General features: G+C 47.1%; 5 protein-coding genes across 7 annotated transcripts in view; 3 read left to right on the top strand and 2 right to left on the bottom strand.

Annotated features, from left to right (window-relative positions):
• The first annotated feature begins 182 nt into the window (after positions 1–182).
• Positions 183–1355, top strand: LOC133123565 (protein chibby homolog 1-like). The gene is made up of 3 exons (XM_061234036.1): positions 183–314; positions 572–653; positions 889–1355. The coding sequence occupies exon 3, from the start codon at positions 930–932 to the stop codon at positions 1353–1355; it is 426 nt and encodes a 141-aa protein (XP_061090020.1). The 5' UTR covers positions 183–314; positions 572–653; positions 889–929.
• A 15783-nt stretch (positions 1356–17138) lies between these two features.
• pcdh12 (protocadherin 12) lies at positions 17139–30677 on the top strand. 2 transcript variants are annotated; one of them, XM_061236290.1, is made up of 5 exons: positions 17139–17194; positions 18359–21248; positions 23396–23487; positions 24476–24618; positions 29192–30677. In XM_061236290.1, exons 2-5 carry the CDS (start codon positions 18372–18374, stop codon positions 29596–29598), a joined length of 3519 nt encoding a protein of 1172 aa, XP_061092274.1. In that variant the 5' UTR covers positions 17139–17194; positions 18359–18371; the 3' UTR covers positions 29599–30677. The 2 variants fall into 2 exon arrangements, with proteins under 2 accessions (XP_061092274.1, XP_061092272.1); XM_061236288.1 differs by having other exon boundaries at positions 17160–17194; positions 18363–21248.
• Positions 30676–36633, bottom strand: LOC133124800 (transmembrane O-methyltransferase homolog). Its single transcript, XM_061236291.1, has 4 exons — positions 36100–36633; positions 34587–34915; positions 33737–33933; positions 30676–32897 (listed from the first exon to the last, which is right to left on the bottom strand). The coding sequence occupies exons 2-4, from the start codon at positions 34843–34845 to the stop codon at positions 32571–32573; spliced, it is 783 nt and encodes a 260-aa protein (XP_061092275.1). The 5' UTR covers positions 34846–34915; positions 36100–36633; the 3' UTR covers positions 30676–32570.
• Positions 36634–37022: 389 nt separating this feature from the next.
• dele1 (DAP3 binding cell death enhancer 1) lies at positions 37023–46042 on the bottom strand. 2 transcript variants are annotated; one of them, XM_061236997.1, is made up of 12 exons: positions 45840–46042; positions 44897–45017; positions 43949–44051; positions 43265–43409; positions 42466–42624; positions 41867–41940; positions 41663–41759; positions 41076–41218; positions 40358–40507; positions 39242–39334; positions 39005–39155; positions 37023–38561 (listed from the first exon to the last, which is right to left on the bottom strand). In XM_061236997.1, the coding sequence occupies exons 1-12, from the start codon at positions 45868–45870 to the stop codon at positions 38317–38319; spliced, it is 1512 nt and encodes a 503-aa protein (XP_061092981.1). In that variant the 5' UTR covers positions 45871–46042; the 3' UTR covers positions 37023–38316. The 2 variants fall into 2 exon arrangements, with proteins under 2 accessions (XP_061092981.1, XP_061092980.1); XM_061236996.1 differs by having other exon boundaries at positions 40349–40507.
• Positions 46043–53661: 7619 nt separating this feature from the next.
• The window catches only part of bicc2 (bicaudal C homolog 2), a 20433-nt gene continuing 4157 nt past the window's right edge, over positions 53662–69937 (top strand). Inside the window, exons 1-18 of the mRNA XM_061234037.1 lie at positions 53662–53787; positions 54877–54977; positions 55922–56172; positions 58033–58079; positions 58284–58353; positions 58512–58591; positions 58993–59175; positions 59867–59920; positions 60354–60548; positions 61390–61638; positions 63009–63140; positions 63459–63633; positions 64126–64262; positions 65428–65618; positions 66472–66577; positions 67407–67440; positions 68960–69156; positions 69680–69911. Coding sequence (XP_061090021.1) covers positions 53662–53787; positions 54877–54977; positions 55922–56172; positions 58033–58079; positions 58284–58353; positions 58512–58591; positions 58993–59175; positions 59867–59920; positions 60354–60548; positions 61390–61638; positions 63009–63140; positions 63459–63633; positions 64126–64262; positions 65428–65618; positions 66472–66577; positions 67407–67440; positions 68960–69156; positions 69680–69911 — 2560 coding nt within the window. The remainder of the gene's footprint in view (positions 53788–54876; positions 54978–55921; positions 56173–58032; positions 58080–58283; positions 58354–58511; positions 58592–58992; positions 59176–59866; positions 59921–60353; positions 60549–61389; positions 61639–63008; positions 63141–63458; positions 63634–64125; positions 64263–65427; positions 65619–66471; positions 66578–67406; positions 67441–68959; positions 69157–69679; positions 69912–69937) is intronic.

A 69937-nucleotide genomic window follows, 5' to 3' on the forward strand; every position in this document is an offset into this window, starting at 1 on the left:
CATGCAGATGAAACGCTCTGGCACATCTGGGAAACAAGAAATCTGTACGCTCCTGACACTGAGGAACGCCGTCAACTGCCGTCGTCTCCCGCGGCGACCAATAAGAGTGCCACATGTCTCCGCGGTGACGTGCATGCATATTGTAACATAACAAAAGAAAACAAAGTGACAGGAGCCGAAGAAAAGAAGCGATTCTTTGATCCCGTTAGCCATTTCTGCTGCTCGGTGGTTTTGATTCTTTTTTTGAGCTGTCAGAGCCGTGACATCCCCTGTCCATGGGTTGACTTTTAATCTCTGCTGAGAGCTGTAGAACGGTAGGTGTTACTCACCAAAGAGGTAAAAGAAGCCTTCATAAAAGTGCTTCTGGCGCAGGTCTTTGAACACACGATCAACGATGATGGATGGGATAAGTATGGGGATTTTTAGCGGGTAGATAATAAAGATAACCAATTGCGTTCTTTTTCTTCATCTTCTTCTTCTTCTTCTCCTTCTTCTTCTTCTTCTTCTTTTTCTTCATCTTCTTCTCCTTCTTCTTCTTCTTCTTCTTCTTCTTCTTCTTCTTCTTCTTCAGTATAAGAGTAAGAAAAGACAAGACGCCTGGAGCAAAATAGCTTTGCAGAAAGTCACCTACATTGCCCCACCTGGGCTGCCCGGTACGTAACACTCAACCTTTGTGTGTCTACACCAGCAGTCTGAATAGCTGATTCAGGTGCTCAGTCAGTACTGTATGTAGTCAACACCTAGACACAGCATTTGCTTGGGACTGATATACATAGTCACGTACACAGAGAGTGCATAAAACAGGGAGAAATGTTCACTGGGATTCTCTTATGTCTGTCTGAATGCTGCCGTGTGCCATAAAAGGAATATTTAATAATCCCTCTTCAGAGCACCTCCAGACAACGCCCCCCAAAAAAATCCCCCCCGGGATGTCCATGTTGAAAGCCATATGGGACAGACTGGGAGACTCAGTCTCCAGCCTGGGGAGCAGTTTCAGAAGCGCGCTGCCTCTGTGGGCCTCCTCGAGCGGGGCCAGCTACATCTTAGACTACAACTCCCGGGCGACGGCGCTGGGCCTGGACGGACCGCCGACCCTCTCCCTGGCCGGACTCTCCTTCACCTTCACGCAGGGCCGCTGGGTGCTCTCCGGCCCCGGGCAGCCCTCCAAATCCAGGCTGCGCAGGCTGGCCCACAGGAAGCGGGCCCTGCAGGAGGAGAACAACCAGCTGAAGCTGCGTGTGGAGGCGCTGATGGACCAGCTCGCCGCGGCCACGGCCCAGCTGGAGGCCCTGCGGCAGGAGGGACGGGCCGGCAAGCGACCCCCGCCCAAACTGGTCACCGTGGTCTCTCAATAAACGGCTGCGCCTCCCCCCTCGCTAGCGTTGATCGTCCACCATTTTGTTTAAAAGCTGCGCTCCCGATGTTTTTGGCCCTGATTTCCATGCCAGACAACCTCCCTCTGTGCAAGCACTCTGATAAAAGGACATCTAAATGCAGTGTGCTTTCCCTCACATGATCAGTAATGAAACCGCAGTTCATTTCTTCTGCCTTTTTGTTTCTTTAAATTAGAGTGACCACTGAAATATCTCATTCTGGCCAAGTGCCGTCGGAACACTTGCTTATCGCTATTATTGTGTGAGGAAAAAGCTCACTGCTATAATTTCAATAAACCATTCCATGGCAGGGCTACTTTTTACCTTGAGCTTTTTCATTTTGATTTACTGTAATGAATCTCTTTGTTTTTTGTTTTTACAAGGCATTAATAAGCGCAGAACGCAATACAACAAGTCATATGTGTCACTTACACAAAATTAAGTATTTATGACTATGGGTCACAATGTGGTATAACGGCATTTTGGGCAGACTGCCTACAAATCTACAGCCTTGCACAAATTGTTTATTGACTTTCATCTAACTGCTTTTAGCCGCCGTGATAGATGATGCTAAACTATGAGACGCCTGAAGTCGTGTTGGAGTCTGTACCAGTGCGTGATATTCTGACTTTTGATCGGTTTTACAATGCCAGGGTTTGATACTGTTGTTGTCTGTTATTCCATTTACGGTTGATTTTCACTTGTCAGTCAAATGTGCCGTTTGGATGAAGTTCACAATTATCTTTGACAGTTATACTGCGAGTGCCAATTTTCTGAGTCAGTTTCACAATGTTTGTTTTTTAATTCAGATTTGCATATATTATAGTCTTCTACTGAAGTTGAATCACAACTATGAATGACAGTTCATTGGTTCAGTTGGTGTTCAAATGACAGTTTGCTGTACTTTTGTTTTGATCCTGATTTTCCGTTAGTTAAGCCACTGAATACAAAATATATTTTAAAGTGCCCCATTTTGTGCCTGAATCCTGACTGGGCTGAGGCTCGCTCACTGGCTTGTATCTGTGAGATATCTCGTTCTGACAAAGCTCAGAGGCGCGTAGCTCTATCTCATTTGATTTATCTACTGCTCGGAGATGTTTAAAAGGAGCTGGGACACATTAGCCCAGCGCTATCTGTCCATCAGAGAGGAGAAGAAAGAGCGCTATCTCAGGGTCCAACTGATATCTCACTCCTTCCAGCTGCTGCGATGGCCTCTTCTCAAAGACAGCCGACGGATGCAGTTAAAAAGGCCCGAGTTCTTGATAAAAGTCTGTGTACACACAAAAGGAAATAATTACAAAGAGGAGCCTAAATGGACGGACTGAAGAAAGAGTTTGGGTTTTGCAGTCAAGGCAGGCCACTGGATGTGCATGACTGGCAGCAAACTTAAGTGCTTATTTAAAGAAAGTGCACGTTTCTTCAAATATATTTCGTGAAATTGATTAAAAGGAAGCAACGCATGAGCCGGCAATTGGACGGGTGTTAAAATGGAGGTCATTTGCGTCTCTGTGGTTGGAAAATGCGTGTGATTATAGCCTTGACGAAAAATCTGCAGGAAGGAATTTGAAAAATGTGTGTTTTCCCTATGAAAGTGTACAAGCATTGTAAATGTTATAATGACAAACGTTAGTTGGAGCATTAGACAGCGTCTCAGGAATGTCGCGGCTGAGGATCGGGGCTTTCCTGTTTACTGACGAGGCTTGCGTTGAGACCGCTGGCTTTGTCAAGGTCGATGAGGGCAGACGTGGGTGGCAGTGCAGGCCCAGGGAAGGCCAGGACCCAGTCTGACAGTGCAGGCACAGGGAAGGCCAGGAGGACCCTGTCTGACAGTGCAGGCACAGGGAAGGCCAGGCCCCTGTCTGACAGTGCAGGCACAGGGAAGGCCAGGAGGACCCTGTCTAACAGTGCAGGCACAGGGAAGGCCAGGACCCTGTCTGACAGTGCAGGCCCAGGGAAGGCCAGGCTGTAGGAAGCTGAATTAATGGAGTCCTGGTCATGATTTAAAGATGTGGAGGCCGGGTGTAGGTCTCCAGGAGGGAAAGGGTGAGATCTTGAGCAGAGTCAGTGGAAACATTGTCTGGGCGAGACCTCCTTTTCCTTTGACCCTGCCCTGGGTGTCGTGTAAAACGGGAGGTCCTGTGTAGCTCCTCAGTCATCAGTAATGTGTGTATGTGTGTGTGTTGGTGTATGTGGTGTGTGTATGTGCTTGCGGTACGTGTGTGTGCACACGTGGTATGTGTGTGTGTGTACACGTGGTATGTGTGTGTGTGTACACGTGGTCTGTGTGTGTGTGTGTGTGCATGTGTACACGTGAGTGTGTGTTCAAATGAACATGTGTTGTATGTGTGTGTGTCTGTAAGCATCCGCTGGCTCTCAGGTGCAGAGGAAGTGGTGCTGTGCAGGGTTCATTTCAGCTTCCCGTGATTGTGGGACAGTCTCAGTGCTTAGAGCTGCTGCAGGCTGGCCTTATCACCCCCGCCCAGACCGCAGGACGTGAGCGGACGCAAGCAGACGTCTACTCCTGCCTGCTCAGCAAAGTGCGCCCGCTTCCAGTGCACGTGAGAGTCGGCACGGTTTTAAACCGATGTTTTTTTTTTTTTTTAACGAAACTACAGTAGTGGCCAACCTGTAATCTATATATATATATAAAGTGACAGAGAGAGAGATTCATTTTCACACAGATTTGCACATTTTAGTGTCAATGTTTTTAGACATACATTTAACCCCTTAAGTCGGAGTGGCATTTTTTGCATTCATTACAGCGCAATTTTAAATCAATATGGTCACAGCATATACCATTTCAAAGCGTTAAAATTCACGGTTCCAACTGTATAACAATGCCATTGCTTTAGCGACATCAGTTCCTCATTTCGTAACGTGGGGTGGGAAAGCCTCACCTCACCTTCCCTGCATTTTTGGAATCCACAAGCGACAGAAATCAGTGTAATGTTGATGTCCTTTTCATGGCGAGGATCCAGTGAACCAAATCCATATGTTTATAATGAAAAAAAAAACCTAGGAATTGCATTGGTAGAATGCCCATTGTTTTCTCAATATTTCCCCGGAGGAATAATCATTTTTGTCCATTTCACTGTCGCATACGTGTACAAAGGTAGTTGTACATATGAATGCAATGTATCTACGTTTTGTATTGGCTCTTTGAAACATGATCAGCGCAACTACAAGATTCCAGTAACGCAGACGCATGGTATAGACGACGTCCCTCTCCGTGAGCAATCAGCAGCAGCATACATTTTGTTTATCGTACATTCAATTAGGAAAATGGTATTAGAGTGACGACTGAGTAGCATTTTAGCTACTGAAATTACGTTGACAACAGTATATTGTTTGTTGGGTTTTTTCGCCGTCGTGACAACTTTCATTAATTTTCAGTATGCACGTTACGCGCTGGAAAACAGCTCTTGAAAAAGGCTAAAAAGTGTTTTATTATTTAGTCTGCAACCTATCGTATTTTCCACCTCATACCCGACCCATAATATAATGTAGTTTACATGTGTCCTTTCGGAGTCTCCAAAAGTCATTTTTGGTAACCTGCCTAGAAATAGTTTCGAAAAGCAATGCAAATTTGAAAGGGATTTGTCCAACGTTTTTGCTGTGGTTCCATTGTGTTTCTTAGCCCACCAGACACAGCCATGAGCATCTGTATCCACTCACATACAAAAAATATTTTCAGTGAGGAAAAAAAAGCTTACACTTCCACTGTGTTTGAGCATTTGTAACTTTGTTTTAATAATATTTAGAGTAATTTTGGCTCTTGGAAAACAAACCCCCAATTGTTACCTTTCAGAAGAGAGCAGAATTGTGCTTGTTGTTAAAAGTGTTCAAGAGTAGTAACAATTTTATTTTGGGTTTGTCATTTTCAAGCTTGTATTAAGAAAATAGGCGATCCCTAAGGGGTTAATCTTTTATAATTGAAGATGCCACTCCTCCCCTCTAATTCATAGGCATTTAGAGTTGTTTTATGTTGTCTTTTTTGGGAATGTTTCATTCCATGCCTCAAGGAGCCATCACATTGAAGAGGTTTTGTGTTGCTTGTGTGGTTTGTGCTGTGTACTTTGCCTACAGTGTCACATTGTTGAAGCAGTTATACTTGGCAGTCTACTTCTCGACGGGATAAGATAGCTTTAATGCCAATGTCTCTTGAGAAAAGTGTTCTAAAGCCACTTACTCATTAATCTACTAATTTGAAGGTTTCTGTCATTCACACTGAACTGAATATTACTACTCTGTCTGGCTCCTGCTGCTTCTCAGTAGTAAATCTGAATAAAATTATTTCAGATTTTATGTGCTGATTTTGCCATTTGATCTCAATCAACAGAACTTGTGCTAGTGTAGACTTCCACCACTTACCAACACTCACAATCACAAGCAAGTCAAGTCCAAGGTTCAAACACAAACTGCCACCAACTGTCATCTGCACCTAAACACAACATCTTCAAAAGCATTCAGAACAGCAGAGCTCCAGCCACTGGGCAGGAAGGTCCAACAGCATCCCATTCCGGAGCCGAAAGGAATCCGGCAACGCTCCCGTTACGGAGCCAATCTCAATCGGATATCACGGCGACTTCCCTACACCACGGCGAGGTCGCCTCGCATCCGTACCCCGTGGTGCGCTGGGCGGGGGGGGAAGAAAGGGCCTGTTTATGCAGAGACAAAATTAGTTTAAGGGTGGAATTTCTGGATGGACAATATCAATATTGTTCCGCGGGATTAGCAGATATTTATGTCGAGGTCGAGGAAGTGCCGTGGCCGCAAGCGGAGCCTTTCCTCTTGGAATCAAAAACTGGGGCGCTGGGGGCCAAGTGTGACAATTCAGCCTGTTTACCCGTTTATTTTTAATCCAGCCCCCATCGCTCAAGGTGAAAACAGGCAGAGCGTCCAAATTGCTTATCTCGAGGGGGGGGGGGGGGGGGGCGTGGTGGTGTGACAAGGCTGTCTTTGTCCAGAAAGTGACGTGCTGGAAGAAGGATTGGGGTGGTAGGTGGGGAAGCAGAGTCCATTTTATTTGACCTCTATTTCACTCCCTCTGGCCCTTGACCCCTCCACTGGTAGCACACCCTTCTGAAAAAAAAACAGCTCACGCTAGGTTTTGAAACAGCCGATAGCTGGTTGACCAGCTCCATACTCAACATGGTTTGACCAGCTCATGCTGTTTTGATATAGCTGGTAGCTGGTTGACCAGTTCAGACCAGTTCAGACCAGCTCCATACTCAACATGGTTTGACCAGCTCATGCTGTTTTGAAATAGCAGGTAGCTGGTAATGTCAAGCTGGTCATAGCTGGATTTTCCACCAGGGCAAACCACACAGAGCATTGCTCTCTTCAGACTCCTACCACAGTGTTAAACTGCTCTTACTTCACTGCAAAGTGTGGACTCCCTTTCGTCTGTGCCCTGATATATTATCTTTGGCCTGAAGCGACGTTGTACTAGACAGGCGGGCTCAAGGCTTTTTTTTTTTACGAAAACAAAGGCTAGATCTCTCATTCCCTGTACTAGAGTTACTGTGTCAATAACCATAGCCTTGAAGAGGCTAAATAAAGCTGAATCCAAAATTGTAGTGGGCAAAAAATAAACTGAAAAAACAACAAACGCTAAGTTTTGACCAGTTCAGTCCAGCACCGTCCTCAACATGGTTTGACCAGCTCAAGCTGTGTTTCGAAACAGCTGGCAGCTGGTAATTTCAAGATAGTCAATCTGGATTTCACACCAGGTTAGAGAATGGCTCTCACACTGGCTTCAGATCCCGGTTTTTCCCAGCCAGCGTTTAGCGGTGCGATGCAGCGTGCGATGCACTTTTATTTAAGTTGGCGGTTCCTTTTTCGCCGGCCGGATGCAGAAGTGATGACGGCCTAATGCGGCACGGCCACTCAGAGCTGCTGAAAAGATCGTTTCCTCTTTAATAACGGCGCTTTCTTGGCCAGGCTATTGTTTCAGCTTGGCGGAGGGCACGGGGCTTTTTGCTGACATTTGGATCCCGCGGCTGTGAGTTTATGTGTGACCTGCAGCAGGAAACTTCACAGGCACAATCTGCCCCCTGAAAACGATCCGCAGTCACCTTTACAACCGTGTTTCAACCTTATTTAGACTACTGTAAATTATAGGTCACTGACTTGGAACAGAATCTTCACATTACGGTCTTATCACCCTGAAATAGTTCTGTCGTTATCATATGCGTATCTGATTTTATGAATATGTTACAAGCATACACACGGGAGTATAAAGCTAAGACTTGACATTAGGCGGAGGCTATCATACGGCCTTCTGACTGAGAGAGATGGCATCTCTCTTTCAAATTCAAATGCACTTGAGCACAGGATTTTTTGGATTAAGATGACTTCCTTTATTGTCTATTTTCATGTAAGTGGCATATAATATTGTGGGATTGGCACAGACAAAATAAAAAACACAACAACTGTATATCTGTCAGCTAAAGCTTGTCAAAAGATCTTTATAAATGAGATTTTTAGATAGCTACATCGTACATGTGATATCTCTAACTTGAAAGATGTCTGAATATTCATGCTTTTAAGGGGGGCAGGATCTCACAGATCTTTAAGATGGTGCCTTGGCTACACACTAGTTTCTCACACACACTCACACAGACACACACACACATACCCCGACACAGACACACATACATACCCACACACACACAGGCAGACACACACACACACACACACACATACCCACACACAGACAGACACACACACATGCCCACACACAGACAGCCACAAGCATACCCACAGACACACATACATACCCACACACACACAGACAGACACACACACATGCCCACACACAGAAAGCCACACGCATACCCACACACACACACACACACACACAAACACACACACACAGACAGCCACACACATGCCCACACACACACACACACACAGACACACACACATCCCCAGCTGAAACAGTCCCTTGGCGCTCCCTGTCTCAGTGTCCGGGTGGTGAGCTTCATCAGATCCAGACCTCTACCCACCCCTCTGAGACACGACCGGGGGGTCAGATTCCACTGCTACGTCACTGAAACCCCACCCTGCCGTCTCGCTGGAGAGTCACATGACCCTGCTTGGTGGCTGGGTGTCAGGTCGGTGAGACTCAGGAACTGGACTGGGTGGTGCTTTCCCAGTGGAGTAAGACGAGCGTCTCATTACTTAAGAAAACAAAACAAAACATATCTCATGTCAACAGGGGTCACTGTTGGTGATTCTTCTTGGACCAAGCGTCATTAGCATTCATTTAGCTCCCCACAACACACGTACGAGACACTCGTAAACACCCCAGGGGTCTACGAAGGCCAAGTGGGTCAGCTCTGAAAAACAAGCAGCCGACCCCCCCCCCCCCCCCGAATCGCGAGTGTCCTGTCTTTGTCTGGAGGTTTTATCAATCGACGGACAGGATTTTTATTTTTTTTTTGCTTCTTAAACTTGACTTTGATTTCCAACACCATCCTGAGACAGGAAATACGTTTTTGGCACGAAGGCTTATGGGACTACGTTCCTTCCTGTGACAGGAAGCTGGTTCAAGGATGCGAGGGAGAGGGAGGAGGAGAAGAAGGAGAAGCAGAAGGCGGGGGTTTGGAGGACTGACTCAGTGGGTGGGTGGGGGAACAGGCAAACACCTCCATGTCTGATAATCACTTGGACACGTGAACTGACTGAACTGACTGAACTGACTTCAGTCTCACGTGGTTCAGTCCCTCTCTCCAGAGACAGGGCAATGCTTCAACATGGAGGAAGGACAATGGAAAGAGATGGTAGGGTTAATTAAATGGGGTGACAGAATTTGGGGGCTCAGGACTGCCGATGGGTACATCTGTCGGCATATGTGTGTACACTATGTACAAGGGTGTGTGTGTGTCCATACTCTTTACTCACTCATTTTTGTTCTTCAAGGATCAAATTTCCCAAATGCGCCCTGCAAGTACAGTAATGCTATCTTTGGGTACACATGAGTACGTTTTCTAAGCAACAAAGGGACAAATTATGGATACTGTATAATGCTGCTTCAGTACAAACACAACCAAATGGTATGGGTGGATATGTGTGCATTTACGTGTATGTGTGTGTGCTTGTGTATATGTGTATGTGTGTGTATCTAGAACATTCCTGATTCCTGAGTCTTGTACTACACTGGTGTTTGTGGGGACATTGTCAGATCGTTTATATGCTTGTGGGGACATTGTCAGGTCGTGTGTGTACGTGTGGGCCTTTGGAGGGTATGTGATTATGTGCTTTGCATTTCAGCAGGCTTTAGTAGGACCAGGAGTTGGTGCCATGTGTTTGTGTGGGCCTTTGGGTGGCTTACCCCCGAGTCAGTGTTTTTGAGTTCAAAACAAACAAAGGGTCACAACAAAAGCAAACTATTCCGTTCTGATTTCAGTCTTGGAGGAAAAACCGTTATGGGTTTATGATGATGTTATTATCCTACCCTAATTATCCTAGAAGTCCTTCCGTCTGTGTTTATTGAACACAAGCATACCTCTTTCACTGTCTCCCTCAGTCTCTTTCACTCGTCCTTGCGGTCTCTCTGAAATAGCGGAGGTATGAGTTGTCACGGTGACTCACAGGCAGTGTGTATTTGACCACCCTGACAAGGTCCGAGTGGCCTTTCCAGCACAGTGGCAGCATATCTGATGCATGGTGTAATCCAAAGGGTTTTTATAACTGAACATAATAATAATAATAATAATAATAATAATAATAATAACAATAATAATAATAATAATAATATTGCCCTGCGATGGACTGGCTACCTGTCCAGGGTGTATTCCTCCTTTTGCCCAATGTATGCTGGGATAGGCTCCAGCCCCCCTGCGACCCTGTTCAGGATAAGTGGGTTAGGATAATGAATGAATGAATGAATAATAATATACAACAACAAATTATACGGACGGAGTATGAGACATAATGATGTCATTGGAATGTTCATGGTACACTCAGAAATAAAGGTATGAAAAGGTGCCTAAAAAGGCTTGTTGCTGGGGCAATACCCTGTCAGTACATAAAATGTTACCCCTAGCCAGCAATATAAAACTAATTTGTACATTGTTTGCTTGGAAAGAGAAGAGAACATCCCTGTACTTTCAGGGTATATTAGGGAAATGTGATCCTTGAAGAACAAAAATGTACTGAAAATGTCTAAATAAAATACAGGGATCCAGAAGGTTGGGTGGTTCAAGCCCCGGTGTAGCCACGATAAGATCCCTGTTGGAGCCTTAAGCAAGGCCCTTAACCCTGCATTGTTCCAGGGTGGATTGTCCCCTGCTTAGTCTAGTCAACTGTAAGTTGCTTTGGATAAAATTAAATGATCTAATTATCTGTGTGCTAGCCTTGGTCTGAGCCTGGCTGTGGGTGTCAGGGAGGCACCATGTCACGTGAAACTGAAGGGAAATGCAGTAATGCAGAGGGACGAGACTGTGTGTAACAAGTATCTTCCTGCATGCCGGTGAATTAGCAGTGTGTGTTCTTCAGTCACGCAAGGGGAGGGGGGTCTAATGCCCAACCCCGAGACTCCCCCAGAATGACCAAGTGTCATGACCCAAAAAAAAAAAGTAAAAAATTCTGAAAGGTTATCTTCTCTTTCTTTTGTGCGGGGGGGCATTTCACGGCAATAAATCCACGACAGCGCTGAGTGAAATTGGTTTCACGCCACAATCCAGTGACGGGGTTTTCACATCCTTCTGCCCCGCCCACAACTTTCCCAGCATGCACTCTGCGGAGGCTTGGGAGGCCCCGGGTGGGCGGTACGGGCAGATGTGTGCGCTCCAGACACGGGGGAAATGACTTTACTTGAAGTTAATTTCGATAAGGTACTTCAACCAGCTCTGGTTAGCTCATGAACTGTGGGTGGGGCCGATGTGATTTGCAGTCGCTCTCCACTTCAGAGAAAAGTTCAGTTCCCTGGCTTTCTTTGAAAATAGTCTCCTAGGTAACGAATCCACACAGAGCGGAATAATATCAACTGTCACTCACAGTTGGGTACAGCAGTTTGGGAAAGAGTAAAGAAAAAGTGAGAGCCTTTAACGACCGATTCAGTCCTTTTAGTTGTTAATCAACACAAATTACAGATGGTAACTAAGTACCTCAGTGGATCATGGTAATCAGAGTTTCTAATGTCTTCCACTGGCGTCTTAGCCAACTTTGCTTAGCTTTCTGACCCGTTAGCATAATGCTACTGGTAGATAACAAGTACATCTGAGGTAATTAGGCATGGTTTATTTGGAAAAACATCTTAGCTTACAACTTACTACTTGTAATGAGTTAGTTTTCATGGTCCTGAGCAAGGACTACAAAAATGAGGAAGAATAAAAGGAGAAGTAGTGGGTGTGAGGCTGACTGTTGGAGAGCAGTGAGGAGAACATGGAGGTGGACTGAACATCTGCACTCCCTGCAGAACAAGTGTGTGTGAGCGTGTGCATGTGGGGTGTGCTTGCGTGTGAATGTGTGTGAGGGAGCCTGTTGGGTGTGTTTTTGTATGTGTGTGTGTGTATGTGTGCGTGTGTGCATGTTTGTGTGTGTAAGGGTGTTTGTAGGGTGTGTTTATGTGTGTGTGTGTGTGTGTGTGTCAGGGTGCCTGCAGTGTGTTTATGTGTGTGTGCCTGTGTATGTGTGCCTCTAAGTGTATGTGTGTGTGTGTGCCTGAGTGTGTGTGTGCCTCTAAGTGTGTGTGCATGAGTGTGTGTGCCTGTATGTGTGCCTCTAAGTGTGTGTGTGTGTGTGTGCCTGAGTGTGTGTGTGCCTCTAAGTGTGTGTGCATGAGTGTGTGTGCCTGTATGTGTGCCTCTAAGTGTGTGTGTGTGTGTGTGCCTGAGTGTGTGTGTGCCTCTAAGTGTGTGTGCATGAGTGTGTGTGCCTGTATGTGTGCCTCTAAGTGTGTGTGTGTGTGTGTGCCTGAGTGTGTGTGTGCCTCTAAGTGTGTGTGCATGAGTGTGTGTGCCTGTATGTGTGCCTCTAAGTGTGTGTGTGTGTGTGTGTGTGTGTGTGTGAGGGCGCCTGTAGGGTGTGTTAGGGTCACCCTGCTGCTGTTCACATCAGCCAACACCTCTACTGAGCAGAGCAGGCGTGGCCCAGGGGAGCAGGAAGTCCCCCCCGCCCCCGCCCTCAGAGCAGGAAGTCCCCCCCGCCCTCAGAGCAGGAAGCTGCCTCACACAGCCCACTCAGCATTTCCTCCTCTCCGTCCTGCAGCTCAGGGGAGGGGAGAAGGCGAGCGCCTCTCTCCGTTTCTGGAAATAACCCTAATCACCTGACAGTGCTGCTGCTCTCCTCTCCTCTCCTCCTCCTGTGAGGGCCGGGCTCCAGCCAGGGCAGGAAACCGGGCCCCCTGGCCTCAGAGCTCAGTCTGGGAGTGTGGAGAATGTAATGCAATGTAATGAGCGGTATTCTGGCGAGCAGAGCACTGTGTGGTGTTGTGGTCATTATGCTGCCATTATCAGAGTTATCAGTGGCCAGAGCAGCAGTGTGGAGCAGTGGTTAGAGCAGCAGTGTGGAGCAGTGGTCAGAGCAGCAGTGTGGAACCATGTTACAGCAGCAGTGTGGAGCAGTGGTCAGAGCAGCAGTGTGGAGCAGTGGTCAGAGCAGCAGTGTGGAGCAGTGGCCAGTGCAGCAGTGTGGAGCAGTGATCAGAGCAGCAGTGTGGTGCAGTGATTAGAGCAGCAGTGTGGAGCAGTGGTCAGAGCAGCAGTGTGAAGCAGTGGTCAGAGCAGCAGTTTGGAGCAGTAGTAAATAAGTACAAACAGTAAAAATGCCCCCTCCCCTCCCCCCCAACAGGTAAAAGAATGTGATAAGTGAAGCAGATAAAGTGAAGTGGTTGTGAATGTCTCTCTGTCGGTGATAAGACCCAGGTCAGCCAGGGACTTGGCAGGGGTGGGGGTGGGGATGGGGCCCATTTGGCTCAGGAGAGGGCCCTTTGAACCTTGTGCACGAATCATCGCACGCATAGGTTCAGAGGAGACTGAAGCTACAGAGCATTTTCATATTTATTTATTTCTGGATGTAAACGGTCTCTTAAAAATAGGTCACTGCATTCCACCCACTCTGGCACCACGCAGACAGTGTGTGACAGAGAAAGAGTGGACTTCCTGTTTCCCCTCACTACCTCAGTGTGTGTGATAGCCCATTGTTTGTGTTTGTTTGTGGAGGAAAAGTAAAATCCAGTAGCCTACTACTCAGGAGACAGAGAGAGAGGAGCTATGAAAAAAAACAGGGTTTTTTTTTTCTCCTTTGGGGAGTTGTAATGAGGGATTTGGGTGAGGGGGGTGGGGGGGGGGGGGGGGGGGTGCTATTGGGTAGGGAGACACACATGAACAGATGTACATATTTGGGAGGCTGTGATCAAACACTCTGCACCCTAACCACTAAAAATATGGCTTCCAGACTTCTGCAACTACAGTATATGGAAATGATCTGGGATGAAGGCGCTACAGTTAGACCGCCATCAAAGTGAAATTCAAAGAAAACTGCAGATGCACAGTAATACATTCTTTTCTGCATGGACTGCAACAGAACTGTTGCTGCTGTTCGTTCAGAGACGAGAGAGCAGCTGTGCTACAGAGCTTATAGAGCTGTTTTTGTTTCAAGGCTGCCACTTCTCCAGTCATGGGGTTCAAAGCTACAAAATGGCTGTCATCTGCGCCGCGCAAGCATGAACACACATACAGAAGCCATTTTCTTTCTTTAAAGACACGTTCTGACAAAAAGATCAAAAAAAGTTGGGAATGGAAATTAAATGAGGCCTCCACAGCCTTTTTAATCTGTTACCAAAGTAAGTGGTGATATGTTTCCTTAAGGGAATATGTGACTGCATTTGACTAGTCTGGTTGTACAGTGTATTATACTGGATGTTGTGCAGTTCTGGAATAAACACACTCCAGAATAAACACAAATAAGTTTTTGGTGGTGACACTGCGGGGTGAGACCTCTTGTTCAGACGCAAGACCTTCATATCCCACCTGCGTCACAAACTCATGGCCCGCAGGTCCAGATTCCAGCACTCTGATCCCGAAATATCCCTGCTTCCCAGAACTGAGTCAGAACCACACACACCAGGTCCTTAAACTGAGGGTTTAGAATGAAGTGGGAGCTGCAGGAAAGACTACAGAAACAGAAACAAAGTTTACAGGATTGAACAACACTGTGCAGATGAAAAGAATTGAGGGTTTAATAAAAACTGCAAACTTTAGACATGGAGTGGATGTTTAGTAAAGACTACAGACACGGAGTGAGAAGTTTAGTAAAAACTGGAGACACGGAGTGGATGCTAAGGAAAATCTGCAGACACTGAGTGGATGTTTAGTAAAGACTACAGACATGGAGGGAGATGTTTCGTAAGGACTGTAGATACAAGGCAACATGTGAGATGTTTAGTAAAAACGACAGACATGGAGTGGATGCTTAGGAAAATCTGCAGACACTGAGTGGATGTTTAGTAAAGACTACACTAAAGGACTGAGTGAAGACTGTGCAGACGCAAAGAGCAGAACATTTAGTGGACTTTAGAGCATTGGCTGCAGACCCTGCAGAGAGAAAGTAGGAGGACAGGGCCTAGCAAGCACTTGGATTGATTTCAAAGCGTTTTGATCTTTCTAGTTTTGGCTGCGGCAAGACGATTTTTCCACTCACCTGTAATCTTCTGCCATTTCCAAGCGCTCATTTATCCATTTGGCCTCGAGGTTCGGAGACAACCTAGCCTTTTCTGGATTTTCCCCGCAAGCTCATAAAATCTCAGACAAGGGCTGTTTTCCCAGAACATCTTGCTGACGCCCCATGACAGCATGTTTACAAGAGGAATCGGGACGAGAAGGCATGCTTACATTCTACTGTCTGAGTCGAACAACCTATTATTTACCCTTTTTGGGAAGACTTGCTTGCTGACGGTTTGTTTGGCCCCTCGGTGAGACATGACAGGACCGTTACAGACTCAGCAGTTTCGCTCACTGTGCATAGCAGCAGAAGAGTGGACGTGTTTCTCCATTCGCTCAGGGTAGAAGTGGACACAGAGGCCGCATCCCAGACCTGGGTATGATAAAGGTGTAAGAGGGGGGGAGTCCTGGACCCAAATTCCCCACGAAAGGGCAGCTTTAGGGTCCTCTCAGAACCACCTAAGAAAACAGGGCATAATTAGATGACTGAAAGGTGGTTTATTATTTGAAAAGACATACCGTGTGTTTAACAGATACAATATCGGCTCAGTTGGGGACCTCTGACCTTGTTGATTATCTTCCTGCCTGCAGTTTGACCACACAGAGCACTTACCTATGGGGGAGCTGCCCAGTGATCTTGCACACGGTTTGATTGAGGACACACTCTCTCTCCCTCTCTCACTGACCCTCATTCCTTCCCTCTTTCTCAAATTCTCTTCTTTCATCTTTCTCCTTCTCACTGCCCCCTTTTCTCACTGATCCTCCTTCCTCTCCTCTCCTCTCCTCTCTCTCTCTCCCATAATGTGTGCATGTGCGTATGTCACTCCATGCAGTGGAGTGGTCCTATCTGTGTAATCCTTCACAGACTTTTCACCCCATCCATTACTGTTAGACACAAAGGAAAGTACCCACACAGGAAATCTTGAAATGTCCTCTTGCTTGACTTGATAATGTTTCTTCTGCCTCTCTGAGATTATATCCAGATCAGTAGATGACAACTGTGATAACCACAGGAATTTGGAAACGCAGACTACAGTGTAGCACATTTTTATTGCTAATACTACTACTATTATTACTAATTACGACAACTACAACTATTACTACTACTGGTACTACTACTACCACTATCTATCCTTTTGTCATGAACCTCACCTCTACTCTGGGTTTATAAAAACTGCACAGTTCTTTGGTGTTGTCTACTGTTGCAGAATGCAGCCAAACAAACATTTTATATGAAAATTATAAAAATAATTCCTGTTTTTCACCTTCCTCACAAATTCTGGGCAGCAAACATTTTCCTTTTATTGCTTTTTTGCAAAAACCCAGACACCACTTTGGTGTTAACGTTAAATGTTTAATGTTGTTTATGTGTCTTATACTTATAATATCTTGATCCTAGATATTTTGAGTTGTTACTCTGGCATGCTGTTGCACCCACACTTATGCGTTTGCACTATAATTTGAGAGTTTAACCTCAGGACTCTTGCGCTGGAATACTGAGCTCAGTGGCTTGCTGAAGGTGAAGCATCTCGTATTACAAGCCAAACTAAAAAGCAAAAAACGCTTTGGAAAAATGTCTAGACAGATCCTCCCTTTGCGACTGTCAGGCTTGTTGCCTGTTTATCTGCTGTAAGTTACAAGCCCTGCTTGTGATATATCAGGCATGCCCAGGCTGTGTGTTACTCGTTTCCGAGACGTGACCAGGCCGGTGTCAGCTCCGAGACACATCAGGGCCATATTTTGGCCCAGTGCAATTATTGTCATGAAACGTGACCTGGCTGTGCTACCCCCCCGCCCACCCCCCCCAACAACAACACCCCCTGACACCCCCTAACAAAAAACTTTGAGTTTATTTTTGGTGGAAAAACAAAAACAAACAAAAGGCAAGCGAGAAGCAGAGCAAAGCGGGATCATGTTTCTTTAAAAGCACGTGAATGTTGTTTTAGCTCCTGCCCTGCTTTCCCGAGGGCCGGCTTTCTACTGAAGGGTAGAATCTCTCCGCAGTGTTCCCCCTGGCTCCACCCCTCTTTTCCTATTGGATGCTGCCCGAGTGTGTCATCTCAGTCCCAAACTTACTTTCTTCACTCCAAACTCTTGTTTCCAAGCTGATGGACAAGGGATTACATGACCAGCAACTGAGTGTGAATGAGAGTGAGTACCATAACTTCAGCTATACACTAATGTAGCAGATCTGACCTGACTGAGGCTGGCACAGCTTTCCCTTCATGTATCAGTATGAGCTGTATTGAGTTATGAGTTTATGGGTTTTTGGTGTTTTTTCTTTTTGTCTTTTGTTTTCAGTGTAAAAAGTTAATGATAACACTCAAGACTGTGGCTTACTTTCAATTTTGTTGGTTTATGTATCTCCTCTGATTTTATACAGTAGACGTGTATAAATGAACTTCATCGACACTTCAAAACATGACTTACAATAAGGGTTTTAGTACTGTAAGAACACTTATGATTGGACTTTTTTCGCTCAAGTAGAAAATAGCTGTTTACTTGACAAGTCAGACTTTCTTACCCCGTTGGCAAATCTTGAAATTAGTCTGACTTACCTCATTGGCAATATTTTTGTCTTATTTAGCGAGAACATAAAATAATATAAGATTGAAATACTTGTTGAGATTTAGTTATTTTTAGGTTTTTACAATGTATCATTTTACTATTACTACCATTTTAATGTTAAAATGTTAAAAGTTCTAGAAAGGAATAAATACTTCTGATGGCTGTTGATACTAATATTGTTGAGATGTTAGCATAATTATATTAAAATAAATGTTTTAAATATATATATATTTGTGACTCACTTTGCTCTTTCTACCATTATAAGAATGAAAAGGTCAAATAAGGTATACGTAGTTTTCATGGCTGTTTTAAAGGCTGTTGGTGCTTATATTGATTTATTCACTGAAATATAAGTATACTCATTGACAAATATTTGTTTTTCCTCCAAATGAGTCACTTTACTGTTCCCATCAAGAGTAAAATTTAAATTTGGTATACATATTTGTGATGACTGCTGAAAATGTATTATATAGCAAGTAGTAATTGTAGTAACTTCAATTATCAGTATACTTAGAACGAACTGAATTTGAAAAGTGTTACCTACTACATCTTGGAATTAATAACATTTTCACATTACAAATAGATGTGGTACATTTCGAAAGTAAATTAAAACTGTAGCTAGGAAGTTTGGATCTGTCAGAATGAAGGTGTGAAAGCTGTGTTCAGATCTTGAAGATTGTTTGCTGCTGTTACAGTCACACTCAACCTAGTGCTGAATCAGTAATTCTGTTTCTGGTGCTGTCACAGCAAGGCTTCAAACATGCAGCTGCTTCTGATTCTGGCTCTGTGGCTGGTCCCCCTGGCCCAACCCCTGGACCCACCGCCATTGACCATCCAGTACCGGGTTTGGGAGGAGCAACTGAGCGGGTCCAAAGTGGGCCAGCTCTCAGACGATCTGCGGCAGAGGGGCGAGGCCGGGGTTCTGGAGGACTTCCGGATTGTGGAGCAAGGTCAGTCCCTCCCCTTCAAGGTGGGAGTGCAGGACGGCACTGTGTCCACAGTGGGCCAGTTGGACCGGGAGGAGCTCTGCAGGAACTCAAACTTGTGTGAGATCCTCTTCAGCGTCCTCTACAGGAGGGACGGCGTGGTCCACTTTTTGCGTGTCCGAGTGGAGGTGCTGGACCTTAACGACCACAGCCCCGTCTTCCCAAACGAGGAGCAGGAGGTGGAGATCTCAGAGACGGCCACCCTGCGGATGCGCATCCCACTGGACAGGGCCGTGGACCCTGATGCCGGGCCCAACGGCCTGCAGACGTACTCCCTGTCTTCCAACCAACACTTCGCCTTGGACGTGAAGAACCCCTCGGCTGGCCCCAAGCAGGCAGAACTGGTGGTCATCAAAGAACTGGACCGGGAGGTACAGTCCTCATACGAGCTTACTCTGGTGGCCTGGGACAAGGGAAATCCCCCCAGGTCAGGAAGCACACTGGTCAAAGTCAACGTCTTGGACTCCAATGACAACAGCCCTGTGTTCGAGGAGAGCACGCCCACAATTGAGCTGAGTGAAGATACCGTCCGGGGAACTGCTGTCATCCGCCTGAAGGCCACGGATCCTGACCAGGGGGCCAATGGGGAGATTGAATACTCCTTCAGTAAACACGCCCCTTTGGATGTACAAAGACTCTTCAACATTGACCCGAAGACAGGAGCAGTGATGCTGATGGGGGCGCTGGACTTCGAGGCGAAACCCGCCTATGAAATTGACATCCAGGCCCGGGATTTGGGCCCCAATGCCATCCCCTCCCACTGCAAACTGCATGTCAAGGTAAAGGATGTGAACGACAATGCCCCCAGGATACACATCACAATACCGCCCGACTCTCCTGTAGCCACCGTGTCAGAGGACGCGGCAGAGGAGACGTTCCTGGCGTTGGTCATGGTCTCCGACGCAGACTCGGGGGAGAACGGCGAGGTGCATGTCCACATACAGCACAACACGGGCAATTTTCGCCTCAAGAGGATTCATGGTGACAATTACATGATTGTCACTAACAGTACCCTAGACCGGGAAAAGAAGATGGAATACAACCTTACCCTGGTGGCCAGAGACCATGGCAAGCCTCCCCTCTCCTCCATCAGACATCTACCTGTCCACGTCCTGGATGAGAACGACAATGCGCCCGTCTTCACTCAGGCTCACTATAGAGCCATCGTGTCAGAGAACAACTCACCGGGCCTCCCCCTCCTGGAGGTCCAGGCCCACGACATTGACCTGGAACTTGGAGGACAGGTCTCCTACTCCATCAGGGAGTCCAATGATCTCAGCACTCCGACAGCCTCCTTCTCCATTGACCCATCAAGTGGCGCTGTCTTCACCGAGCAGGCCCTGGACTATGAGGAGTCTCACACCTTCTCCTTTATCGTGGAGGCCACAGATCAAGGCCAACCGCCCCTCACCAGCAGTGCCACGGTGATCGTCGACGTCCAGGACGTCAACGACAATTACCCCGTCCTCGAGGACCCACTGCCTAAGAAGGGGAAAGCCTCTTTGAGTGTGCCTGTGAATGCAGAGAGGGGAGAGATTGTGGCAGAGCTCGGGGATAAGCCCAAGGACACACACAATAGTCTCTTTGAGCTCTCCGCTGATATGAGCAATCACTCCGTGCACATCAGGCCGGAAGGCTACCTGGCCGGAACAATCAGAGCCAGCGATGCAGATTCCGGCTTGAATGGGAGACTCCGTTTCCAAATAGTGAGCGGAAACTCCGCCGGATTGTTCTGGCTGGATGACTCCACGGGACAGCTCTATGTAAACACCAGCAACGCAACTGAGCTGATTGACAAGAAATTTGAGTTCGACATCAGCGTGTCGGACATGGGATCTCCTGCGCTGGTCACCACAGTGACCCTGGAAGTGACCTTCATAAACCTCCTGGACCACCTGAAGAACTCGTCCCCAGGTCAGAGGGGTCAGCTCAGCTTCACCATGATGCTTGCAATCTGCCTTGGGGCTACCTGCCTGCTCCTCCTCCTGGCGGTTGCCCTGGTGACCACCTTCTGTCGCCCTGAGAAACGGGACAACCATGCCTACAACTGCAGGCAGGCGGAGTCGACCTACACCCGCCATCCACGGCGCCCTCAGAAGCAGATCCAAAAGGCCGACATCCAGCTGGTGCCGGTCCTGCGAGGGCGGAGGGAGGGCTCCCTGGAGGCGGAGGCCCGGCCCCTTACGTCCGTGACCCCGGAACCAGAGGAGTCCTTCCCGCCTGGACCGTTCCACCTCTCCCCGTCCCTCAGCCGGACAGTCCGGAACCAGAGCTACCCCGAGGAGCACTCGACCCTCCCCCTGAGCCAGGGCCGGACTCTGCGCAAGCCCGGCAGTGTGGAGCTGAACGGAACCCTCCCGCGAACCCCCGCCGCGCCGTACCGGACCCTGCGGAGGGCGAGGAACTCGGAGTCCTCGTCGTCGCTGTCCCAGACGGGCACGCTCAGGCGGCACGGGGGCTCCGAGGCGCGGCTGGAGGACGCGGCGGTCGACGGCCCCGGGTCCCCGCAGACGTGCACGCTGAGGAGGCAGAGACACGGCCAGGCGGGAGAGGACCACCGCCAGATCCTGAGGAATCTGGTGCGGCTGTCCATGGCCGCCTTCGGGGAGAACAACCCCATCGAGCTGTCGGCTGCCTCCCCTGAGGTGCAGGTGAGCAGAGAGCCGTTTCTCAACCTATTTCAGAAATGTTCCGTGCGAGGGTTAAACAGCATTGTCTCCACATATTTGTTCAGACACACATACACACGCAGATGAACACACTGTTTAATGCTTTTATGTTCAATGTTAAATGCAATTTAATCTACACACAATTTATTGTAGCCTTATTGCCTTGCTATATAATTAAAGTAATTTGAAGTGAAAGACACAAAGGTAACTACCACATTACACACAATAAAGTAAAATGGAATCAGCTTCAGGCATGTTTTCCTTTTTTATACTGACACATTTCCTAATCGCAAATAATGAAAAATAGATGGACAATTATGAATTTAAGTGGAAGTAGATTTTTTTTGCTTCTTGGTGAGTGTTGTTTATTTCGAAGTCTCCCGGAAGCCTTTAATGTAGTCTGAAGGCAGTGTTACTTTCTGAGGCCTGGCAGTTTAGTCCTGTATAGTCCTGTATTTGGGAACGCAGTGTGATACATACGTGGCCCGAGGCCTTGAGCTTTTCAGACGCTTCTGTAGCCGAGATGGTAATGGACACCCGTATGTACCCTGTGAGAAATGGCGGCGGTGCCTTTACTCAACACCCTGTGACAGATCGAGAGAGGAGGGCCCGTGGGTATTAGCCTGCACGATCTGAGGGGAAACGCAGACAAAGGGGGCTCAGATACGCTCGAGCGGGAAGGGGATACTCTTGTGCTGTTTTTAGGTCATTTTTTACATATCCCAGTTAAAGCTCATTTAAAGAAATACATGCAGCATCTGATGAGACCGTATCAGCCCATCACATTACATTACATTTAATATTTAATATTTAATATTTTGCATTTAGCTTTTATCCAAAGCCACATACAAAAAAGTGCATTCCAAGTTAATAGAACAAACAACAGACCAGGTATAGTTCACATATGATTGGTTGTAAAGCCATGAACATATGTCTAGTACACACGGTGCACTGCCCCTTGCTGGTCCACGTGCTGTGGGACCGTGGCTCGACTGGTGGGGCGAGGTCCTGGCGCCTCACGTGAGTTTGGGCCAGGAAGGAAGGGCCAGACACGGGCCTGCTGCCCCCTGCTCCCCTGCCCCACTTACGGTAGGGGTCCCGGGGGGGGCGTCCTGAGACGTCTGCGTGGGCAGAGTGGACATCCTGTGAGGAAGCCAACAGGAGAAGAATTGACCGAGGCTCAGGGGCCATTTCCCCCCGCTCACAATAGCCACGCTTCCTGTCTCACAGGGACCGTCCAGCTGCAGTTCTCCATCTGTGTAGTGCTCTGTGTGTCTGTGCCATGCTCTGTTTGTCTGTACTGTGCTCTGTGTATCTGTGCAGTGATCGGTGTGTCTGCAGTACTCTGTGTGTCTGTACTGTGCCCTGTGTGTTTGTGCAGTGCTCTGTGTATCTGTACTGTGCTCTGTGTATCTGTGCAGTGATCGGTGTGTCTGTGCAGCACTCTGTGTGTCTGTACTGTGCTCTGTGTGTTTGTGCAGTGCTCTGTGTATCTGTGCAGTGATCGGTGTGTCTGAGCAGTGCTCTGTGTGTCTGTGCAGTGCTCTGTGTGTCTGTGCAGTGCTGTGTGTATCTGTGCAGTGCTGTGTGTGTCTGTGCAGTGATCGGTGTCTGAGCAGTGCTCTCTGTGTCTGTGCAGTGCTCTGTGTGTCTGTGCAGTGCTGTGTGTTAGTGGGCTGTTTGTCTGACACCCTGTGAGCGTTTCTCTCTCACCAAAAAAAAAGGATTGGGACTCATCAGAGACTACCTTGGTCTGGCAATGTGGCCATCTAATGGTGAAATTAGCCACTCACTCAGTCTCAGTGGATTCAGTCATTCAGTCAGTCAGTCAATCAGAAAGGGTTGAACTTGACCCACAACCAACAAAAGGATGTTGAATCCCAGTAACAGCTATAACGTGTGTTCTGCTGATCCTGACAGAGCTCCTTATGTGAGAAACACATGCCTTGCGGTCAACATGACACCAGCCAGAACCAGCCACAAAACTCATTATTCTTTCAGGCTGTTTATTCTGGAGAGACACCAGGAGTGTGTTTAATGGCCTTATTTGAGAAGAATAGTCTTGGCGTGACAGTGCATCCTCAAAATGGCCGCCTCTCCCCCTCATCCTGCTTGTTTCTGTCCCATAGCAGGTTTCCCAGCTGCTCTCCCTCCTGCACCAGGGGCAGCTCCAGCCCAGACCCAATTTCCGTGGGAACAAGTACTCACACAGAGCTGGCAGGTGAGTCCCGCTTTAAAAAAAAACACATACCCCTGAGGTGGCAGGTGATCTACGCTGCCTCCTGCTTTCAAATATAATCTCATAAAGATGTGTTTTTAGGTTTCATTTTGACCACTCCTGTCTGCACGTTTAGGTTTACTCGGCAGCTTCACAGCCCCTTGCTTCAGTGTGCGTGTTGAACTGACAGGTTTGGGGGAGGGGCGCGTTTAGGATGGGGGTGCTAGGTGATAAGGTGGGTGAGAAGGCAGGGAGTTGCGGGGGAGTGAGTCAGCGTAGACAGCTCGTCAGGACAGGTCAGCGATCCCACCCACCGGTCTCTCCAGTTCCTGTAATGACAGCTCAGCGTCTGCCCATCAGGGCTGCAGCCTCTCACTCCGTGCGAGAGCCATGATTCACCCTGCCGGGACAGGACAGCACAGGCCTGGGAGTCAGACAGGCCTTGTGCGTTTCTGCTAGCGCAGTGGCCCAAACGCCCGCCCGCCCCGGCGCGTACACATCGGCGGCCTTCCAGCGGAGAGCCCGCCTTTCACGCACCGCTTACCGCCCGGCCGTAATAGCGGCCTTGAGCGGGCCTCCTTTGACGTTATCCAGCGGTGCGTCTCTCCGCTGGCAGTTTTAGTGGCCGGCTGCAGCTCTTCCTCTGTTTGCCTGACCCTGTAAATGGTCAGTTTGGGGTAATTGGCCGTTTCCACCGCGCTGGTCTGGTGACTGTGAGTCTGCCCGGCTCTAATTGAAGCTTTGAGGTGAAGGTGGACTCAGGCGGGGCAGGCCAGCAGCTCCCTCCGCCCCGCCCCCTCACCCCCTCCCCCCCTGCCCCGTCATGCAGGAGCCAGGCCTATCCTCTCTGGGAGCAGGTGAAGGACAGAGCGGGGTGTCGGGAGGGAGAGGTTTGTCGGTTGGGGTCGGCAGGTTTTGACGTATTTCGCCTGTGGTGGAGTTTTTTTTTTTTTTCACATCCTCAACGTCTGTTTCCTGTTGGGCCCTGGAGGTCTGGGATGCAGGATGCTGACTGGCTGAGCACGAAGGACAGCGGACACGGCGAGAGTGAGATGGGAGACATGGACTGGGACGTGGGCCGAGAGTCCCCCATCGACCCCCTGCTCGGCGAAGGCCTTCACAGCCAGATCACAGGTAGGGGCCATACCACTGCCGGCTGCGACGGGCTGGAACGTACCATTACAGCGCGGCACAAGTACAGGGTGGGACACGCACTTCTTCCGAAACAGGAAGACGTATAACAGTTCTCTCAACGCAGGCAGGGTTGTACCGCTGCGATGTCATGCTGCTTGGGTTTTGCGTGGATTGTAGGTGGACTCGAGCAACTCGACTACCGCCTACGAAAGGCAGCTGAGAATGATTTTAGGGCTTCTACAGGCAAGAGCCTATGACAAGTAGGTTGGGTTAGTGTTTCTTTGAGAAAAGTGACGTAATCCAGAAGCTATTCTGAATGACTTTCAAAGGTAGAAATCATTATGCACGAATGCCAGGCAAAAAGGACCAAGACATCAAATTCATATACATTACGTGAAGTTTTTTTGACGGTTCAGGGCATGATTCTAGTTGTGAAATATTTTCACAGATTAGATAGGATATTATCAATCCCAATATGTTCATCACAATGTGCCATACCATCTGCCTAAAGGACACAGACAGAGACATAATCAAGCCATTTCCTGAACAAATGCAGAAAATGACCTCTATTTTTCTGCTCACGTGACGACCGCGTGTTTCTACGGTGAATATTCCCGTGATTCCAAGCATTCCTTCTGGTAGTACACTTTACTTTGCTTCAAACAATTCTCTGTGCATTCATAAGACCACATATCATAAAGATGACGTTTTTTTCTTTTTCTATGAGGGGTTGTGGCTTTGGCAGACCTATAGAGAAAAAACGATAAAACACAATTTGATCCACACAACAAGCGTAGTCCAGTTGCCTGACCGTCACAGGGCTTTGACTTGGCTGGTCGGCTCTGTTAAACACTAGTTTCTCTTTCAGCGAGACACCTGTGAGTAACTCAGATGAGGTTATCAGGGCGATGAGGCGTCTGAAAAGGATGTGGCGGTGTGGTGAGCTCACCTGCGGGTGAGAGAAAGGGATGAAAGCCTCAGTGTGTACGTGTGTCACCGTGAGTCATCACACCCCCGGGACACCTCTGCTCCACCAAGCTCACACAGGAGACCTGTGGGACACACACGCTCAGAAACAAAATGATACTAGAGGCACATCTTTGTTCTTCAGAGATTACATTTCCCAAATGTCCCCTGAAAGTACAGTAATGTTCTACTTGGGGACAAATGAGTATGCTTTCCAAGCAAAAAAAATTTAAATGAATTATATATTGCTGGCTAGGGGTACAATTTTATGCACCCAGGGTATACCGCCCCAGTGACAGGCATTGGACATTGTTAGGCACTTGCACCTTTATTTGTGAGAGTGCAGGCACAGAGCCGACCACCTTTGATGAGTTAATGTTTTCATTAGAGTGGCCTTTTCGGGTTCCCCCGGCTGCCCTTTCTCTCCTGTTCTCCGGTGAGATCCAGAGGTGCACCACGGCTGTAATTCCATCTCCCCTGTCCAAACCCCCCCCAACTCCACCAACTCCACCCCACCCCCCATACACAACTCCCACCCCACCCATCACCCATCACCCCTGACCCCCAGGTCCCCCCCCTCCCTTCCCATCAGCCCAGCCCCCTCTCCTCGACGGATCGGTTAGCTCTGCCCGATCTCGGCTGTGGTATCGCATTCCAGGCCAGCCCCTCTCCCCGTCCCCGTGGCTGTGGGACACAGTGCAGACGGGCCGGGCACTCGCCGAGTCTCCTCTTTCAGCGCCTCCCCCCCCCCAGGCCCATCTATCTCTCCCTCCCTCCCTCCCTCAGCTCTCTCTCTCTCTCTCTCTCTCTCTCTCTCCGTCTCCACATTCCTGCGTGCGCTCCTCTCTGCTCTTTTCCCCAAAGGACAAACTAAATTAGGTCTATTGCTGACAGTCAGTCGACTGACTCTATATCACAGGGTTGAATGAAAGTGGGTCTTGTATCTTCTGAAAAAACTGCAGGCAAAAACCTGACGGCATCTTTGTCAATATTTGTATTGTTTATGTATGTCAGCAATGTTCTGTGACGAGCAAAAGTTTGAAATCACAATTAAAGAGTTGTGACGTTAAGATCATAGCGAGGTTTCATCTGGTACTGAGTCATCACAGCGTCTCCTCAGGTAACTTTTATGCTGTTACGTTGTTACTGTATAAAAGTGGAACATTTCGCTGTTGAATTATACATAAGCTGTCTTCAGTACAACAGTCTGACTTCAGCAGCTGCTGTTTAATTCCCAACGGACGGAGTTAGTAGTAATTGTCGGAATAACTGATCCTGGATCTGCTATTGGGGACACGGGGCTTATTCCCGCTCAGACTCTGACCACCTCTGGTTCCAATAAGAGCCTAATTGTTTTTCATGGGTTTAATGCTCGCTGCCTGCTATCCCCCTCTAATGAAGTCTTAATGAGGGGGAGGCGAGTTTGGTGCGGTTTGGTGCAGAGCGCTGGCGCAGGAAGTGGAGCGGTGCTTACAGACGTGATTTAGAGCAGAGCGCTAAGCGTGTTGGGGAGACAGAGCCAGTCTGACGTAGCCTGTGGTTTCGTTTCATCAGCCGTGTGAGCTGATGCAGGACCCTTTGAACAATGGCCGTGCCTCGCTTGTTTGCGTTGGGTAATGTTTATGTGCAAGCCTGTGTGTGGCGACTTCTGGGGAAACCGCAACATTGCCCCCATGACCTTATCCGCCATCGGCTAGCGCCTGTTTGTGTGCAAACAACGAAATACGGCAGCCTCCGACTCCGGATCATTTGACCGCCTAACGTCCCGAGCATTCCCAAAGCAAATACCAACCGCTAAAACTATCCGAACGGGGATCGTGTGACACAATTCCACTGTGTGTGTGCGTGTGGGTCAGTCCCAGTTTACTGATCCGTTGAGTGGAGATAAGGTCTTGTTTAGTTTTGAGATGAAGACTGAACCCCCTGCCCCCTCCCCCGTCCTGGTTCCATTTTAAGCCCTGAGAGAGAGAGAGAGAGAGAGAGAGAGAGAGAGAGAGAGCGAGAGAGAGGAAGTGTGGAGATCATACCAGGGGCTGCACCACACATGCGAAGCTGCCCCAGATCTGAGGGTTATTAGATTAAAGTGAGTCTTCCAGCTCTGTCCCAGCACTGGAGTGGGGCTTTTCTGGGCTGTAAAAACTAATTAAATCCCCCCCTCCCCCCTGAGGAGAATTGGGATTGAGTTAGAGGAGAAAACAAGAGAAGGCCATTCTACTACAGACAGGAAGCAGAAGGCCCGTGTCCAGCGCATTTATGTGTGTGTGTGTGTGTGTGTGTGTGTCTGTGAGTGGGGTGGGGTGTATGGGGTGTGTGTGTGTGTGTGTGTGTGTGTGTGTGTGAGTGGGGTGGGGTGTATGGGGTGTGTGTGTGTGTGTGTGTGTGTGTGTGTGTGTGTGTGTGTGTGTGTGTGTGTGTGTTTGTGTGTCTGTGAGTGGGGTGGGGTGTATGGGGTGTGTGTGTATGTGTGTGTGTGTGTGTTTGTGTGTCTGTGAGTGGGGTGGGGTGTATGGGGTGCATGTGTGCGTGTGGGGTGTATGAAGTGTGTGTGTTGCGTATATGTGTGTGTGCGTGTGGGGTGTATGAAGTGTGTGTGTGTGTGTGTGGGGGGGGGGGTGTATGAAGTGTGTGTGTGTGTGAGTGTATGTGTGTGTGTGTGTGTGTGATATATGGGGGTCAGCACTTAATTCATTTGAATGTATGGAGCTTGAAGTGCAGCCTTGTAATGGAGTCTCTATTTTCCTTTCTCTTTCTTGCTCTGTCTTGAAATGTTTTATTACACCAAGCAGATCAAGCAGACATTCTTAAAAACATGGCCAGAATTATTTTTTAAATGTTAACTTATGTTGAGAGAACATTAGTATTATGATCTCTATAATGCTGAAGATGCTTGTTTGCAGAAAGGCAAACACCCTGAGAGCAATAATGCAGACTGCTAAAATGTCTTCCCACTGAAGACAACACAAACAATAGCTTGACCTACTTTTCACTTCTTTTACAGGAAGAAAGCAACAATTTTGTTTTTCTTCTCTTTGCTCCGATAAACAGCTGCCTTTGCCCACGTATACCTGTAAACCCGCCAGTTATTGCTTCCACATCGCTCAGGAAATAACAGATCACAGGAAGAAGCCCATTTGGGAGGAAATGCGCTTCCTGAAATCTGTGTTTTCCTGTTATTCTCAGTCATTTTTTGCTTTTACAGTATTTGCCTACATGTTTTGGGAGGTCAGCAGCAGGTTGTGATTTGTCTTGCTGTGTTGTGCATTGTTTTCTCTGTGTCTGGAGTATTTGTGGGTATCTTTTTACTGTTTTGCTGATGGCAGCTCACAGGAAAGTAAATTTACCTGTCCCTTTACTGTGAGTGAAATGTAGGAGAACGGCCTGTAGCGGTGGTTCGATCACCGGTGTAGCCACAATAAGATCCGCACAGCCGTTGGGCCCTTGACCAAGGCCCTTAACCCTGCATTGCTCCAGGGGAGGATTGTCTCCTGCTTAGTCTAATCAACTGTACGTCGCTCTGGATAAGAGTGTCAGCCAAATGCCAATAACGTAATGTAGTCTGAGGCCTATGCCCTCCCCTCACCTCTCGGCTCCTCCCTCTCTCTGGCAGACGACGTGTTTTCGGACTTCCCCGACCCGGAGTGGATGGCGCGCCTCTCCCTCCCTCTCTCCGCCGACTACCACGAGAACGTGTTCGTGCCCGAGGGCCCGGCGTCGATCGACAGCAGCGGCCCTCCGGCGGAAAGCTCCGGAGACTCCGCCAGCTTCTCCACGTTCGGCAAGTCCCCGGAGAAGGGCGGGGCCCTGCCCGGCAGCCTGCTGTCGGAGGTCAGCACGCTGTTCGAGATGCTGCTCACCCAGAAGGCCGACGCCCAGCCCCGCACCTCCGCCGAGGTGCTCTACCGCCTGTCCGCGGCCTACCGGCGTTCCATGGGCCTGGACTCCGCCGGGGCCGAGAAACGAGCCCCCACCATGCACTGCTCCGCCCTGGACTCCCACAACCAGCATCTGAACTGAGGGGGGGGGGGGGGGGCAGAGCAGAACTTTCCGGAATCTTGTTTCGGTTGGCTCCCTGACAGTTACATGATTTGTATTATCACCCTCTGGTAGCTAGGTTTGAATGAACTAATAGACCTCCCCCGGGCAGGAACCCACTCCCCCCCCCTCCTCTAACAGCCACTCCAGGCGCGATCAAACACCTGTCTGGAACAGGTCAGGGAAAATATAATAAGCTCATGTGTAGGAATTTTTGCAGCAGCTCGTTTCCTAATTTACTGAAGACTTGAGGTTGGGGCGGAAGTGCTGAGAAACAAATGCGAAGCCTCATTTTTCAGGCTCCTCCTCGTCCAGACACAAAATGGACGGTTTCGCTGTCCTGCAGATGCTGGTATTCTGTGCGTCTCTGCTGTCTGTGCTCCTATCAAAAGGTGGCTAACCTGACTGAACTGCAAATTATTGTTGGAAATGGTGGCCAACCTGACTAAACTGCAAATTCTTGTTGGAAACGCTGGCTAACCTGACTGAACTGCAAATTCTTGTTGGAAACGCTGGCTAACCTGACTGGACTGTACATTATTAGCTCTGCAGCCATTGTGAACACATACGCCCGTTTCCTCATGAATCTAATGTTTATGCTGCAGAGGAAGCCTCGCTTTTGTTTCCAGAGACAAAGCAACATCCATCGCAGTCGCCCCCTGCTCCCAAGGACAAGCATGTGAGATTACAGCAACAATAGGCCTCCACGGTATTCCCAAACTTCCCAAGCCCCAGACGGCAGCATGAATGGAGGGAGGAAAGAAGCTTGTTTTGGGAATTCTGTTTTTTTTTTTTTTTTCAATATGCTCTGATAAATACTACTGCTAAAACAATGGCATATTCTTTTAAAACAAAGGCGATGGATATCTTACCGAATGCCTTGGAATGAGTAAATAAACACGGTGGCTCGAGGCTCTAAGTGGACTTGAAGCTGTAAGTTATTGATTGAGGCAGGAAGTGTTTCTGTGGGAAGGAGACCATGTGATGCAGGATGTTCAGTTGTGCCATAAACCAAACTGACAGCACTTTGTACATAACTTTTTAATAAAATTATCACACAATGGTGGCTCATCAGGCTTCTCTTTTTGCTTATCAGTCCATTGGCTCACATGCCATATTTTGGATTACACACACTTCTGTGATTGCTCTAATCTACAACCGCCATGGTAACTACACATTCAAATTATAAACCTGAATTTGTACTGGAAATACAGTATATTAATCCACGGATAACTACATTTACTATATAGGGGTATGACATTGTTGGGGTTGTTTTTTCATATTAACCATTGATGTTTTATTAATAATGGTAAAAGCTAGGTAAAAACTAAGGAATGGTCGAGGCAGATTTGTGCCGAAATCGCGTTCACGCAATCAGCCTGTGGAAGACTATTTGTGTATTTGAGATTGAAGCACCCCCTAGTGGACAATATATGAAATACTCAAAACGTGGCTCAATAGTTTGGTTCGTTAGAAAAACCATAACTTGCACTTAAGTTATACACAGCAAGGCTTGAGGTATTTATTTAGCAGCATACATGTCTACACCTTGAGAGATTCCAGAGTTTATAGAGTATTAATTCTACACTTATACTATTCTTTTTAATTCAACCAAATCATTTTCTTAATGGGCAGTACTGATATACGTTACTGCTCAGTTTTCTCAATGGCAAACAGTCAAGTGGAATCTGATACTTTCAACTTTGGTTTATCCAACATATGTGGAATTTATCAGTTTCAAGTTGCATGCGCCCAGATCGTATTTTGCATGCCCGAGTGCAATTTCTCAACTTTTCTTTGCCAAGACTATTACAGCACTGGAAAATGACAGTCAGTGAACAAAAAAACCCCCCAAATAACCCAGGAGACTCATGCCAAAATAATGTGCTTAATTTTGTTGTGGGGGATGTTTCTTTGTCAACAACAGGCACTGAAAAGAATCAATCTCCAATATCTCCATGAATGTATTATTTTGACAGGGACAATGCCCATTAATAAGATTTCTGTAAAATCTAGGCTAATTTTAATCTGTAGTCCCTCGGCTACATGTTTTTGGCTGGAGGAAACCCAGGTAAACACGAGGAGAACATGTAAACTGCATGTTCCAAACATTTTGCAAACCAAAAACCTCCTTCTTGTGTGGCAACAGTCCTAACCACTGCACCACAAGATACTTGCGATCTTGGCTTTATTACCTGAGAAAAACAGAGAAAAAAAAGCCTGACAGCCAAATTGAAATGTTCATGGTCTTGCCCATCCACTCTCTGCCTATTGATAAGCACTACAGAACCCTGTTTCACAAAGCAGGATTACTGAGTTAGCTGGATAACTGTGCTGAGTAAAATCTAGAACCCTCCCAAATCTGGAACATGGACTGAGGTAAAAAGAGCTGTTGTAGGTTTTACTGAGTGCAGTTGTGCAGTTATCCAGCTCAACTCAGTAATCCTGCTTTGTGATACAGGCTTCGGGTGCCTCAGCACAAGGGTGTCTTGTCAGAGTGTAACCGCATTTAAAACGCACCGATCAAATATGTAAAAATACAACCCACCTGGTGTGTACAGGCAGCTTTAAAGGTATAAGGTAAGATTTTTGTGTTAAAACATTGTCACAAGACCATTCCTGTCATTGAAAAACGCTCACTGACATGCTGACTCACCCTCTGCCAGTAATTATAGTCCTTAGATTGCCGTTTGAAAATATACAGTTGGCAGACCAACACTCTGTACCAAAACATTGTATATCTGTCCAATAATTCAAGCTCATTGGATGATAATTGGTTCTAATTGCCGTAGCCAAAGGCGTGGGGGGGGGGGAACTCAACGCCAGCACGTTCAGAGATAAACAGAGTTGCGGTTTAAGGGTGTTTGTTGCTGCAATTCCCCTTGACCATTAGAAGTCTGACATTAACTACTGTACCTTTAGAGAGTGAGCAGCAGCTGCAGGTTCAGTGGTCGTCACTCAGATAGTGACCGGCCCTGTGGTGCAGGAGTGTCCAGCAGGTGGCGCTGCAGCTCTAGCAGGCCGTGTAGCTCACGGCGGACGGTGTAACGCTCCGGCTTGCTGTCGACGTGCTGTAGGAGGCTGCGCGCTGCAGGGAGCTGGGTGTTGTTGAAAAGCAGGACACAGTCTGGGGCCATCAGACCCTCCTGCTCCAGGGCCAGCAGGTCTGCCAGGTACTGTCCCACCTCGTGGTCCATCAGCACCAGCTGCAGGAGCCCCTGCCCTACGTGGGCACGCAGGCCTGGGATGGCGTCCTTCGATGGGCAGGTCATCAGCTGGAACTGCCAATTAAACGCATGGTCTGTATCCCTGTTCCTGGAGTTCTACCGTCCTTTAGGAGTTCACTCCAACCCTAACAAAGCTAATTTCATTCAACATCCAACCCTGTTCCTGGAGATCTACCATCCTGTAGGTTTTCACTCCAACACTAACAAAGCACACCGCATTCAACACCCAACCCTGTTCCTGGAGATCTACTGTCCTCTAGGTGTTCACTCCAACCCTAAGAAAGCACACCGTATTCAACACCCAACCCTGTTCCTGGAGATCTACTGCCCTGTAGGTATTCACTCCAACCCTAAGAAAGCACACCTCATTCAACAGCTAGCAGTCTTGCTGAGCTGCCAATTGGTAGAATCAATGAAAGCATTGAAATTTAAACTGACAGGATGGCAGATCTCCAGGAACAGAGTTGGTTACTGCTGGTGTAAAGATGCAGGTGTATATGGGTGTGGTCTATACCTGAGTGTTTGAATGAATAGTCTCCATGGTATATAGGAATAGGTGTACGCTGGTTGAGGTCTTTACTGGTGAGTGTTTGAATGACTAGTCTATGGTGTATAGGTACAGGTGTATGCTGCCTGTGGTCTATACCTGTGAGTGTTTGAACAGTCTCTATGCTGTATAGGTGTATGTGTATGTGTTGAACAGTCTCTATGGAGTATAGGTTTATGCTAGCTGTGGTCTATACCTGTGAGTGTTTGAACGGTCTCTATGGAGTATATGTGTATGCTGGCTGTGGTCTATACCTGTGAGTGTTTGAACCGTCTCTATGCTGTATAGGTGTATGTGTATGTGTTGAACAGTCTTATGCTAGGTTTATGCTGGCTGTGGTCTATACCTGTGAGTGTTTGAATCCAGCCACCAGGATGACTTCCTCTCCCGCTTCAGCAGTAGTGACGTCATTCTCCACGGTCACCAGCCGGCCAGTAGGAGGCAGCAGCCGCAGGATTCGGACAGACGCGTACCCGCAGTGCGTCCCCAACTCCAGCGTCCAGGACGGGGCCACTCGACGCACCACCGCGTCCAGAAGCTCACCTGCGCAAAGGTAAGTAAAGGTAAGTAAGTCTCCTCCTGATCCCTGATCAGTGAGGGCCACAGTATCTAAAAACGTTTCTCATTCCTGGAGGGCCATAGTACTTTACAGTGCCATTTGGCCATATTCCTAGAGAAGCAAAACTATACGATTAAGCAAACCAGTATTTATATAGCCAATTTAGCCTCAGCTAATGGCAGTTATGAGTGTGTTAGTGGTTTAGATTAGAGCTGGGTAACCTTGGCCTGAGATGAGGTGTTCTGCTTTGGATGAACAGGTGATTTACATCCCCGACAGGAGGGAAGGTGCAGTCCTGCCAGAATTATGATCCCATCAGCCAACCACTGAGCCAGCACTCTGTGAGTGGAGCTGCGTTTGGGGAAGATGTGATTCTCCCTGTCACACTGCCAAGCCTAGGTCAAATATGTAAGTGTTTTGGATTCAAATACTTTTCTACTCTTCACTGAGCTCGTCTGGTGTATTGGAACCTATGAAATACTCTTTTCCAAAGAGCAGACCCTGCCTTCTGGTCCACTTGGTTGGCTCACAATTGCACCAAGCAAGGTCAAATCGAGCACAGAAAATGATTTGAATCCAAAACAATTACGTATTTGACCTAGGTCTGGACCCTGCCACACCTTTCCGGGCTGCTCACCTCTCTGCGGGCCCAGGCTGAGGGAGGGGTGGGTCTGGGCGTACAGGTGGAAGGTCTCCAGCACGCTCTCAGCCTGGCCGTGGGTGCAGTTCGTGAACACGAAGCTGTGGGTGCTCCGCACACAGACGGGCGACTGCCAGGACAGCTTGGGTGTCACGCGCAGGAGGTGCTGGTACAGTGCTCCCAGCTCGTCCCAGTAACGAGTCACCGTGACGATTATCACCGGGAGCAACGGCAGCGAAATGGCGAGGAACCACATGATGAAGAGACGGGGCAGGGGAAGCTAGGGAGGCTAGGCAAAGGCAAGGCTCCAGAAACACAATCGCCTCCTGGAATGTTTTTGAAACCTCTATGTCAGTCTTATGGAATGCCATCGATTGCATTTACCAGATGAGAATGAGAATATTTGCTAACACTTTATTTGAAGGCTCCAACATAACAGCTATTACTCATAAGTGCTTATGTCAATAACCGTCATCTTGTGTCAGTTCCCTTGGTATGTCATGGTAATGACTCAATGTTGACATAAGACACGATATGCCTATTTGCGGTTGTTTATATAAGTGCTTATTAACGCTAATGTTGTGCTTATGAAGCAGTTATGTAACTCTTATGTAGCAGCCGTCAAATAAAGGGTTACTGAATATTCAGTTAAGAAAACTCTGGCCTGCCTGTCCTGTCAGAGAGTGGGTGTCAAAATTGCATCATTTTTTCACAATGATGTAATTAAGGCCATATCATTTTTTTCCCTTGATCATTTAAATAAATCCTGTAATTGCTAGGAGCTATTGTATTCAGTAAAATTGGTTAATAAAACCTTTTTTTGGAATCATACAGTTGTACCAAAACTGTGCTGTCCTTGATGTTTGAACACGTATCATGACTGCTTTCTGACATAAATCTGACATAATAAAATAATTTCGAGAACGCTCTGCCACACTGGGACCCAAACTCCACCCAGTACCATAGCGAGCGAGAATCACAACAGATTTTTAGTGACATCAGCGACACGATGGCACTCATTGCCAGAACAAAGAACCATCCATTCAAACTATAAATAATACCTGCATTCCAAGCAGACCGTTCACACGGTGTGCACGGGACATTGGAAAACACTAAAATGTGTTCCTGTTAGCTTAGACTACATGGAGAGGTTTTGTACCGTGACGTCAGCATCTTAAGAAACATATCACTTATCAAACTTGTCAAAAATTGCTGAAATCGGGCCTAACTTTTAAAACAATATTAACACTGACACAGTACATGACTTGTTTGAATGATAACTTGCAAACACAACATTTACAGTGATAGTCTGAGTGCAGCATGTGGTGCACCAAATAACTGATTGTCAAGTCTCGATTAATCATATCAAGCACCTAATCTTGCACTTGCAGCGAAGGCCACGGCAGGTAGCTAACTAGTCTTGGTAAATAGCGTTGAACACAAGTTAAGCTCTGAATCGGTGATATAGTTTACATTGGCTACGTAAATATGCTAATGACACTTCACTTACCACGAAATTCAGATCCTTATCAGCCGAATACAGTCAGTACTGTAACGTTAACAAGTAAGCTAACGAAGCGCTGCACAGCTTCTGAACTAGGAAGCTAATGTTAGCTCGTCTTAGCAAAACCTTTACGTTTACACGGGCGTTGAAAACACTTGTTTTAAAGCATCAGCTAAGGTTATTGGTTTGCTATCTTAACGTTACTTTGTCAGAAACAACTGTCGGATATCATTTTCACCTGGTCTCGGTTTGCCGTCTTTTTTTGCCGACCTGTCAGTACCACATGGCGAGCTGAAACCAAGCAAACAACTTTGCTAGAGCTAATCAAATACGGCTTATTAGCAGACGTTAGTCGAAAGGTAGCTACAGTGAGCTTTTAACTACTCAGCTAAATTAACCCAAAGCTATTATGTTTTATTTCCTTAAGCGTTTAGCTAAGGATTTTCGCAAGTGTTCACTTGACTTGCAACACGAATCGTTTCTAGGCAACCTTAAACCAGGGTACAAAGCGCACAACACAACCCACTAGCTACGGCATACTGCGATTTCAGATTTTTTTTTTTTTTTGCTCAGTTTCGCCTTCATCTCAATGTCGTTTATAGACTTCTGTTAAATTGCGGGGGAAAACTTTTGGACCAATCATCGTTGTAGTTTTTCCGGTTATGCTTGATTTAATTATTACGGCGTGGCTTTGAAAGGCTTATTCATTTAAATCTAGACAATTCCACCGTTCATTCCCTGGCAGTGGTGCTTGTCACGCGGTTCTAGTCAACGGGGAGCATTTCTGAAACAAAGTACGCAATGGTGAAAGTCCGAAATGATGAAAAATACTTTTAAAAGACATCACTTTTTCAAAATATGAATGTGATTACCATCCAATCATAGATAGTTTTGTCCATTAACACAAACACACACCGATATACACACTGTCAAGGTAGAAAATTACTTGTTTATTGTTGAATTCACGTTGTGCGTTAAAAAGCAGTAAAGCGTTCAGTTATGAGTCAACATGCACATCGCTTTCACAAAAATATCACATTGTTTCTCAGCATAGACTTTGTACACAAACAAAAAAAGATATAAAAAAATACTGACAATTCCATTCATTAGCCAGCGTAAACCTATACACCTATAAACCCATATAGCTAGCCAGCCTATACAATATTTTACTCATGCACACATTTCAATTCCGCGCAAGTAAAACATTTTTGCCTCAACGCCCACAGTAACTCCATTAAAATAATATGAAAAGAATTTGGCATTGATGGCTAGTGTGATAAGTACACTCGTAATAGCTTAGGAACAATCTTGTCACCTTGATACAAGCTTAAAAATATTGAATGGTAATTCTGTCTTTCAGGGTCGTTTCCTGCTGCAATAATTTCATCGCGGAATACAAAACTTTCCTTGGACATGAATGAATGGTTCAGTCACGGCAAAGGCACATTCAAAATGGTGCCCCCTCTTGGCCAAATCTCAGTTACAGGAGGCGCGCGGAGTAGACAGTGAACAAAAGTCGTCAATCTTTCGAAGTAGGGAAAGCAGACAGCTGCCGAATCACTCACACAATTTAGGCCATAAGCTCCGCATACTGTCCACCATTTTAAATTGGCTAAACGTAAAAAGGCCTTCACGCCAAGACTCCATTATAGACTGGGCCAGGGTATAAATGAAATCGGCTCAAAAGCTCTTGAAAAGTCATTAATGTGAGTCGGACAGAAAGGGGTGCAATTATTGTGCGACTCCAATATTTCTCCCTTGTGGCAGTCTCCTGTGACACTTACACCCTGGACAGTAATCTCGGTCTCTCTGTTCTCCTTTGAACATAACGCTGCCAATTACTGCTCCGACACTTCACAAAGGATTAGCCATTTAAAACATGGTGGACTTCAGCATTACTCACTGACCACGAATGAGGCCCAGCACCACGTCTGGTGAAAACCGCGCTAGTTTGAACAGAGAAGTGTAATGGCTAAGCTATCGAAAGCAGAGGGGCGATTCATCCGCTCAACCAGCGAGTTTCTTATTGCCAAACGGACAAATAGCTAAACATTCTCCCCCACAGTAATCCATGTATACCTATTCCAGCAGAGACCATGGACGTTTAACCAGATGTGAAACAGACTGAACGAAGCACTCTGCACAAATAGCTGATAGCTAAGGCAAGGTGATGCATAATACACTCGTCCCCACCATTAATGCTGGACGGCTCCCCAGTGCCTGCTAACCCAACCCTATTGTCCACCTGCAGGGGCTCCCCGCCCCTGTCCTCTCCCCCTCCGGGTGGAGGCTGGGGCCGGGGAGGGACTGTCCCAGGAAGCTGCCCGTGCTCCAGGAGTGGGGCAGGCGCTGGAAGGGGGAGCAGCTGGGCTCCAGGCTGGAGAGAGACGGGAAGAGACGGAGGCCCACGGAGAAACAGGGGGCGGAGCGGATCGAGCGCAGGGCGGCATCCTCAGGAACTCTGCTGCCTGAGAGAGAGAGAGAGAGAGAGAGAGAGAGAGACAGAGAGCAAAGAGAGACAGAGGGAGGGAGAGGGGGATGGGGGGGAGAGAGAGAGACATTGTTACAGAACAATGTAAACAAAATGTATTTTGGTTTTGTCTGGTTATGCCCGGGTTTCCTGTGTGTGTATGTTTATGTGCGTCTGTGTGTGTGTGTGTGTGAGAGTGTGTGTGTGTGTGTGTGTGTGCGCGCGCATGCGCGCAGACATTAAGGGTTCTGGGTTCTGAACCTTGTTTGGGTATTGATTTATGTTGACTAATTGGACAGTTATGCGTTGTAACCGTTGACGGTAGAAGGTGTAGGTAGTTATACTTTCTGCAGTAGGCTGTCTGCTGTGAGTATGGATCATCAGCACAGGAGGTAGTGTAGTCTCTGCGAGTACAGCTGGATGCAGTGGACTCATTCTCACCAGTAGTGTAAAGGGCTGAGAGGATATTTTGGGCCTGCTGGTTCCCGGCTTTGGCAGCCTGCTGATACAACTGCACGGCAGTCCTCACACACTGCTGCACCCCAATGCCCCACTCGTAACACTGACCCAGGTACAGCTGGCTGAGGGAGTCCTGCGGAAAGACATGGCCATTAAAAACACACCTCTCATAACCCTCCATTCTCTATCCTTCTTCCGGTCACGGTTGCCTGCGCTCACCCCATTCTCAGCTGCCATTTTCAGGTAGCTGGCTGCTTTGTGTTCGTCTCTCAGGGAGTCCTGGGAGAACAGCACTCCCAGGTACGCCTGGGCCTGAGGAAGCAGAGACAGACACCTGCAGAACCTGTATGGCCAGTTCACACAACACACATACTGACAGCTGAGCACTAGATCAGTGTAGTACTGTACACAGTGTTCCTGCTAGAAATTCAGGTCACCCTTTACCATAAGGATACATTAACTAACGTGGTTTGATAACATGAAGTTGTTCTACAGTCTTTATAAAACTTAAATAAATAAATAAATAAATAAATCTATATATAGTCCCCTGGATGCCTCTAAGCCTGGTTGGGGGTCCCCAAGATCAAAAGCCAGTGAAACCCCCTGATGCAGGAAAACAGTAATCTTTTCTAAAGTTCAGTTTTAACCTGGCATCATTGTGTAAATCAATAAGTTGCAGACAGATTTTTGGCCTTTCTGAAATTGCAGGAATATTTTGCTGTAATCAGTCAAACAAGTTCCTGCTGCAGGTGCACAGAGGCAAATAATTGTGCAATACAAAGAAAGATGCTGTCTGCACACTATTCAAATAAGAAGACACTGAGGTCTAACAAAAGCAATTTATTTCTCAACCCATGCTCAAACCGTGAAATGTAAAGAAGTGTACATACACTCAGTGAGCAATTTATTAGGCAGACCTGTACACCAGCTGGTTAATGCAAACATTTAATCAGCCAATCATGTGGCAGCAACTAAATGCATAAAAGAATGCCGACATGGTCAAGAGGTTCAGCTGTTTTTCAGACCAAATGTTAGAATGGGGAAGAAATGCGATCTAAGGCACTTTGATCGTGGAATGATTTTTGGAGCCACACAGAGTGGTTTGAATATCTCAGAAACTGCTGATCTATTGGGATTTCTTTGGCCTGTGCAGAAGAGCATCTCTGAAGTGGATAGGCTACAGTAGCAGAAGACCAATAAGTCTAAAAAATAAACCTAATAAATACCTAATAAAGTGCTCACTGAGTGTATATGCCATGTATATGCAAGCAACCTGACTTTGTTTTACACTGGACGTGTTTTTCTTGAAGCAGCTCCACCGCTCACCTCTCTCACCCCAGAGGCCGCAGCTCCCTCTAGCAACCCAATAGCAGCGTGTGTGTCCTCTGCGCTCTGCTGACCCCTGGAGTGCAGGAGGAGCTTGGCGTAACGGTACATGGCCTGGCCGTGTCCGCCTGTGGCGGCCTGGCGGTAGAACTGGGTGGCCTGGGAGAGGGAGCAGAAACGCGGGCTGAAGCACTTCATGCTTCTGTGCAGACTCTGCTCCACACCGTCATCCTGACTGCTGCTCCAAAAGGCTGCTCTGACCACTGATCCACAGGGCTGTTCTGACCACTGATCCAAACTACTGCTCTGATCATGATTCTACACTGCTGCTCTGACCACTGCTCCACACTACTGCTCCGATTGCGATTCTACACTGCTGCTCTGACCACTGATCCACACTGCTGCTCTGACTACTGCACTACTGTTGCTCTGACCACTGCTCCAAACTACTGCTTTGATTGCGATTCTACACTGCTGCTCTGACCACTGCTCCACACTGCTGCTCTGACCACTGCTCCAAACTACTCTGATCGTGATTCTACACTGCTACACTGACCGCTGCTCCATACTACTGCTCTGACCACTGATTTACACTGTTCCCATCCACGACTGCAAGGGAAAAGATTATTTCCTTTAAATTGATAAATTCACAACCGGACCCTTCAGCCCCATCCCACCCAAGCTCTTCAGATCAGACGCACTCAGACACCAGCAGCAGACGGCTGACCTTGTCCGGGTCTCTCTGGACTCCTCTACCCTTCTCGTAGCAGACGCCCACGTTGAACTGCGCCTTGCTGTACCCATGCTGAGCGGAGGCCAGGAAGCAGGAGAAAGCGGCCTGGTAGTCCCCACTCTTAGCGTTCTCTAAGCCTGTGGAGCAGTAGAGAGACCACGCACTGAAGCAGGGCTACTTTCTGCAAGGCAATTTCCCTCCCCGGAAATAATGACTCCACAGTTTATTCAATAATAGAATGTGTCATTACAAACCGAGGAACTATTGAATTTCATCCCACTAAACGACTGTAAAATATGGCTGTGAAGCAAGAATCAAAACAAAACTCCCGGGAAGAGACCCAAGCCAAGTCACACTACATCTTAGCTGGGCTTTACTGACAAAGATTTGTTTGATTTTTAATTGTCGTGCCCAGGGTCCAAAATTGGGATAAAACGAGAGATATGTACATTTCCAGACCTATAAGTAAGAGAATAAAATCAACTGTGGAGAAAAAGAGGAATAATGAACAGGCTTGTGTCCAGCTCTACAGAGGTATGGGGTATACACTGATTTTGTAAGGGCAGTGGTTATGTAGTTACCGATAATATTCAGGATGACGGGCACACTGGAATCTGCAATTTGCTTCAGGTTGTTTGCTGCGCCTGTCAGCTCCTCGTCCTCTGGGCAGAGAGGATTCTGGGGAAAAACACAGTCAATCACACTCTGTGAAAATCTGTCGGGGCTTGAAGAGGCAAAACAAATGATATTATATTAAAGCTAAAGTCTGGAAACGTAAGAGCCACCTTAGCTTTATCTATGGGGGTCTGAGAGGGGCTGGAGTCTTCAGGATCACAGTCAGAGGAGGCCCAGGACTCCCCTGTGTGTCAAAGCACAAGACAGATGGTACTCATTTCACTGTAGCTTTAGTTCTTCAGAAAAGCAGATCTAGCGGTGGTTTTCTAGCCATCTTAAATGCAGCTTCTGTAAGTTGCTTCGTCTAAAACTGTCCGCTAATGGTCTACATCAGGGGTAGGCAACCCTCGTCCCAGAATGCCAGTGACATTCTGATTTTTGTTCCATCTGAGCTCTATTACAAGAGTCGGATGATTAGAGTGTGAATGGTGAAACAGAGTGCCTCATTAAACCTGCATTCAATTAACCTGATTAACTAAAAGGAATCAAGATATGGAATTGCAGGTTTGCCAGAGTAAAAACCAGGACCATCCCTGGCACTCCATGACCAAGCTGCCTGCATTTTTTATTTTTCTACATTTTTATTTATTATTATTATTACACTGAGAAAACAGCCTAATAAACACAATGGCACTCATTTCAGAAAACTTTTAAGACAAATTGTGCGTAAGTTTACATTTCTACTTACAAAATGACAATTTTACCTTACCTGATTGGGCGGAGTCGTTGCTCAAAGACACATTCTCTGTGCCAGATGGGGTGGAGCCTTCCGGTGAGGGGGCGTGGCCACTACTGCTACCCTGGATGGCCTGCACACTCCCAAGGCAATTCAGAGGAATCCCTCTGGGCAGGGCATCCTGCCGACTCACTACACACACACACGTACCCACACACACACACACACACACACACACACACACACACACACACGCACGCGCGTACCCACACACACACATGTACCCCCACACAGACACACACACACACACACACACACACACGTACCCCCACACACACACACACACACACACACACGTACACACACACACATACACGTACCCCCACACACACACAAACACACGTACCCCCACACACACACAGACACACACACACACACGTACCCCCACACACACGCGCATACCCCCACACACACACACACACACACACACACGTACCCCCACACACACACACACACACACACACACACACACAAGATAGAGATTATAACTCACTTTGCACAATTCCTGGCTGCAGGGAAGTCGTAATGAGGAGCAGCCTTTCAAACCCAACAGTTGTACTACTGACATGTTAAACAACCACATGGTCTGATACTGCTGTGACACGTTTCAAGCATAAACAATAATACATTTTATACACTTCTAATAGCATCTGTTGATTAGCAGTAAAAACGTGTGTCAGGAGTGATGAGAAGCGGTCCCTAATCTGTGTTCAGATGTGTCTGGCAATGGGAACGGGTCATGTTCTGCATGCGCTTCATCACTGGGACTCACAGATCTCCAGCAGAACCCTGTAGCCACACCTCCTCAGCAGCCCTGCATCTCTGTACAGTCCCGGGACGGGGTTCGACTCGCTCACGGAGGAGAACTGGGAGTGGATCCTCCTGCAGATCTGCATGAGGAGCATGGCTGCCACACCCTACAGGAGACACACACCACCATCATCATCATCATCATCACCACCACCACCACCACCACCACCACAACCACAACCACAACCACATCAAGCACTATCACTGGTCCTGACACAAGTAGAGAACATATAAATCACATAAGAATGTGCCAACCATCTAGATTATCACGACCGACCACTGAAAGAAGTGTTATCAGAACAGAAACAGCTTGCCCAAGATAATACACCACAGAATGAACTTGTTTCCTTGGCTCTGTGTTAGTAGGCAGTGAATATAGTATGAACAAGCAGGCTGGGTCCCGGTGTGCTGAGGGAAAGTGGTGTGTATATGATTCTGGGCACTCATCGGTGGTAGGGGAATACTATTCTGTGGTTTGTATGAGCAATGTTGCTACTGATAATATTCAGAATGACTGAATAACTGCTAACCTCTGTATAACGTGTTATCAGGACAACTTCCCATGATAATACCACAGAAACCACTGGTTTGTCTGAATGGGTGAGAAAGTATAGACACAGTGCCTGCGGCCCGATTGGGTCCTTACCCATCCCACTGCGTCCAGGGCGGTGTAGCGGGGCAGGCCAGAGTAGCAGAACTGCGACGTCCGCTCCCTCCTCCCCCTCCCTCCATTTCCTCCTGTCTGTGAGCTGGAGGAAGAGAGAGCTGGCTAGAACTACCAAAATGACTTTTCCCCAATGCATGCATTGCAGACCATGGACATACCTCCATCAAGGAGTCACTCGCAAACCCTTTGCAAAAACCACCACGCAAGTTTTCACTAATTATGGATTTTTATTAAGAATGCTTAAACTACATGTCAATTGTAAGGGAGGCTCTTGGATTGACTATGAAACTGAAATTACTACATTACATGTTATTTAGCTGACACTTTTATCAAAAGTGAATTACAATTGATTAGTCTACGCAGGGGACAATACCCCCTGAAGCAATGTGGGGTTAAGGGCCATGCTCAAGGACCCAACAGCTGTGAGGATCCCATTGTGACTACATGGGATTGAACCATGCGGGTCCCAGTCATGTACCTTAACCACAACGCTACAGGCTGCCCCTAGTTTAATTACTGGGGTCGGTTCTATATGAACATTTCTGGCTGACAAATACTACAAATCAAAAGCTATTTGCGCACAAATTCGCGGATAACGGTAAAATGCCCAGGGATCTACATTTTGGACTTCAGTCCATGAAAACATAGGCCGGCATATTCTTCAAACCTTACATGTTACTCGATCTCGTTTTGCAAACATTTCGTAAATCAAATAGTGTTAAGAGGCGCGTATTGTATAAATAGCATTGCATCTGTCAGTTATGGAAAGGAAATGATTCTCCTTGCACTTGTTAATCTCTTCTCGGTTTTAACGGCTGATAATTAGCGTTGCGGGGGAGTAGCTGCGATTCAGAGTGGTCTGATGCAATAGGCCGGTAAAACGGGGTGATTAAGTGTGCTGTACGATCGACGGCTTGCAGAATGCACCTGCTGTCCGGCGGAAGCAGACCGGTGGATAGAACCGCGGAGGTGCTGCGAACATCATCTTCGACGTGATGGTGACCCTGGGTGATACGCAGAGGCGCGTTGGCGTGGCATCGGCTCAGAGCTGTTACGTTTGTGAAACAGTGAAAAACGGGAAAGCTGTGTTCAGTTATCTTCACCAAATACACACAGTCTTTTATTAGAAGTAAAGTTCATTTCGTGAATCAATACGGCACTGGACTTACCAAGAAGTTAGACCTAAACACAAATAACTAGGCTGCGCGTATCCAGTAATAACCAGATGGCTAAACACACGACTGACAGTTGTATAAATAGCGACTGGGTTTCCAACCGAACGTTTCACATCTAGGCGAACGTTAGCTAACTATAGAACGACAGAATATCTGGCGAAGCATTACACTTGGTCAAGGAATGACGTCAGCCACCCTCAACACCTGTCATTGACAACTGCTAGAGGTCAAACAAGCTAGCTGCAGAAACACACTCAACTTGCATAATGTTGTACAGTCCCTGGACGGGGTTCGACACGTGCATGGCTGTTTCTGACGATGTTTTTATTAAGGGCCTGAGCAACCAATGGCAAAAGCAACACTGCATTTGTAACAACACTAGCTATACAAGGGACAACACAAGCTGAATCAATCGCTAGATATAGTCTCAACAATATATGTTCAATAATGGTTATAATCAAGTTTGCTCTAGTCTAGCCTATATCAACAACCGACTGATCTCTTGGAAGCGAACGAGCTAGCTAGCCAAATACATCGAACGAGCTAGCCAAATAAGACGAGCGAACGTATATTTTCCGATAACTAATGTATTGCTCACTGTAATGGTTAACTAACTGTATAGTATTCAGCCAACTGTTAGAAAACAGTAGGTTAATGTTGTAGTAGTTTCAATGTTAGGCATGTGTAGTGCTCACCTCTGTATACGAGCCCTTGTATTCTCCACATATTGTTTGGTCCTCCAGATATTGTTTTTGGACAGCAGGCACGTTAAGTTAAACTGCAATACATTTACTATATCGATATTTTCACTACCCCGGCTCCATTGTTGTTTCGTCAGATAGCCAGCCGGCCATTTGCCTCCTCCGTCAAACGATCGGCCCACCGGTCACAAGTTATACCTGGCACTGCACCAGACAGGAAGCGAGCAACTGAGCTACATGAACTTGAGCCAAAATGGCGACATTGCGAAGCCGATTCAACAGACAGATCTCGTTTTGGTTTATGGATGAACTGCCGGGCCATCTTCCTGTAGAATAACTCTACAACAGACCAAATACGAACCGACACTAATCCTTTCATTACACGTGGCAGCATTCTGATATACTTGGTATTTAAGTTACATTTACAGAATGCCGAACTCTTCAATTGTTCAAGCACAACCACAATTTAGTTGTATTATTTACATTTACCACAAGGGGGCAGGTCATGCATTCCATATTTCGAAATGTTGCTGAACAGAGCGGAATTTGAGGAATAATTAGCAAATCACTCATTCTTCAGCTGCATAATGTCTTCCAAACCAAAGAAATCTACATTTAATAGATATAATCGTTTGCCGGGAATGAATAAAACTGTAAGAAACAGGCATGCAGAGGTGCCTTACCGTCATTCCCTCAGTTAAAGCGTCTGTCTCTATGATTAGGGCCACAGAAGTAGCAACATTTAACCACTAAAGGCATCAATCAATATAAATTACGTATGAAATAGATTTGAAGCGCAAAATGTGTCACACAACACGTATAGTGAATATCCATTTGGACTACTTATTCACATTACCCTATGGTCAAGGTTTTGTCGATGCATAATGTTGTTCAAGGCAAAACAATATGAACAAGGCAATACAAATGTGCTGTATACTACAAATGCAGTAGTATTCAAATGTATGCCACAGCATACATTTTCTTTCTCTGCAGGCTGCCAAAGCAAATAAAGGTAGCTGCAATGCTATTATGAATCACTAAACATGAATATTGAATGGCTCTACTTTTAGTGTAATTTGTTTCATATGAACTCTGGAAAAATCATGTGTCTTAGGTTACTTATCTTGAAAATACAAGAGAAATCATGATATGGTTGCATCATATCAATATATGCAATAATACAGTCCACAGTCCTACTTGTATTGTAATGAAACAAATGCCTTTAAAACATTCATGGCCTCCAGCAAAGTCCCGGTTATTTTCAGAATAGAAGTGAATCCTTTTAACACAACAATAACAACAACAACAACAATAATAATAATAATAATAATAATAATAATAATAATAATATGTTTGAAAAGCAGTGCAAGCATTTTGAAATATACATTACTTGTAAGTCTGTGGAAGTATTGTCCTTTAAAATGCTGAACTGTTTTGCAGACACCACACGTTTTATATCAGAGTGACCTATTTGCCACCCTAGAAATTACTTTTTCACCTTTTGTTTACATTTTGAAACTAACAAGGTGCTTTTAACGAAGAAGCAGTATCAGCTTGGGAATATCACTAAGCCCCACCCCACCCCACCCCACCCCACCCCACCCCACCCCACCCCACCTTTTGTCATCCACAGGGATGTGCTTACGCACAGGAAGAGTTCAGAGTCTGATGCCTCATCGCTTTTAAGATTATCCCTGAATTCATTATTTTCCTAGTGGGCCTCCGGATTTTTATTTTTCACTATTTTTCTCTCTGTATCTCCCATGCAGTGAGGCGGACCTGCATGGACAGTTTACACAGACTGATGTCACATCTCAGGCACAGTCAGAGGGACAATCTGATCTCCTTCACCAGCTCTGTATGTGCTGGGTAATTAAACTCAGAATATTTCTACAAACACAACTCCAGTTTATTTCCTTATTTTCTTTTTGTTAGCAAGTGAAATTCCATCAATTTGATGCTGTTCATGGGCAGCAAGTCAACGGACTGATTCATCGCATGACAGCCTATCAATGTTGGCATCTGAATGTGTGTAATTGTAAAGTGCTTTGGATAAATCAATACATGGATGATTTCTAGCCATTTACCATTTAAGGTCCATGACTGGGAAGGTTGGTAGCCAGTGTAGCCACAATAAGATCAGTACAGCAGTTGGGCCCCTTGAGCAAGGCTCCTGGGACAATCTCCTAGATTAGTCTAGCCAACTGTAAGTTGCTTTGGAGAAAAGTGTCAGCTAAATAACAAATTCATGTTCATGTTGGATCTTCAGTCGCACCTCCATTTCGTCAGTTATTGTTTCCGGTTTCCGGCTCTGTTTGACATTGTTTTGCTTTGTTTTGCTTTGTTTTGCGTTCTTTCACTTAATACGTTCACTTCAGCTCCCCAGTGATCATCAACCCCCCTCCCCCCCTGCACACTGCCCCCCCTCCCCCCATTATTGCACGTCTGCACAATTCTGTTCTTCTCCGACACTTCTGTGACTGATAATGTGTAAATTTTTAAGCAGTACAATAGAACTGCTGTGTTTGCAGGACTATTTGTACAGCTAGATTCCACTAGCAAAGCAGAGCATGAGTACATCTATCCACAAAGGGATCCATCCATATTAGTAAGGAAATTCATGTGCTCCTCCTCCTCTTTTTGTCTGTGCCGATTGCTCTTGGTCAGCGTTATACTGCAAGAATCATGCAACTTCTGAAAAGCACTCATGACTAAAATTGTATATTCAGAGTATAAATGTATGTGTTTCCTTTAGAGAATAGGCAGCATTGAGAACTGTGTGCAAATGGAGGGTAAATATACTGCTGTTACACCTGTGAAGTGTTGATATCAGTAGGTCTCAGTTTCATCATCATATTTTATTTACTCCCAAACAGACAGCAGAACAAATGTTCCTGTTTATCTCTCCAAAACCTTGTCATTTGATTCAAACTCTAAGTAGTAACTTTTCTGTCACAAAGAGCTCATATATGGAGAATGTTTTCTGAAGAGTAAACTTCCTGTGGCTGGTGGCAATATCAATGGTGTTACGCAATCTTGATGATAAACCATTAATTTCACCCATTTACATTCTGACAGTTTTAATTGTCGCTTGTTTCACACAGAAGTAATAATTTGGAACGAGGAATGTGTTATACAGGTTCCTGATTATACTCCGGTGGACAGGTGGCGATGTTCATTGCCCTGTAATTGCATTCTTCTGTGAAAAAAGGCAAAATTAGTTATTTTGCCTGCAGGGTCAAGGTACTCCACACTCATGATGGTATTGTCGACTGCAGTGACAGGCTATATTTTTCCCGCAGAGTGTGGCTGTGCGACTGACTGAAATGAACATGGTATCGCGGTAAAAACTCCTGGGTCGTTTTGTCGTGTTATTTTCTCTTTCAGCAGAAATGCGGTTCTGTCGCAGGGGGATTTAACGGGTTCATATGCTCCCCTGGTTCACGCTGGACTGTTTGCTGAGCTTGTGGAGAGAGGGCAGGATGGCGAGAGAGGTCAGATGATTTTCTCTCTCTGCTCTCGCTCAGAGACACAGGGACTGCAATGCTCAGTCAGGAAGAGTGATGCTTAAAATATCAGTTCTCTCTGATTTTCCCCCCATTTCTCGTTTGGCACTGCGATGCGGTGCTCTGCTGAATTCTGCTGAGTCATGTGTTGCAGTGCACTCGGTTAGAGGTTGTGGCATTAATGATTTTCCATTGACTTTAAATTCAGCAGCCCCATGTTTGCCAATTTCATCTCTTGTGACTTGTGATTCTTAAAAGGATTGTGTCCAACCCACAACGAAATGAGAGGGAGTATATAATCTAATACAACTGATAAACTGTGGAGTGGATTCAAGGCTATGCCCTGGTGTAAAATCCAGCTATCACCAGCTTGAAATACCACCTACCAGCTGTTTCAAACCGTAACTTTAGCTGGTCGAACCATGTTGAGTACGGAGCTGGTCTAACTGGTCAACCAGCCGCCAGCTGTTTCAAAACCTAGCTTGAGCTGTTTTGAAAAAGCGGTTAACTAACTGAAATGGTGTTTTATGGAGCCACTGGTTCCAGAGCGATGTCACTACAGCCGCAATGTTACCAGGGTGATTTCTGTGGGTTTATTTTACGGGATTATTGGGTAGACAGAATGATCTGGGCAGTAAACAGGAAGTTTATGCGGAACTGTTTGCTGCAGTTTTAACAGTCCTCGGGAGATGGCCTTCGTGGGAGAGTCACGGAGGCGGGAACATTTGCCCGTTGGCGGGGTGTTGAAGTGCATTTAAAGTACGCCAGTGGTCTGCAGTAGTGCTCTGCAAACAGTCAATCTCTCAGTCGGCATACTTACAGCGGTCTGAAACTGTTTGTACAGCTAAGTCCCGTTTCTGTTGTAAAAAGTTTTAAGTTTATGTTTTGAATACCCAGCATACCCACCACAATGGTAGCAAATCTCAAAGATGTTTGTCCGAAGTTGCAAACTGTTTAGAGTGAATGTAATGTTCCAAGGTGAACGGTAGCAAAACATAACAGCATCTTTCATATGTTGATCACACCCTAGGGCAGTGTGCACGATGGAAAAAACGTTTTATAAACTGAAGTGTTGCTGTGCTGAATATTCAATTGCAGAATGTTTTTACTAGGGCATGACACTGCATCCTAAGTACTTTACATTAAATACATATCTCATTCCCTTCTCATTACACCCACTGAACTAATGGAGGTCTTTGAGTAAACTTCTGGCACACCCACCCAATGGGGGCAGTCATATTTCAGAGATTGTTTCAAATTGTTGCAAAAGTGCTGTTGAAACGCAGCAAAATGTTCTGCATCCTAAACCCAACAGTGTGGTCTGCCACCCTGAACGTCAGAGCTGCATTGTTCTCAGTTCTCACTGAAATGATGCTTTGGTGCGGTGGCCTAAAAGAGCGATTGTGCACACTGTGATATTCTTAAATATGTTGCAGCTTTGGGTTATACCCTTGTTGCAAAACATTTAGAGCAAAGATCACATTGAAGTGGAAAAATATATATACATCATATAAAAAGATAATAATAAAATTAGGCGGCACGGATGGTGCAGTGCAGGGTTTGAATCCCGGTTGGCCGGGGCCTCTCTGTGTGGAGTTTGCATGTTCTCCCCGTGTGCGCGTGGGTTTCCTCCGGGTACTCCGGTTTCCTCCCACAGTCCAAAGACATGCAGGTTAGGCTGATTGGAGAGTCTAAATTGCCCATAGGTATGAATGTGTTAGTGAATGGTGTGTGTGCCCTGCGATGGATTGGCAACCTGTCCTGGGTGTATTCCTGCCTTTCGCCCAATGTATGCTGGGATAGGCTCCAGCCCCCCTGCGACCCTGTTCAGGATAAGTGGGTTAGGATAATGAATGAATGAATGAATTAATTAATAATAATATTCCAGTATTATTATACAGGAGCAGCCTGTAGTCCAGTGGCTGAGGTACATGACTGGGACCTGGGGCGTTGGTTCACTGGAAGTGGACTGTAAGTCATTTTGCTTAAGAAATAACAGCAAAATAACAAATTATATATTATTTATTTATTATCTACAGTATATCCCAGCTATTACTGGCTATTTGACTGTAATCGGACGGCCCACTGTTTTGGTCTCAGAGTGCATGCTGTTCTGTGTATAGACAGCCTGTGCCATTCACTGCTTTGGTCTTCTGTTAATATTTTGCGAGCCACTACATGATGAATAATTCAACACGTTGTTCAAAACAGATATTGGATAAGACAAATTGGCAGGCTGCTCAGATGTTTTTCAGTATCTTAAAGTACCTTAGCATCATTTGATTTACACCCCTCAGAATGGTTTGGGTGCATTTTTTATTGATGGCAGCTAACCCTGGATCAGAATACATTTACAATTAAACCTGCAAGCAAGGTTGAAGGGGGACACATAGCAGGCCAGGGTCGCCATGGCAACTTGATTGGATCATGTTAAAAGTGTGGCTGTAAGCACTGATAACAACTTTCATGTCAATTGACCAAAGTCTTTAGCTCACTTCCTGTGACTTTTCCAAAATCAAAAATCCGTCTGGTAACTTTTGTGAGGCTTGGTCTGAACATCATCTGCGCCAAAATTGGCGATGGTTGGACCAAATATGTGGCCTGCAAAATTTTTTTATATGGCAGAATATCCAATATTGCAGAAAATCCAATATGGCGGAATTTGACGTCAATGCGTTGAACTCGGCTTGATCCAAGGAATCCAATGGCATGTTGGTGGAGCGAGAGCGCTCGAGGGGGAGACATGAGTCTTGAGACTGTCCCCAATCGGTGTGCCGAATTTCCAAACTTTTTACCATACGGTTTTAGGGGCTGCCATAGACACTCTAGCCAGAAGAAAAAGCTGCTTGGCCTCCAATTGATTGGATAGTGGAAATTATCGGTATAGACTGGATGATGGCAAGGGTTTAATTCTCTATAGTGCCACCTGGTGCTAAGCTGCAAGAAACACAACCGATTGTCCAAATCACTAAGTATCTTGCCAAGTCTTTTGTATGCTTCTGAAAGAAATTGGAAGTTTTTATTTTCTGCGTTGTTGGGAATGAATTTCAGGCTGGATGCAGATTGATTTGATGTAGAAATCTGTACTGTATGTATCCCACAGTCCTGTGGGAGGTGCTGCCGATGAAGTGGCACTCCTTGATGTGCTCCCTGGCACTGGCAGTGTATCCAACTTCTGTGTACGGTGAAACGCGGAGTGCGTTGGAGGAAACCAGCGCTCATGAATGCTAATTATCGGCCGGGTCAATCAAAGAGTGGCAATTCAAATCGCAGTCGATATGTGTGGGAAAAAGAAGTAAACATTGTGAACTTTCCGTTGGTCCGAATCAAAATCCGCCTTCCAGCCTCGCTGTTTGTGAATCAGAGCAGAGCACCCAGAAACAAAGGTATGGAAAGTGGCTAAAGAGGTACAAGTGCTTGTCACTGGGGCGGTATACCCTATGCTTGCATTAAATTGTCTACCTAGCCAGCAGTGTATAATTAAACCTTTTTTTTTGCATGGAATAAGTACTAATTTGTACCCAAAGTCAGCATTACTGTACTCTCAGGGTACATTTTCATTCCGCTGTCACTTTATTTCCGAGCGTGAGCTCTTTAAGTGAAGAAGAGTTCTGCATGCGATATATATAGTTATATTTCACTGGTAAATTATAACCCCTGCTGCTGTAATTGTCACTCTGTGATATTTTTCATTAGTGCTGGGCCAGTTAGCCGTAATTCTGTGTTATGATTTTCAATCATGCGCACCATGTATGCCCGCTGTGCTGTAGCATATAATGCGCTGATCATTCTCGGCAAACGTATCTCTTTTCACATGCCCCCACAGTTACTGGGAATGAGTGGCAGCTTAATTCTGAGTGGTTAGGCGGTGCCTCCCTCTCCCATGCCCACAGGAGGACATGTTCAGGTGACTTGGAGCCGTTACTGGGGTTTGTGTGGCCGTACAGTCTGCAGTGAAGCTGCTGGAGAGACGGGCTAAAGTTCAGTGGGCAGCTGAGGGTCCCTGCTTCAGTGGTGTTTTGGAGGAGTTTTCAATTAATGCAGTGTGAGAGTAGTGCATCTGCCTCAGTGTTCTTCCAAGTCCACACACGCGCATGCACACACATACACACCCACACACACCCACAAGCACATACACACGTGCACACATATACAGAGAAACACACGGACACACATCCATACACACACGCACACACACACACACACACACACACATCCACCCACACCATTCTGTTGTGTTTGCACTGAAAGAGTGCGGATTGTGTTTTTTTCCCTGCGTTTAATTATGGGCTGGTTTCTTTACACGGGTAATGGATGGCCCTTCACTGTGGAAGTCCCCCTGTGCCTTGCTGAGGGACGGTGTTGATTGTGGGGGCAGGAGTTTTTGGAGGTGCGGGCTGAAGAACAGGTTCATTCCTGAGCTGGGGAGTCTCCAGGCAATGGTGCAATAAAAACCAGAGCTTTGTGAAGCACTTTATCTTCCCCCATTCCCCTGTGATTTCCCAGCATACACTGTGACAAAACACACAGACTTTGCTGTTTTGAAAAGTTAATTTTGTTTGTGGGGGAGGGGGGGAGGTAGGGGCTGGTTGTTTGGTTGGTGATGGGATACTTTGATGTGATAATAAATCAGCTTGGTTGGCATAATCTGAAGGGACACAGCAAATGGGTAATCGTGGCATTTCTGGTGGCCTTGTCATCGGCTACTAATGTTTTATTTTCCTAGTCTGCATAATTAGCGTAAATGACTGTTGAATGGGCAGGATTTCATGTTTGTCTGCGTGTCACTGGCACTTGTGCAAATGCCTTTTGACCATCTCCTGCACTAGCAGGCTGACAGCTCCCAATTCTATGGCTTTTCTAACGTTCCCAGAATAATCTACATGCAGGTTTGATGTCAGCCAGTGTGAAAACTAGTTAAAAATAAATAAGTCAAGCTTTGGCGAACAAGTGGGAGATTGGTTTTTGGCTGTATTTTGGTCGCTGAGGAGATGTGCCAGCCCCCCTCTCCTCTGGCGTGAAGTTTATGACTTTCTCACTGCCCACTTGTTCGTAAACAAATGGGTTGCTAGGCGACGGTTGCAAACACAGCGTCGTCGCCGCCCGTCAGAGAACTGGCTCTTTTATCCGCTGCATTGTTCGGCTCGGTCAGCCCCTCCTCGTACACCCGGCTCAGCGGAATCTCAAGCCTTCTCCTTCTTTTTCAGGTTGAGGAGGGAAGGGGGGGGGGGGGGGGGGTAGTAGGCTATGGAAGGAGGGAGGGGGTGGCTCTGTTCAAATCCATTCACTTAAATCGTGACACTTATTTACAAGCAGCTCCTCTTTCTATAGCGAGCGGCTAGCGGCGAAGGAGACTGGCGGTTTAATTCAGAAAAGCAGGGCTGGTCTGTTTCGGCGCTGCGAGACAGACGTCCCGCGCGCCACTCCGGCGAAATCCAATGAAATATTTAGAGATTGCTCTGCGGGAGCTGTGGGGAGGTGAGAGGGTTGCGCTCCCGCAATGTGACCCCTGTTTTTTAATTCAGCCGGTCTGTCTATCTCTGCCCCCCGGCTGTGAAGATTCCCGCGTGCGTAGAGCGATGCTGAACCCCGCGGTCTCCGGGAAGCGCTGTCCTCCGGGCGAGCTGTAATCACAGTGTAACTGACCGCCTGCAGTGCCCAGCGGGCACGATGTAATTGGAGTGTCTACCTGGCTGTCTCTGTCCTGCCCTGGGGCCCCCCCGCCATGTGGAGTGTGTGTTACAGCTGCAGTGGGTTACAGCTGCATCAGGCTTTGCTTGAAGCAAGTGGCCTTTTTTTTTTACTGAGTTTACCAAGCACAACAAAACAAGCTCACATTCCTGTAGCCTATTTCCCAGAAGTGTGTGTTTCTGCGACCGCGTGGAATGACACATACGAACAACTTCTGCTTAGGGTGTGTGTCCCGTGTGTATGTGAACAGTGCAGACTTTCCCATGTGTCATGTGTGTACGTGCGTGCGTATCCCATGTGCGTCCTTGTGTATGTCAGGGCTGCACGCGTTTCCGTTGTGTGTCATGCGTACATGAGCAGTGCGGTCATTTCCTTTCTGTCCTGTATGTCAGACCTGGGTGAAATATGTAATTGCTTTGGATTCAAATACTTTTCTGTGCTTGATTAACCTTCCCTGGTGCAATTGAGCCAACCAAAAGGGCTAGAAGGCGGGGTTTGCACTTTCTGAGAGTATTTTATAGGTTCCAAGTACATCATACGAGCTCAATAAAGTGTAGGTAGAAGAGTATTTGAATCCAAAAGAAGTGCGTATTTGACCCAGGCCTGACGTCAGCACCGCACTGTCTCACTGGTGTCCTGTGTGTGTGCTGTTGTGATTGGTCTCTCCTGTGGCAGCAGTAGTAGTTTACAGAAGGGCCAGTGCCCTGCTCTCCTACGCAGTGCCCCCCCCCCCACACCGCCCCCCACCCAGCCTCATTTACATCAGGGCCCGTAAGCGGGGGAGGGGGCGGGGTCACGGTGGGGGTGTGTGTGTGGGGGGGGTCCCTGCGCTCCCCCTCTCCTCTGCTCTGCTCTCCGTCTCCGCGGTCACACTGACAGCACTCTCGCCATGAGCACCTCCGCCGAGGACGGTCCTGAGCTGAGCCCCCCGAGTCCCCAACCTGCCCCCAGCGCCCCGTCCGAGCCGGACCGGACCCCCGCTCGCGATGAGGAGGAAGAGGAGGACGGAGAGGAGGAAGAGGGCAGCGTCGGTCCGGACCTGGACCCGGAGCTAGCGGGAGTTTCTGACCCGGAGTGGGTGGAGGAGCGGTTCCGGATCGACCGGAGGAAGCTGGAGTGCATGCTGCACGGTGAGTTTCCGGGCCGTTCCGTTCAAACTCGGCTCGTACCCACAATTCCCGCACTCCTCATCGAGTTTGTTTCAAACAAGCTGCCTGAAAGATGTTTCTAAACGCCTCCCGACGGTAGGCTTTGCAGAATGACGGCCTTGCCTTCTCTAGTGCCGTTTTCTGTTTCGGCTTTATCCCTCCTGACAGAGGGGAACAAGCTCCCAGCTTCATTTGAAAGCAGTCTCTGACTCCTGTGTCTGTGCGATGCTAAGTGCCTTGTCGGAAAGATGCTATTGAGCCGGCTGCGGTTGTTGTGGCACGCCTAGACGAGAAAGTGTTCAACAGGCACTGACGGCATCCATTGTAGGGAGTTTAAAAAAGTGTTTTTGGGTTGTGAGTGTGTGTGTGTGTGTGTGTGAGAGAGAGAGAGAGAGAGAGAGAGTGCCTGCGTCACCAGATTCGGGGGTGAAATTCCCAGCCGTGTTGTTGGGGCTCTATCCCGCCCCCCCCTCTTTGTGTTCTTTCAAGGCCCCATGCAGCTTGCCCATTCCTGGGCCAAGTCCTCCGTAACCTATAGTGATCGGGGCAGGGACTCGCAGCGAATTGAAAACACCACCGTGGAGCCACAGAGGCTGAAATCTTGCCCATTTGCGCAGAAAAAAAAAAGTCCCATTTACTGAAACTTCTGTGGCATTTCAAGCTTATTCTCTTAATCGCTAGCAATGCTTCACAGCGTACAACCCCCACATGATTATCCTTGTGCTGTTCCTTTTGGCGTTAGCCTTCATTGCTCTCATACAGTATGGCTGTGCACAGGACGTGCTCAATCATCACTGTTTAAGCAGCAGTAAAGCAGTAAATATCAGCCTCGACACAGATCTGTGCTGCAGAAGAATATAAAATAAAATATATAATACAGTGTTCAGTGATATATAAATCAGTTTGAGATACTGCACTACAAACCCTGATTCATTTTGGCTTGTTTGCAGGATTTCCAATTTAGTTCGGTAGTCTGTGAAATGGCTGCCTGATGATTTCGATGATTTCAATTTTATATCGGCCCTGTCAAACACCAATGCTGTGTTGAATAAATTGCCAAAAACCCCCCCAAAATACTGCAGTCAGTAAGAATTATAACCATATTGAATTGCAGCCAGCTTTCTCTGCAGTGCATATCTTTGATTTTAAGTACCAAATCATTGTGAAGATAATTTCCCTGTGTCAAATTTTGAAATGTCACTCCCTTTGAGAATTATTCTAACATTCTTATGCATTGATTTTGTGTCCGTTTAATTATTTCATGCTCTCCCAACAGACTGTTTAATTGATTAATCCACTCCGGATGTGCCTGGGATTTGTGACAGTAAAGAGGGGTCTGAGTCTATGTGTGAGAGAGAATGTGTGTTTACATAAGAGTGTACAAGCGTTTGTGTGTGTGTGTGTGTGTGTGTGCATGAATATCTTTAGCCTGTGTGTAAGTAAATATGCATATAAATATGTTGGAATTGTGAGAGCTTGTGTGTGTGTTTGTGTGTCCGTGTGCATTATTGAGCACGTGCGAATGCGTCCGAGTTTGGATAGGTGAGATCATATGTGCCTGGAAGAGAGAAAGTGATAACGTTCTGAAAATTGGTCACAGCTCTTTGGTGCTTGTGGAAGTTAGCCGGCATCCTGTATTCACCTCCTCACGGTGAGACATGACATGGCGCTCCACCTCGGAGACGGAGAGAAAAGGCCTGGTCCCGGAGCGGTGCTATAAACACGGTGTCAGTGCCTGGCCACACGTAACTCTGACAAACGGCTCCTGGAGCCCGGACAACAGGCCGGGTCTACAGAGTGCAGTTTCATCCCGCTTTCTTCCCCCCTCTTCTCCCTCCCCAGCCCCTAAAGACGAGAACGGTCTGACAGGAGAGGAGTTCTTTGACAGGGTAAGTGACAGGGAGCCGGTCCCCGACTCAAACGGCCTTTCCCCGTTCTTGTTTTCTGATGTTGGCAGAAAACCTGTTTCTGATGTTGGCAGAAAACCTGGTGATGGAGTGATAGCAGTTTTTGACACTGGTTGGTAAACAGGACAGTCGGTATCCTTCTCTGGTGTTAAACCCCTACTTCCCACACCTGCCATGTTTCCGCAGGTGATGAGGGAAACTAACACCCAGATTAAATGGCCGTCGAAGCTGAAAATCGGGGCCAAGTCGAAGAAAGGTAAGCGCGCCTTTACCTGGCCGGCTCATTTCCATACAGTGGTGGCCCGATTGCCTGTCCTTTTGCATTGCGGACCGCTGCGTTGACCCAGAACCCGGCCGCCCGGTTCCAGCACTCACGCGACCCCGGTGACCCCCTCTCTGTGCTTCCTCTGACAGACCCTCACGTGAAGGTGGAGGGGAAGCAGGTCAACGTGCGCGAGGCCAAGAGGAAGATCTTAGACCTGCTGGAGACCAAGGTAGTGAGTGCAAATTCACTTATTTTCACAGTGTCTGCGCTCATTAGTAAACTCTACCTTCCTGTGTTTATTGTCATTTGCATTATTTATGGCTCCTGGAAATTATTCATGGAAGACTTCACTTGTCAAGCACGTAGTAACAAACAAGCTAATATTTTCTACTTGGAAAGTAGATCTGAAGTTTCATTCCAAGACTAAAACATGTATTTAGACTTGTTTACAATGTATTATGTCTTGTCTTTATATCCATAAATTTGTTTCTTTACCAGTCTTTGACTTTCTATTTAATGCTGAACCGTGTGTTCATTCCTGAACCTGAGCTGTTAGGGCCTTACAGGCCTTACAGAGTGACTTATACGGTGACCCTGTGTTGAGGTGTTTTGTGTCACACCCGTGTCCAGGTGAACAAAGTGACACTGAAGATGGATGTGACACACACGGAGCACTCCCACGTCATTGGGAAAGGCGGCGGGAACATTAAGAAGGTCATGGAGGTGACGGAGTGTCACATTCACTTCCCAGACTCCAACCGCCATAGTGTCACCGGGGAGAAGAGCAACCAGGTACTGTCACCCAGCAACCAGGTACTGTCACCTGTCACCTAGCCACGACATACCATCAGACACAATCATACATTAATTGCTCAGGAAATAATGATAATCACATTATAGACTGCATGTGGGAGCTTTAATGATGCATATTAGTAGTATTTTTGGTAATGTTAAATGTGCCATTTTATTCCCAACAGTAATATTGATTTAATAGTATTTATAGTGTATTAGTTAGCTAGCTAATTACCCTTAAGTGACAGCCACTTGTGAATTTTTTGTTCCAGCTAGCTTGCCAGTGATACATATTGCAAAGGCTCGAAATAGAAAACCAAGGGAATTTAAATATTGATGTTTACTAGCTAGCTTAGCAAAGTACTTTGTGTTCAGTGTGCCTAAATGTAACTTACCACTACAGTAAGTGTTCCCAGATGGTCAGGCGAGAACGCATGAAAGAATAAGACTTGCACACCTGATATAATCTCCAAAATTAAAGTTTAAATCCAACCACAGTGTTGACGTTTTGGGCCATATCGAGCCTTTATTGGAAGAAGGTGAGGATGTCTCAGGTTGTCACCATCCGGGTTCACTTGGTCACACTTACATTGTTTCAGTGGGGACTCAGTCACAGCGTATATGTGTCACACCTGAGCTGCGTTTTTGAGGAGGTGCTCGGCTAAGACAATAAGTCCTCTGACCCAGTGTTCTGGTTAATCCTCTTATGCAGGTGTCCATCGCTGGGCCTGTCCTTGGAGTGGAGTCTGCGCGGACCAGAATACGAGTGAGTTTCAAATACGCCGGCTCCTAACTGACAGCGCACATTTCCCTTCGCATTTGTGAGCCAAAACATGACATCACGCTTCCTGTGCCTTCACACGGGCAGACCTGTCGACTAGACCGTCGACTGCACTGCACAGCTTTCTGTGTTTCTATGACATTATTACAAATTCCTGTGGAATATTTTCAGTTGTAAACCCTTGGTATGTGAGATCCTAGCCTGACAGGATTTTATTTCTAAATCACTGGTGATTCTGTGGGAGCATTACTGGTGCCAGTCAGGTGCTTATAATCGCTGACTCGAAAGGCTCTCTGCCCTGTGTGTTCCTGGCGATCTTCCAGAGCCGGTTATTTCACACTCTGTGGTGATTATTACCGGTGACTCTGTTTGGTGACATGCAGCGTTTGTTACCGGGAATTTGATCTCCTTCCCCCAGGACCTTCAGCCCCTGGTCCTGACCTTTGACCTGCCGGGGGCGCTGGTCCCCCAGGCCCCCCTGGACGCGGGGTCCCCGGTCATCCAGCACGTGGCGCACGCGTTCGGCGTCAGCATCAGCTTCCGCCAGCAGCCCAAGTTCTACAGCAGCACCTGCCAAGTGCGCGGCCTGCAGGGGAACTCCGCTTCGGTCAAAGTGAGCGCCCCCCTGTCCCGACCTACCGGCCCCTCTGCTCCCCTACTCTACCTCCCCCCTGTCCTGACCTACCCGCCCCTCTGCTGCCCTACTCTACCTCCCCCCTGTCCAGTCATCTCTCGCAGAGTACGTACAGTGAGGTCCGTAAGTATTTGGACAGGGACACAATCTCAATGGGGCTGCAATCCCTGCTGAATCAAACGGCCCAAGCTAGGTTTTGAAATAAGCTGGCAGCTGGTTGACCAGTTCAGACCAGCTCCACGCTCAACATGGTCTGACCAGCTTATGCTATGTTTTGAAACAGCCGGTAGCTGGTAATTTCAAGCTGGTCATAGCTGGGTTTTACAGCAAGGATTCCTACGCTCCATATGGATGAAAATACCCTCAAATTAACTTGCAGCCTGTAAGCATGCATGTCGGCATGTACATCATATATCACATATCAAGGAATTACAGCCCTTTGAAATTGTGTCAATGTCCAAATACTAACGGACCTCACTGTATGTCCAGTGGGGACTGTAGGTACTCCATTGACTCAGCAGTGTTCATTTTACTCTGTGGCGTCCATGTAATACACATATTTCAAATACTTTCTGCATGCGCTGCAGATTTAAACTCCAGCTCACACTATTAACCCTCTTTATTGCTATGCTCTCACTTGTTCCCCTTTCTTTTTCTCTCTCCCTCTCTCTACCTTTCTTTCACTCTCTCTCCCTCTTCCCTCTTCTTTACTGTTGGATTGATTCATTAATTGATTGGACTCATTCTCTCATTATGTGTTCTGATGACCTTTGTCCTGCTGTTTTTAATCCTTTGACCCCTGACCTCTGACCCCGAGCAGAAGGCCACCAGTGTGCTGGCGGAGCTCCTCCTGGGGGCGGAGAACAGTGTGACGGTCAGCACCCAGTTGGACATCACCTCCCAGCAGCACCTGTTCCTGCTGGGGCAGAACGGGGCCAACTTCCTGAACGTGATGCACCTGACCCAAACGCAGATCCTGCTGCCCGACCTCAACGCGCCCCACGGCTCCGCCCCGCTCACCATCCAGGGGAGCTCTGATGGAGTGTGCCTCGCCCGACAGCAGCTCCTGGTGCGTGTCTGTCCCCAGCGTCTGTCCCCGGCGTCTGTCCAACGTCCACCAGGCGACCCCCTGCCCACTCTCTCATCATACACTGTACAATGATTGCTTTGTTTTATTAAAATATTTTCTGCAGGTTAGATTACATTTTTAAATGGTTAGGCTTGAATCCATAAAAGGGTTTATGAAAGTGAACTACATGGGGAACTACAAATTAGTGAAGGATAAATTATTTTTGCACACAACGAGTGGTCACGGTGTGGAATATCATGTAGTGGAGGCAGAAACTCTGGAGGTTTTTCAAGACCAGGCTTGATATGGTGCTAGATCTTATTTAGATGCTAACTAAGCATTAAGTACACATCAGTGGTAGTAAAAGGCGAGCATTGCTGGGCTGAATGGCCTTTTCTCGCAATTATGTTATGTTATGTTATGTTTACCATGACATGCTGTTGACCTTACGTCTCAGAGTTTGTTGAGCTGGACTCCCTGCTGTTCGTACTGCTCTTTAATGAGACTGCAGAGGGCTGAGTGACTGATCGCTGCTGTGTGACTCTGTGCTCACCGTGCTGACCTGCGTGACTCTGTGCTCACTGCGCTAACCTGTGTGACTCTGTGCTCACCGTGCTGACCTGCCTGACTCTGTGCTCACCGCGCTGACCTGCGTGTCTCTGTGCTCACCGCGCTGACCTGCGTGACTCTGTGCTCACCGTGCTGACCACGTGACTCTGTGCTCACTGTGCTGACCTGCGTGTCTCTGTGCTCACCGTGCTGACCTGTGTGACTCTGTGCTCACCGCGCTGACCTGTGTGACTCTGTGCTCACCGCGCTAACCTGCGTTACTCTGTGCTCATCGCCCTAACCTGTGTGACTCTGTGCTCACCGCGCTGACCTGCGTGACTCTGTGCTCACCGTGCTAACCTGTGTGACTCTGTGCTCACCGCGCTGACCTGCGTGACTCTGTGCTCACCGTGCTGACCACGTGACTCTGTGCTCACTGTGCTGACCTGTGTGACTCTGTGCTCACCGCGCTGACCTGTGTGACTCTGTGCTCACCGTGCTGACCTGCGTTACTCTGTGCTCACCGTGCTGACCTGTGTGACTCTGTGCTCACCGCGCTGACCTGCGTGACTCTGTGCTCACCGTGCTAACCTGTGTGACTCTGTGCTCAACGCGCTAACCTGCGTGACTCTGTGCTCACCGCGCTGACCTGTGTGACTCTGTGCTCACCGCGCTGACCTGCGTGACTCTGTGCTCACCGCGCTAACCTGCTTGACTCTGTGCTCACCGCGCTGACCTGCGTGACTCTGTGCTCACCGCGCTGACCTGCGTGACTCTGTGCTCACCGCGCTGACCTGCGTGACTCTGTGCTCGTCCCTCAGGACTGTCTGCCCGTGTGCCTGATGTTTGACATGCGGGAGGATGGCGAGTCGGACCCGCGCAAGCTCAGCCAGATGATGCAGAACCTGGGCGTCTTCATCAGCGTCAAGCCAAAGGTCAAACAGACTGCCAAGGTACTGCCGTTACCCATCGTGCCTCGCTCCGGAACACTCTACGTCAGCATTTCCCGCGGTCCCGCCGGGGCGTAATTGGGCTGTCATGTCTGTCAGTGTCTGATATTCAGCCTCTTTCTCACCTCTCCCTGCCCGGCCGTATTAGAGATCTCACTTCCCGCACATAAAACAGGGGGAAAAGTGCTACTTCCTGTCTGCGTCGAGAGTCGTATCGATTTCGCGGTTAAGGGTGTAAATGAAAGCCGCCGAGGGAGGGTGTTTGAGGAAACGGGTGCCTGAAAAGGAGGGCGCGCGTCCGCGTTTCTGCTCTGATTGCAGTCGGTGGTGGTGAAGAGTCTGGAGAGGAACGTGGCGAATCTGTACGAGGCCCGGAGGCTGCTCCTCGGGGCGGGCGTGGCCGAGAAGAGCCCCTGTGACGCTCCTCCAGCCGCCAACGGCCTCACTGCCTATTGGCTGAACCTGCTGATGCAGCAGCTCCGCCTCTCTGAGCCAGGTATTGCACGCACGTTCGCTACAATAAACGTCCGTCTTAACAAGTGCTTTTGGTCGTGTAATAAGACTTAAGATCTTATTTTGTTCTCTTATGCGTTTTAAGTTTGCCGTTTCCTCGACATGGGAAATGTTCTTATTCCATTGGCAAATCTTGAAATTAGTCAAAACTTGGCTTCTAAATCTTATTGTCAATATTGTTATTTAGCAAGAAAATAAAATAAATAAGCTTAAAAATCCAACATAAGTGCTGGAATACTTTTTTCGTTTTTTATAGTGTAGGAGTTTTATTTATTGGGATGCATTCTGAGGGCAGCGTTAGATGTGATTGGCTCTATCAGGCTCCCAGTCAAGAAAAGGAGGAGGCGGGGTCATTTGCAGAAAGAAGTGGGAGATGGACCTACTGTATATTACGTTTGGACAACAGCCCATTTTTACGTTTTGTTATACAAGAGACATCGCTGGAATTAAAATCAAGCTCTGCTCGTTCCCCCAGGTGCTGCCTCCATACCTGAAGCACTGGTGGCTTCTCTGCTCCAAGCCAAGCCCCGCCCATCTCCACCCCCAGGGCTGTCTGGGCACCAAGAGGAGGGCAAGTCTACTCTGAGGGGAGGTGACAGCAGACTGGAGCAGGTACGGGGTTTTAGATAGCCTTCATATTACACTCTAACCCAGGGGTGTCCAGTCTTATCCAGAAAGGGCTGGTGTGGGTGCAGGTTTTTATTTTAGCCCAGCGCTACAACACCTGATTCAACTACAGTAATTAACTCATCATGGTCTTCAATCAAGACCTTGATAAGTAGAATCGGGTGTCTTAATGGGCGAGAGGACATCCTCTACGAGTAGCTCACAACCAAAACTAATGTTTTCACCATGTCACCAGACAGCAGGTGTCATAGTGCTGGGCTAAAACAAAAACCTGGACCCACACTGACCCTTTTTCGCCAACTTTCGACCCATTGACCCTAACCAGACTGGAGTGACCATGGTCACTCCTGGTCACAATACTGGAGGGTTAGGGTTGGGGTTAGGGTACGGCCACTAACTCAGCTCCTGTTGTTATTAAACTGCACCAGTTGGGAAAAGATGCGTTCATTTGTTTGGCTTGGCCGAAACTCACACATATTTTTTCTTCACTCTCATATCAGTTCCCTGTATTTTAAGCCTCTGCCATAATGGTAGCTCATTAGAGCTCTAATGCCTGTTAATTTCCGTGGGTAATTACTCTGATTTTCACTTCTGTGCAATGATCCGCACGCAGTGGGGACGTTTCAGGTGTACTAACCGTGAAGTAAAATTACCATGTCACCACAGTTTTACTGTATTATTATACCTTCATTTTGCTGGAAAGTGGCAGTGATTGCTGATAATCTGCCCTGGGTGCCCCTTGCCGGAAGTAGACAAAGACGGCATAGAACTGCTCCTTCCGATATTTTGTTCTCATCTAAGACGGAATACCAGAACATTGCAATGCATTTTAGGGTATTAGAGGACATTCCAGAACATTACAGCATGCATTTGCTAAACACTTTTGAAGAACAGATTTTTTTGGAATGTTTTTTTATTAAGCCAATGTTCTAGAACTAGTAGTGACTGTTATATCAGCATTAGAACCTTCAGTTAAGAATGTTCTGATCCCATATTAAATCTCGAAGGGCTTGCGTCTCTGGAGATCTGGATCTCTCGTGAGCCCTGCACCACAGCTGAATGCTGTGCTGAGGTTCAGGGCTGTGTTGCGCGGAGCCGCCTCCTCCATAGCCCACAGCCGTGTGGATCTGTGTCATTCCCGTCCTCTCAGATCCCAGAGAACGAAGATCCGTCCCTCTCCCCCGAGACTCAAAACCCGCCGGCCCAGGGCGCAGAGGTCAGAGGGAGCGCCGCCAGTTTGAGCCGGCGGAACAGCCAATCGGAGGCCGGCAGAGACCAGAACCAGGAAGGCATTGGGGCGTCCTCGTGGCATTCAGCTATGGTTCAGAACTGCAGCCATCTGTAAGCTCTCCCAGCGGATCGGCCTCAGTTGGCAGACACTTTTAGTCAAGGCAAATTGCAGAAGTGTGCAGAGCGTAAACAAACAAAACACTTTAGCATTAGCTCATGTAGAGGGTGTACATGCCCATTTGGGAAGGTGTTATTGCTTTGTGAATGCACCCTCTTGGCACTCAGGTTCTTGTTGGAGCAGCTATGGAGCCACCTGAGCGCACTGTAATTCAGGTGCCTGGCACTGGGGAGGTGATTACAAAAAGGCAGCCTCTCAGACTATTGCCTCCTGAGTTTCAGCTCTGAACTGCACATCAATGGTTTATTTACAGGGGGGTCCAAAAGTCTGAGACCACATTGGAAATCTGGGTTTATTTTTTTATGTAATGCTGGAAATTAACAGAATGTTTTAGGATTTCGTTCAAAATTATGCAGATTATATACTGAGTAATGAAAAGGTTTGTATTAAATTAGAAAATAGTGCAAAATAGAAGCATTTTCACTAGTGGTCTCAGACGTTTGGACCCCATTGTATATGGCCCTGCTCTCTGTTGAGTGCAGAGGAGTGGAGTTCAGGAGCACGAAAGTAAAAGTCCTACCATATACTATCTCTTCCACCCATGAACTGATTGGAGCTCTACCTTCTGGCTGGAGATGTATACTAATGAGCAAATCCAGGTGACTGGAACACAATACTGGGGAGGGCATTTACATTGTGAGCCTGGATTTTGTGTGGCGTTGGGAGCTTGATCAGTCCACTGCATTGGGCCAGCCTGTAAGTAACTGGGATGGGTCAAATGCAGAGGACAGATTCCCCCACGAGTTCCATAAAGTGCATCTTCTTCTTCTTGCGTCTCTTTTTCAGAATGTTCGGCCGAGACGTGGGCAGAGTCAACATAAAGAGGAGGAACAGCTTGATGCCAGAGATCATTCAGACCCTGGAGCCCGGCTTGGAGTCTGACCACAGTGAGGTAGGCCTTAGGCTCAAGAGTTAGGTCCCACTCCGCATTATTCTACACAGACCTCGCTCAAATACCCGATTATTTTGGATTCAAACACCTTTGACACGTTTCTATGCAAATTCGTCTGGATGCAGGGCTTGCCTGATTCACCAAGACCCATCTCGTTCTGAAATTACCACTTGCAATAACTACAGATGTTCTAAGATGGCCTTAAACCTAGTGGTAATGTTCTGCAGTCTGTTTAAAAGCTTTTGGCTTTGGTTTAAAAACTTGTCAACAACCATGGCAGCTGTCAAAGTTGCAGAAGGAGAACACTATTAGGCGTTGTAAGAGAACAGCTCTTCCATAAATTAACTGTCACGGCAGGCATGCTGCTGTTGTTTTATGACAAAGATGACATTGAACCTGGCCCCTGTACTTTGTTTTCTTCTATAATTTAAGTAGAACAATAACAATAAAGGTATTATTGTTACGGCTTGATTTGTGCTCTGGTTCAATTTTAGCTCTGTACTATACGAGTCATTTCCAGGCATGCCAGACTTGTCATTATGTTTTGAGTTACAACCGCCAGTAAAATCAGCCCCAAGATTTGTTGCGTCCTACAGGGTTCGACAAATTGGGTTGCTTGCTTTTCTGACCTTGGTGAAATTGAATTGTACATGAGTTTGGTTTTTTTTGTGCCTTTTTTATTCTTCTGTGAATTCAAAGGTTACAGGGTGGAGATAACCTTTATCTTCCTGTTCAAACCAGCTAATGTTTAGTCGCCAAAACTCAAGATTTCAACCCAGTACACTTCGGTCAAGAAGCACAATTCAGTTTTTGCTCTTTGTTTCCTTAGGACTACGAGAAGAAGAAGCTTATGGCAACTAAAGGTACAGAATCACTTTTATCTCCTTACCTGAGGACTTTTATATTCATACGCAGATATTGTGTTTTGAATTTAGCCTTAATGGCAGTAGTTAGTATTGTCCATCACAGCAAAGTACTTACATACATCCATTATCTAACCCACATATTTCTGGTCTGTGTTAGCCAAGTACTTGCACATACAAAATAGACTTTTAATTGAGGGAATTTCCACACCACAGTGAGTAGATTTCAGTCTGAAACATCACATCAGAGTGTTTAAATGATCATGCGATTTTCTTTTGCCAAATTGCCCAGTAAAGCTCTTGTTAATGGAACTCAATCAGGCTTTATCTTCTTAAATATGGCTCTTTAATCCGGGAGCTGTTCTCAGACGCGGGTTCGTTAACTGGAGAGGTTTAATGGGACCGTTTCTAAGGAGATGACTCAGGTATTGTCACGGAAGGACCCATTAAAGTGCACCACCGTTAAGGCTGTTCGTTGCTAAGGGCCCATTCTCGTGACGCTGTGTTCAAGTTAGGAGAACTGATAGCTCCATAGTGGCTAACAATGGTGTGCCATTGTATGAAAGCAAGAGCGTTTCCTTCTTGTGTTATTACACGTTATCCTTTGTGTAATGTGAACACATTAAGCAGTCGTTAATCAACAATTTGGGCTGCGTAAATAGAGAAATCACTCGAATGTATAAAATGCATAATAACGCAGGAACACAATGTTAGAACTAGGTTCAACCCATTTAGGCTTTTCATTTTGCGAACAGTCTCGAGTATCTTGCACTGTTTGTCACCGTTTGTCAAGGGTCCAGTACTTTGCTCACACACACAGAAATGCACTTGCATATTATAAATCTCTCTGTAGCAGTAATGTGTTTAAAGACTCATTGAGTTCCCAGGGTATTTCTTTGAATGATGAATTAGCTGTTTAAGCAAGACATCTGTCTCTTGGTCATTTCAGGCAATTTTCTTGTTTAATGCATGGACGACAGAAATTAAAGGCAGAAACAAATAGACATTGATTTTGTGTGCTCAGTTGCCGGTGTCTGTGTTTCTGTGTGTGTGTGTGTGTGTGCTGTGTGTCTGTGTGTGTGTGCCTGTGTGTGTGTGTTTGTGTGTGTATGTGCCTGTGTGTGAGGGTGTGTGTATGTGTGCGCTACGTGTGTGTGTGTGTGTGTGTCTGTGTGTGTGCGTGTATGTGCACGCTGTGTGAGTGTGTGCCTGTGTCTGTGGGTGCGTGTGTGCCTGTGTGTGTGTGTTTGTGTGTGTATGTGTCTGTGTGTGTGGGTGTGTGTTTGTGTGTGTATGTGTCTGTGTGTGTGCGCGTGTGTTTGTGCGTGTGTGTGTGTTTGTGCGTGTGTGTGTGTGTGTTTGTGTGTGTATGTGTCTGTGTGTGTGCGTGTGTGTTTGTGCATCTGTGTGTGTGTGTGTGTGTATGTGTCTGTGTGTGTGTGTTTGTGCGTGTGTGTGTGTGTTTGTGTGTGTATGTGTCTGTGTGTGTGCGTGTGTGTAATGCGTGTGTGTGTTACAGCAATGCTGAAAAAACCAGTGGTGACGGAGGTCCGGACTCCCACGGATACCTGGAGTGGACTGGGCTTCTCCAAGTCTATGCCCAGTGAGGCCATCAAGGAGCTACGCTGCGTCAGCCGTCGAAGCTACAAGTCTTACCTGGGTGGAGCTGGCCAACAGGTATCGTTTGATCCTCACCAGGGCAGAGACGGCCAACAGGTACCATTTCATTCTCTCCTCGGAGGGCCAGTAGTCCTTTCTCCACTGCAATTACTGCACAATTGAATTGGCTCCATTTGTGAAGTGAGATGAGTTTTATGTGGCTGTGGACGTGCACTCAAAGATGCAGTTAGTGTGAGTATGAATATAAAATGCGCACAAAGGGCTGAGGCTGGGAACGCAGTGAAGAGAACTGAAGCGGGAGATGCGTACTCTGAGAATTTGCGGAAGTTTACCTGGCTCTGGCTGCCCTGCACTGGATTTACACAAATGGATACTGAGAGCAGTTCCAGAACCAGGACCTGTTGCTTAGGTACTGTAGAGTCGGTCAGCAGGAAAGGCTAAATCTGAGCAATGATGTCATGTCCTTCTTGTATGTGTAGCGGTGAGAGACCAGGGGAGTCACGGACAGGTCTACTAGACAGTGTGTCTCGACGGGTGATCCACTGCTCTTTGCTGGACTGTGTGGCTATTATTGAAGGTATAGATCTCACTCCCCTCCCCGCCTGTTCTTTGTCTTCAGACGTGGATTTCTCAGAGCAAAGATCGGGCTTTTAACGGGAGCGACTCTGAGAACTGGCGAGAGAGGCGAGGATCTTCCTCCTCGGTGTCCCCAGCGTCGTCCTCTCCATCGTCATCCTCTCCCTCCTCCTCATCGTCAACATCGTCTTCCTCCTCGTCCTGCTCCTCCTCCTCCTCCTCCACCTCGCAGGGCTTTGGGTCCGCTGGCACCCAAGGTCGTGTGGAGAGGCCCTGTGAGTTTACCGCAGTGTGTGTGTGA

The sequence above is a fragment of the Conger conger genome, chromosome 3 (assembly GCF_963514075.1).
Source record: "Conger conger chromosome 3, fConCon1.1, whole genome shotgun sequence".
NCBI lineage: Eukaryota > Metazoa > Chordata > Actinopteri > Anguilliformes > Congridae > Conger > Conger conger.

Bases quoted from the DNA above. Each gene is read 5' to 3' on its own strand.
- LOC133123565 (XM_061234036.1), top strand. From the start codon at position 930: ATGTCCATGTTGAAAGCCATATGGGACAGACTGGGAGACTCAGTCTCC.
- pcdh12 (XM_061236288.1), top strand. The intron at 23,488-24,475 runs GTGAGTCCCGCT...TGGGCCCTGGAG, and splicing joins TACTCACACAGAGCTGGCAG to GTCTGGGATGCAGGATGCTG. The intron at 24,619-29,191 runs GTAGGGGCCATA...TCTCTCTGGCAG, and splicing joins CCTTCACAGCCAGATCACAG to ACGACGTGTTTTCGGACTTC.
- LOC133124800 (XM_061236291.1), bottom strand. From the start codon at position 34,845: ATGTGGTTCCTCGCCATTTCGCTGCCGTTGCTCCCGGTGATAATCGTC. The intron at 33,934-34,586 runs GTGAGCAGCCCG...ACCTTTGCGCAG, and splicing joins CAGCCTGGGCCCGCAGAGAG to GTGAGCTTCTGGACGCGGTG. The intron at 32,898-33,736 runs GTATAGACCACA...TTTAATTGGCAG, and splicing joins CTGGATTCAAACACTCACAG to TTCCAGCTGATGACCTGCCC.
- dele1 (XM_061236996.1), bottom strand. From the start codon at position 45,870: ATGTGGAGAATACAAGGGCTCGTATACAGAG. The intron at 41,941-42,465 runs GTAAGGTAAAAT...TTTGACACACAG, and splicing joins CAACGACTCCGCCCAATCAG to GGGAGTCCTGGGCCTCCTCT. The intron at 41,219-41,662 runs GTAACTACATAA...ACTGCTCCACAG, and splicing joins CGTCATCCTGAATATTATCG to GCTTAGAGAACGCTAAGAGT.